The 61,247-nt window shown below is 37.4% G+C and overlaps 1 protein-coding gene across 4 annotated transcripts; it reads right to left on the bottom strand.

The window, feature by feature from the left end:
• Nucleotides 1–3,479: 3,479 nt before the first annotated feature.
• cep63 (centrosomal protein 63) lies at nucleotides 3,480–56,035 on the bottom strand. 4 transcript variants are annotated; one of them, XM_028800429.2, is made up of 15 exons: nucleotides 55,666–56,032; nucleotides 47,884–47,949; nucleotides 45,904–46,075; nucleotides 37,951–38,046; nucleotides 36,595–36,711; nucleotides 30,818–30,931; nucleotides 29,486–29,686; nucleotides 27,134–27,279; nucleotides 25,956–26,099; nucleotides 21,684–21,789; nucleotides 20,881–21,066; nucleotides 19,835–19,921; nucleotides 12,612–12,760; nucleotides 6,417–6,717; nucleotides 3,483–4,018 (listed from the first exon to the last, which is right to left on the bottom strand). In XM_028800429.2, the coding sequence occupies exons 1-15, from the start codon at nucleotides 55,671–55,673 to the stop codon at nucleotides 3,863–3,865; spliced, it is 2,049 nt and encodes a 682-aa protein (XP_028656262.1). In that variant the 5' UTR covers nucleotides 55,674–56,032; the 3' UTR covers nucleotides 3,483–3,862. The 4 variants fall into 4 exon arrangements, with proteins under 4 accessions (XP_028656265.1, XP_028656262.1, XP_028656264.1 ...); XM_028800431.2 differs by having other exon boundaries at nucleotides 29,486–29,683; XM_028800428.2 differs by having other exon boundaries at nucleotides 3,484–4,018; nucleotides 29,486–29,728; nucleotides 55,666–56,031.
• Between the last annotated feature and the right edge of the window lie 5,212 nt (nucleotides 56,036–61,247).

The following is a 61,247-nucleotide window of genomic DNA, read 5'->3' as shown; positions in this document are numbered from 1 at the left end:
CTCTTGACGTGACTAGGGGCCCAGCACACCACAGTGTAGAAAATCACAGAGGACATCATAGAGTTGTAGAAGGTGTGAAGGATGGCACAGTCCGTGTTAAAAGAATACAGTCCTCTAAGAAAAAAGAGCCTGCTCTGCCCGGTCTTACATATTTCCACCTACACCAGCCTGATATTTAGGTGCACCCTCAAGTATGTTGCTGGTGTTACCATAGCTATGAGCTTATAAGCAGTGTTAGCCCTCAGAGACACTGCTCCTTCGTCATCATTTCATTCTGGATGTCTTAAGCTATGGAGGTGCTGCTTTGTTCTCTTGCTAGGTTTCACTGGCACTTGTGGATGGAGAGCATACATGGAGCTCCATATTCAGGTGTCCTTTGGTGGGGGTCACACCTTGTAGTGGCCACTTATCTTTTAAGATTTCACACTGTGATTATCTTATGCAAACATAAAATATGTCTGCAAGCAAGACAAACATGTTGCTTTGAGTAGTGAGAATGGTGCTGTATGACTGTAAAGAAATAATGCATTATATATGATCATTCATACTTATGCACCTACCTGCCCTTTAGAGACGCCAACCTTGAGGCGGCACCCATGTCCCAAAACAATTGCAGGCTGTATTTCACTACTGAGGTCCACCATTAGGATTCCCCTTGTAGTAAAGGTGTCCTCAAACCTTTGTAGCTCCTAACTCTTGGCTCCTACAGGGAGTAGAAGCTGAACTTGGATTTAGCTGATAAACAGAGAGAGCAGAGGAGACTGCTGTTGCTGCTAACCATGGATTATAAAGGAAGGAGTGAACATTTTGCTGTTGAGTTTCTTACATACATACACATACAAGTCTCCACCACACTGGCAGAAGTGTCATTCAATTGAGACTGATATGGCCTTACATATAAGATAGAGGAACCGGACAGGGACCCTCATCCTAGTTTCCTAAGGAATTTTAATGAGGTGAGGTGTGATGTTAAGTGTGCAGTCAAAGATCATAGTAGTATCCACTTTGGCCCATGTCAAAAGAAAAGCACATCAAAATGGATACCTAACTATCTCACCCACCATGTTACCCAGCCCATGCTGAGTTCAGTTTAGCAAGAAGAAATGAAGCTGGCCTAAATGCAAGCCATGGACATTTGCACAAGCAAACTGCATCACTGGACAGCAGGTACCCAGGATGTGAAGAACCATACTGAAGTATTCCAGTCTTTAATGGATTTGCTGGATGTTGTATTGATTTGTGACATGAACAGCTCAAGGTGGGTTGGATTACAAAAAGGAGATGGCATGCTCTGGAGTTTTCCAGCAGAAAGAGGATGTTTGGTTCTGAGAGTCAGAACCCATTCACTGGTGTGACATGAGGTGATGAAGCAGGTTTCAGAAGATGACTATGGGCTAACAGCTGAATAACAACAAGAACTGAGAAGGGTGAAATGCAAGGGCTGATGGCACTTGTAGAGAGACTGGTAAAGTCTGGAGAAATTAAAGCCAGACATTACTGAAATCTTGGGCTCGGGAGTAAAAGTAAACCATTGTGAATTTGGTGGTCCTCATTCCAACTCAAAGTAAAGGTTGTAGGTTCTCCCCAAGTCTTTTTTGGGGTTAAATCAGGTCCCCCAGCCCCACCGATGTGCCTCTTGACTGATCTCCATCAGACAAATGTGAGTCTGCACATGAATGGGTGGCACCTTGTGACTCTAATCTGGGTCAACTATGTTTGAAAATGGACGGGTTATCAAAGTAGTGGTAAAGGGTGTAGATGGATTTATTCATAAGTGAAAAAGGAGAGCCCACCTATTGTGAGGTAAGCCCAGCTGAAAGAATGACAACATAGACACAGAAAACCAGTTGTTTGTCAACTCCCAAAATGTGACAAGTCCTATACTGTACTTCCAGAAACACGGAGACACACCAGTCCGGCCTTCCTCACTGTAAGGGTGTCATTTTGGAGGTTTACCAAAGCACTTCTGCTAGAGGTGCTAAGTCCCAAAGACATGGGACAAAATAAGAGTGATTTGAGTAAAATTAAAGATTACATTCTTAGAATAAGAAAAAAGAAAGATCAGATGACCAGTTTATATACTGCTTTTAAATAAGGCAGTAGCTGACCAGCACGACAATGGGGCAGTTGAGTTTTGGGTGGTTTCATTTGTACACAGTGGGGGGGAAAGCATGGTGGACATAACAAGAAAGTTGTAGTAAAATGGTAATAATTAAAAAAACGTGGGTGCAAAGTCATCCAATCAATTGTTGAATCAATTTGGCTTGTTATTGCCAGAGCTCTGCTCGAATCTGTGGTGGTGTGGTGACTCAAAAGTCTGCTAAGATTCTTGTCGTCTTCAGCAATGTCACCATTTCCAAGGGTCTTTCCATTCTGGTCTGTCACTAACTCTCCAGGACTGCAACTCTGGAAGCAGACAATGAAGGACTCTATTAAAAGTGTCATTGTGTCAGTGCCCTCCCACGTGCCATAAGTCCACACCAACTGGCATCACTCTCTTAAACGAATGGCATCTCTTGAATGATCATGCATTTTGTTGTGGAGCTTTGTGTACTTTAAAAGGTAGGTACCCTGGATTGTGCATAATGAAGGGCACTATATACAGATTGATTAATTCAGATGTATTAATAAAAGGCTAAAAGAACAGCCCATCATTAGAAAGCCGACAACCGTGATGAGCTCAAAAGCCATTAAGAGTCTGGAAATCATCCTCAACAACACCCAGAAAAATCGCATCAGTGACCCCACACCTGCTGGTCATCTGTCAGGACAACTGTAACCCCCAGCTGCTTTTCGGCAATGTGCCATCTGATGATTTCAACCTAACCAACCCATTTATTTTTACATAGCGCCCTTCACATATACAGTACATCCTTCCATTACATCCTCTGGTCACTTTTGACCAGATGCTACTTGGCACTGACCTCACATTTATAAATCGACTATTAAGAGATTTCGATCAATGCAGCTCCACCTCATTGCCAGCCCTCCATTCCAGGCTGAGCTCGCTCCTTGGCATCCCCAAGCAGTTTACAGCCACTCTGGCAGCAGACTTTACTGGGCTCTGTTTCTCAGCATTGGCCCCCAGTGGTGGTGCGGATTCCTCATCCCAATTACCCCAGAACTGCCGCCTGCAGCTTTAGAACCGGACTGAAAGCCCACCTCTTCTAATGTTATTCTTCAGTACGGAAATGAATCTTGTCTTTTCAGTTTTAAAGGCAGTCAATGGCGACTCTTCTAAGATCCTGCTGACTTGAAGAATGATAAGTCATGAGATGTGCTGTGAGGGGCACACACTGGCAGAGAGCAGCAAGATGGCTCCCATGTCTTCTGTGGCCCTGGGCTTGCTGGGAGTGGATGTTTCCGTTTTTCTGCTTGTTGTACCATCTAGGATGTCGAGCAAAATGAATTACCACTGGTGCATGAATACGATGAAAATGGACAAAATACATTTGTTTACTTTATTTTGACAACCAACAGACATTCACACGTAGGCACAGAACCACAATGTGGTGTAAAGTGAAAGAATGCAGTAAAAACTCACCGGTCAATAAATTATAAAATTTACAAATTGATAAAAAAAATAAATAACACTCTCTTCAACTTTTAAATATTCTATCCTACTATAAAATATACTTTTTTAAAAATCTACAATCCCTTTTGCTAAAACGTAACCAACGTATGCAAAAGATACATGACTGCATCCCCCCCCGATGACTTGTGAAGAAGTCATCATGGCCATGCATTTCCAGAACATTCCAGGACTTGCTTACTGTTTCTGAGGATGGAAGGCACCTCTCGGCTGTGGGTCTTCCTTGGTTGTTGCTGCAACATCTAACAGGTCAGTTTGTTAGCAAACCTGTCATAGCAACTTAGGTTTAAGGCAACTCTGCACTGCCTGATGGGTGCTAACACCCATCTTGTTTATGTAGAAATCGAAGAGCTGCTCCAGTTCCCTTATGCGACGGTCTTCCTCCTGAAGAAAACGATCCACTGCCTGAATGCTCTGACCCTGGGCCTGCAGAACGAGAGTGAGGTGAACAGGAGGCTTACTTTATTTCACAGTATCACACTGTGCAAAAGCAAATCAGATTTTGACCAAAGTAGATGAACGCTTCACTGTCTGAGCCACTGTGGTCGGAACCCCCTATAAATTCAAATATTTAAGTGTCTTCAAGCAACAGAGCCAAAAAAATACGTCTGGGGCTTCACATTTCTCAAATGTTTTGTGGAGATACACGCAGGACAAAAGAAAAAAAAAAAAAACAGGAAAATGCGTAATATCAGATTTACAAAACCTGGCATACACACATTTCGATGCAATTTACCATTTCTAAATCACAATTGCCTTGTAAACATGCATATGTGAGCACGCATCAAACGCCACCCTGAAGTGTCCACATATGGAGCATGCTAACCACACTCGTACATAAGCAGTCACAATGCTGCAGAACTTCATTGGCTGGCAGAGCAGCCTCTCACCTGACGTGGCGAGACCCTGCTACCTGAATTCAGGAGTATCTGGCCACACTACACAACTGAGTGCAAAATCATGTGCAGTGGCATCATAGCACCTCTCCTATGCACTCTAAGGGGGCCCAGAGAAAGGTGTAAGGTGCCAGCGTCTAAGTGGTAGCCACTGTCACATGGTACATGTAACAAGAGGATTGCTGGTACAATGAATAGTATAGGCCATGTGAAAAACTGAGGGTTCAATAAGCCAGCCACTACACACAGTACCATCTTGTCTGTCAAATCTATGCTGACGCAAAATAAATGAAATCACAGGTTGACCCTGGCCACTGAGTCACAACGTTTGTCAGTCTCATCTTGGCTTTAGAGAGGACTTGTACGTTAACAAAAACAACTTCATTCTCGCTAGATGCCCTTATTGCAATATTTGTGCAGTAAATTAGTGCAAATATATTAGGAGAATTGGACACTTATGCAAATTGCCTTTTTATGTTGTCAAAAACTTGTTACGTTTTATATATGTGCACCCTCTCATTCGTCCGTTAATGGCTTCCAGCACAGCAGGCAAGTAGGAGTAAATCTTGGCTGAGATATCCCTGACCTGTCAACCAGTTCCCTAAGAAGTGACAACAGGTAGCCGATATAAATTTGAGGAATAACTAAAAAAAAGTTCTTCAGTGCAAATACACAGCATTGGCCCTTTTAAAAGGGGACTGAAATAAATGTGTCTGTATACACTCTACCCTGTCTGGCTTTCTTTTATAAATTCCAACGTTTGTGTGGGAAGTGGCGTATGCACTTTTCAAGTCTCATTTTGTACGTATGCAAGCTTTATAGATGAGGCCCCAAAGCTCCAACTCACTCCAAGCTGGGTTTCTGGTATACTGCGATAAACTCCTCTATGATCATCACCTTGGTCATTGACATCGGGATTAGTACATAACCTGGGGCAGCAGAAGACCTACCTATTAAAAGATTCAAGGACATCACCACTGGCCGTAAGAGTGGCTACCTGTGGCTGTTCTTCCCTATCCCTTATAATGAGGGGTGCACCAAGTGTCTACAGATTAAGAAAGGACTTGAAGAGAATAAACTACCAGAAAAAAATGGAGGTCACGAAGTTAGTCACATATGCAGGGGATGTAGAGGAGTTGCAGTGAGGCTGAGAGAAGCAGCTTGCCATAGTGTAACAGGGGACAGTCACAGTTGCAGTAGCAATCAGAAACCCACTAACTCAGTGGTGGTTTGGGATACCCTTCGGCTCAACTGGTTACTCACTTGGAGACTCCGAGTCACAGCTGTCCTCTCTGTGCGAGGATATAGCAGGACAGGGCTATGAGTGACTTCTTGCAGTGACATTTGTCTGCACATCTCTAACTGCTTGGGTTGGCGTGGTTAAGGAGATCGTGCAGTTAACCAGATATGCAGGGGTGTAGCAGAGGGAGACCCTCACAAGTACAGAAGAAGTCAGAAGCTCACTTACTTGATTACAGGGAATTACCTTTAGCTAAACTGGATAAGCTGTTGCTTATTGACTGAGGTACCCTGGGTCCCATGAGAAATACAGAGGAGCAGGGCCCTGACCAACGTCTTGTAAGTAAAAGATAAGGGGGCAAGGGTTTCCATCATCTGATGCCACTTTAAAGAGGACATATGTACAGGGAATTGGGCATACCGCAACTGTAAAGTTCACAGCCCATTGAGGTAAATCCACAAACTTCAGATGGTACCGTTCCTCTCATTTTTTTTAAATGGATTATACAGAACTGCTGAAAGTAGTGAGTGCACTCACGTCAATCAGATTACCATACAGTGCTACTCAACAGAAACATCTCAGTATCCAAAGAGACAGAGAGATGGCAAGACTCCATCGCTCGGCCTCCAACATGGCACTAGCCAGCAAGTTACATGGCAAAAAAGACTAGGAGAGAAAATGCACTTGCCAGCAGCATGAATTCCTCTTCAGTTGGTAAAGACTCCAGTACGTTCTCAAACACAGAAGCATGTGACAAATCCTCCTCAATAAAATCACTGTCATGCATGGCAGAAGTACCCCTTCTGGAGGCTGGCCTCTCCTCTACACCATCAGTCTTTGCTGAGAGATCACTAAAGGGCTCATCTGGAGGATTGTGAGGTGACAAGGCCTGGGGTGGTTTATCATGGTCAAGCTCATCACTGTCAAGTATGACTTGTGGCTCTGGTGTCATCATCTGCGGCTTGTTTCCATTCTGTTGTTGGAGAAACCTACACAAAAGAAGAAGCAGCAAAATAATGCAGTGAGGGATACAGAAATGCATGAAGGAACTGAATATTCTCTTCTTCTACTGTTAGGACCCAGCTCACTCTGAAAAACGTCCGTTCTATTTCACTATTAAGATCCATCATTCATTTATTGAACCCACTTATTTTATTGTTAAGGATGAGGAGGTCTAAGGCTTATCGCAGAAATGGGTACAAGGCAAGAACCAGCACTGAATGCTATGGCAGCCCTTCACATGGCACGCTTACACACAGATCCACACTCACTTAGACTAGTGTAATGAGGAGTGACCATAGTTGTATGTGAAAGGGCAGAGACTTCAGATCAGATCTCTGGAGCTACAGCAGTAGCAGGCACATACATTACTCTTTATGCTGTGAAATGGTGGCGAGGGCACATGTAAACATGTCTTAGGTTTGAAAGTCTAATGAAGGCTTTACTTGCTGTATATATGACTGCTGTCTTTCGTTGAATTAGCACTTTCAGATACCATGAAAACAACAATTTATTTTCTGTATAGCCCAAAAGTCACACAAGGAATGCCTCAATGGGCTTTAATAGGCCTCGTTTTTTGACATCTCCCCCAAGTCTCGACTCCGTAAGGAGGCACAATAGGCCTGGTGTCCCATACCAGTCTTTCTAGTGTTCACTAAGGTGTCTAATCCTTTGTTTATTAAGCTTTATTGGTGCCTGACATTTACTGCCTTGAGCTAGCAAGCAACTCACAGATCTTCAGTGCTTTTGAGGTCACTAATTCATGCAGATTCAGCGTTTATGGACTTAGCAACATCTAGAGAAATTAACAGAATGATGTGCTTACATGTGAAGTTAAACTTACCATGTTGTAAACCTGCAAAAATTACAATCTGCACAGTTATACAGAGACTTAAATACACTTTTTCAGCAAAAAACGCTTCTGTAAGGTCGTAACAGATAACAACTGCTTGTAGCAGGGTTTAGGCGTGAGTGCACAAGCAGTGCACCCCTGGAGAAGGTTTTAGTTTATGAAAATGATTTCTTCGGAATAACCTTTTTGTTGCACTGTTGTACACAACATAACTGAGCCTATGCACAACATCAGCAAAGAGAGAAAACAGATTAGCCAATACACCTCTCAGCTTGACATCCACTCTAATTAGGATCTTGACTTTATTTTGGTACCACAAAAGGTTGCCGAGCTGTTTGGCAGCATGTGCAAATTCTTTTCATTGTCTATTTTATCAGATAAAGTGCATTTCGGGGCATTAAGCACACGATTTTCTACTTCTCAGTTTGCAAAAAAAAAAAGACTCAAAATAGTAGCTGGCTACTGAGCGGTGTGTCTTGACCAGTAAGCCACATACAGCAGGCAGATCTGGGCTTTGACCAATAAAGCATCTCTCTCATTTTACAACATTTACATTTTAGTTCTTTATGTTGAGGAATATACTTTTGACTCGGGCACAATTTTACAGTTTACTTTGGCACACTATAATCATGAATGTGAAATTTTGATATCACTCCATCTTTAATCTGCGCACATGTGCAACTCTGGTCTTACAGACAGAAAACCAGAAGCAGTGACTAAAAAAACCCGTTGATTCAAAGACCAGATAATACATTTGAAACATGAAGTGGTCAGCAAACAGATATCATCCTTCATTCCAAACTATTTTACATACAAGCTCTATCACACTCTAAATATTATTTATACAATTAGAAATGTATTTCCATGTCATTGGAAGTCTTTTAGGTCTGTCAAGCGAGATGACAGATGACCCTGGATAAGGTCACGCAGCTACGATAAGATCAGGTTGCTCTGTCTACACCTAGGCTCCGTTTTTGACCCAAAGAATTAGGAAACAGTGAAAGCAAAGATTAACCAAGGGTAGTAATTACTCAGATATGGATCAGGTATATCAACTAACAGTTTCAATGAATTAAACCATTTGAAGAGTGAAAATACTTGTTTTTTTCAGTAAAAAAACTAACATTTCTCATCTAAATAGTATTGATCACCACACTATTTAACCAACGAGATACTCCAACCACTATTTTTTCATATTGCAATTAATCCTTCTGCTACAACAGTCATTAGTAGTTTCAGAAATACTGACCATATAATTTATGTTCCTAAATCACTGCTGCCCAGTTAAGCTCACAGATCCATTCTTCTAGTAAAGCATCTAAAAGTATTAATGGCTTTCACTCATTTAATGCCCACACTCCTGAATTAACATGGCAACTGTAGCCGATCCCCTGTATCCATGGGTTCAGCCTCCATGGTGTTCAACCAACTACAGATTTGAAAAATCCAGAAAGTTCCAAAAACTTGAATTTGATGCGTGTCGAACACTATGCTTAATAAACGTGAATGAAGTGATCTGGCTGTAGCCTCTCATCTTAGGGGTAAACTTATAGCTCCTATATGGCAGCCAATTGCCAAGCCACCACACTGCTCTTTAGTTGGCTTGTTGTATTCTCTGGCATTTACCAAAAAAGGTAAACTCACCTATCCTACTTCGGCTTCTAAGCACTACAGACCGCCAAGGTGCAAAATGGTTTCCATCTCTACACTTCCAGCAGTACAGAAGCACTCAGACAAAAGACATGCAAATATTCCAGAAAAACAGACACTCCATCAAAGACGACTAAACAATCACTAACCAAAAAGTTAAACTGAAACTGGACTTCCTTAAACTGTTGCCCCCCACTATCCCCTCCACCTCCCCGACCCAGGCCAATCAAAGGGAGTCCATCCGGCAGGGAGATTTAAACTTGGGTTAGGTTATCTGTACATGCCCGTGTGCGAAAAGCTGTGCAAACTAGAATTGGCCTGGACACACACAGACTGCATGTAAGTAATCAGTACACTGCGAGTTGAATACTAAAGTTTCAAACGACGAAACCGTTAATACTGTTAGGGACACTCACACAAACCCCGTGTTTCTTTACACAACAGCAGTTCAGTAAGCAATCCTGACTGTAAGGCACTGTGAGGCTCTTGCCATAACACTGTGTGCATCCTTTATTTCTGTGAAAAGGTCGACTCATATGAAGCAATTAAGAGGTCAATGCAATTCCTCAAAGGCTAAGAAGTAGCATTTTTGTTTTATTTAAGTAAAAGATGATTAAGAGGAGTCTTAAGTGTTTAAAATCAATAAGGAAGTTAGTACAGTGGATTGAGACAGTTATTTTAGAGTTCATCAAGAACACAGGGACACAGCTGGAAACTTGTTAAGGGTACATTTTACACAAACATTAGGAAGTTTATCTTTATGCAGAGAGCCACTGACACATAGCATAAGCGATCAAATAATGTGGTAGGACTTTCAAAACTTGACTTGGTGTTATTTTAGAAAAAGTTAGTGGATAGGACTGGTGAGCTTTGTTGGGCTAAATGGCCTGTTCTCATCTAGAGTGTTCAAATGTAAAGTGCTATCTCTTGACAAGAAAATAAAAATCTTAAAATATTTTGAAAAATGGGATGTTGCTTGCCGAAGTTATTATTCTTAATACAATGTAAATTGATTATTTAAAGTATACTGTACGATGTAAATACTATGCCATTTTACACAAGGGATTCGAGCATCTGCGGATTTTGGTGTTTGCATTTTATTCATCTTAAATTCCAAAGATAAATAACTTTGGATTACTGAAGCAAATCTGATCAGTCAGACAGTGCTGAATTGTGGGATGCAAGTTCAGAGATTCATAGGGTCTACAAATTATTAATTATTATGCATTAAAAATGAACATCGTTGTTTCACCAATATTTACTTTAAAAATCAAAAAAAGGATACATTTTGATTGCATGAAATAACTATTTATATCGACACCAATGTTACTACTTCCACAGAAGACAGTTTATTAAAACAAAGTTGAAACCGTTTAATCAAAAATACAGTGGGGTGTAGTGTTAGCTCAATGATTCCAAAATGTTAAAGAAACCGCATCTATTGCATCATTTATTCAAGAAAAAAAATCACCTTAGGTATTAGTTTTTAAACTAGCTTTTGAAAAAGGGATCATTAGGAGGAAGAATATCTTTCAAAAAATAATTTACGGAAAAAAAAAGTCCTCATGTAAAAAGATAAAATGCCAGATAAGCTCAGTAGCAGCTACTCATCATGATTTCTTATACATCCATGAATAACATTAAAGCTGATGTGATTTCTTTCAACAGGACATTCCTCAGGACGTACTTAGTGAGTCATGACCATAATACCTTAGGACTCACTGGCATTACAGAAGATTTCATAGAGGACGTTTCTGGTGGCCAACTGTGGCTCAAGAAAAATGTGATTTAAGGTGTGTAAAAGATTTAAATCATGTGATAATCAAATTAAAATAAATTACTGACCAGCTGGTTTACTACCTTGGACACATTTCAATATGGATGCTATGACTATTTAGCACAGAATTTTACTACAGTTGTAATGTAATGACAGTAGTAGACAGCACTTCAAATGACACTCACTTTGGTTATACAGTACCACTAAAGCATCTGGTCCAATAAATACAGTATTATTACTCATTTGCAATCATATGTGTTTTCAGCTCCTTAGTATCTGAACAATGTCCACAGTTTTTCTTTTCTTTTAATTTCTGCAGATGTTTTTCTTCTTGACTAGGTATCAAGTTATATCTCACACATTTGCAAATCATTCAGAAGCTGTTTGTTATATATATTTTATTATTTTTGATTTATGCTGCATTAATGCATTAGGGGCACTTCATTATTCAACAAGATAATGATCCCAAACACACTGCTAAGATAACACAGGAGTTTTTCAAAGCTTAAAAATGGAAAATTCTTGAATGGTCAAGCCAGTCAACAGATTTTAAATTCAACTGAGCAGGACATCCATATGATGAAGAGAAAACATAAGGGACAAGACTCCAAAACAAGAAGTAGCTGAAGTTGGCTGCATTAGAGGTTTGTCACAGCATCACCAGTGTGTGGAAACGATGAGAAAATCAAAGAGAAATGTGTCTTTGTTCTGAACATTATGGAATACACTGTATGTATATATTTTTTTTCCTGAGCTTCTATAAAGTTTTAATTTCAACTTGGAGACAAATAAATTACAGTATATCTATTTCTGTGGTCTGTAGAGGTGACACCTCTTTAACATCTAGATTCATTTCTATTTATAGTAATTTTCATTTTTTTTTTTTAACAATAAAATGATTTTTGAGAATATGTTCTGTTATAAATAATTTTTGACAGTATGTTCCACTGCTACTTCCTTCCCCTCAGCCTCGTTTTAGATTTGGTCATCTCAAAAGTGTAATCTAAAAGGCAAATTGAATGCCTTTTTTAGATTTATTAGCTGTTTAGTATTCATATTGTTGTGTGTTGTCTGAAAGACTAAAAAGCACTCTGCCAGAGGGATTGAAATGCATTAAAATTCCTTCCATGTTTGCTGCATCAATAACGGGATGTAACTTGCATATCTGAATTAAAGTCACACAGAGTTTCCTTTCTTGTTCGATGCACTTATTCAAATATGAGGTGTTGTATATTTGTTTGGGTTACTGTATTTTAGAGATCAATACAGAACTTTATTTATCCATTATCAGAACACTAGCACTGACAGCCCTTTCACAAAACCATCAATTATGAACCAGTGTAATTCAAGATGTTTGAGGAAAACTTCAGGTATAAGAAAGGCAAATATGAATTGATCTAGGAAAATAATAATAGATTAATAATTAATAGATATAGAGAAGACCTGAAAATTCCATTATGAATATAACTATCAAGAAAATGCATTAATATATCAATAAGAGAAATATTCAGAGATATTGAAATGACCAGAATGGCTCATGGTTCTGATTAAGCAGCTTCAAAGTTGCACAATTTTGTGTTATTTTTTTAACTTCAGTAACTTACTCGCCACTCCCTTTGACATGCTCCTCCAAGTATTGAAAAGCTGAACCCTGCTGCACCTTCTGTTGGGCTAGGTCGTTCGGTACTGCTGAAACTTCCTCCTCAAATCTCACCGTCTCCATCTTTAGTTTTGAATGGGGTCTGTGCAAACTCTGAAATAAAAAAGACATGGCAAGTGTTACTGGTATGTAAGCATTGACAAAGTACATTGAAATTAAAGTAGTAAAAGTAAAGTTATGTGTAGGAGCCCCTTATTTGGTGTACTTGTCTGCTCTACTAGTGACAGTGCTATATGAACATAAAGTTATTTAAAACACATAGGCAGCCTGTTTCTGTTGTGCATCTTCGATAATACTCAGTAGACTTGTACAATGATAAACTGCTTCATCTGCTCAGTATCAGGTTCTTTTACACTTCTTTAATTCAATAAAATCTGTCAGCAATTCTCTCTAGTTACTCCCTCCCTTCATAAGCCTCTGAGCATTTGTTTTCCACCTAATTAATACATCTTTAGCCTTTGGCTCTATTCTACTTGATGTTAAAACTGCTGCCATTAGTTCTATTCTTAAGAAATCTGATCTCGATCTATCCATTCTAGATAACCACAGACCTATTACCTAACTTCCCCTTCCTAGCTAAGGTGTTGCAGAGAGTGACTGCCAAACAAATTTAGACTTTTCTATCTGAACACAATCTTTGTGATCCTTTCTGTTCCAGTTTCTGAATGCTGTACAGCAGTGATACTGCCCTCCTGAAAGTTGTTAATGACCACCAAGTTTTTGCAGATACTAGCACACTCAACACTCTCATTCTCCTGGACCTGATTGCTGCTTTCGGTATATCATAACTTATGTCTCTTTTACCTCTCTCCAAGTAGCAGTGCCATTTTCTAGTTCACATTATACCTTACTGACAAACAGTTTGTATTCTAAGTGCATTTGGCTAATCATTTAAATTCAAACTCCAGATAACTTCACTTACAAAATTTGCATTTTTTCCATCTCTCTAACATTGTTCGCCTTTGACAATTACTTAATAAAGAAAGCAGCTGAAACAATGTTCCATGCTTTCCATACTTCCAGACTTGATTATTGTAATTCCCTGTTCACTGGTTGGTCTTCCAATTAAAAAACATTCACTCCTATCCTTTACCAGCTACACTGATTACCAACCTATTCACATGCAAAATGCAAACTTCTGATTACCATCTTGAAAGTCTTACATAGAGTAGCCTCTACTTCTAGTTCTGATCCTTCAGTCTTACAAACCTCCAGGTGCACTTAATAATAATAATACTTTTTATTTATATAGCACCTTTCACATGCTCACTTAGGTCTTCTGGTACTTGGAATTTTCGGCCCCTCAGAATTAACTCTCTTTTTGGGGTGCCAACACAATTCACTCAATGCATTTACATGCACATACATATTTGGATTAAAGTTAATAACCTGAAGCCAGAAACCTGATCCCTCAATAATCCCTATTTATGGTTCGAATTCCATAAACATCAGAAGTTATTCTACTCCGTTGGGCCCTGGAGCAACTGCTTCATCCTGGGTATGACGTTAACCTGCCTGCAAGCTAGTCCTCTAATTTACAGGGAAAACTTGGGAGGATGGTGGCAGGATTAGTACTCCAGCCATGGTAAAAACCTCAGACTGTTCCAATGTGGTGCTGAGGTGTCACCTCCTGCACTCTGGAAGCAATCCGGGTGATCTGTCGCATGGTGTGTGCGGCAGAAATGCACTGTTAGCGCATGCTCACAAAATACTCCAATGTCATAAAACTGTGGAAAAAATACACATCATCATCAGCCACCATGAATCTGAAAATAAGCATGACACCTATTATAATTTTCTTGTGCTTTATGAATATGTTTAGTCAAATTGACGCTTGCACACAGCAAATTCTTTTCTGCTTCGCTGTGCAATTCAGCCTTGCTAAGAACATGTTCTTCTTGCCTTACACCCCAGTGTTGCTGAAATAATAGTAATAATAATGGTATGCAGCTCTCAGCCACCCTGACCTTTCATTATTCTTTTCAGTTCCGGCTGCTTTTATATATATAATCCACCAAGTTGCCCGACCATGGGATACGAACGACAGAGGCTCTCGAGGCACTGCTTGCTCATTTGTCCGGATGCAACAACTCACTGAACACCGCCTCAGTCGCTTTCGTCTCTGCTACCTCTCGGGCCCGCTTCCCCGCCCTCTCTCCGGTACACTCCACACTCCAGTACATTGCAGTGAATGCTGGTAACAGTCGGGCAGGCGGACGTTCTCGTCCCATGGTCTTAGAGTTGGTGGGCGTGGCTCTGTGAGTTGTCGTCGTATCCCATGGTCTTAGAGTTGGCGGGCGTGGCTCTGTCTTGCATGCCTTAGTGAATTATATATATATATATATATATATATATATATATATATATATATATTACACAGTATATAGATAGTTTCAGTTTTGATTTTAGTTTTCGTTAACTACAATAACCATTTAACCTTATTGCTCTCAACATTGTGTTGCTGAATTTAGCACTGTACGTCTTCTTCATCAACATGAATGTAGTGATTTCTGAAATACTGAGAGATAATTTCAGCTAGAAGAAGATATATTGCTATGGACCAAACAAGTACCTCTGGACGTGTATTTTGTGGATGCTTCTACCCATAGCTGCTGAATGTGTGTGTGAAGCAAATACATGCGCAAGCTGACAGAGTGCAACAAACAATTCCAGAATACAGAATCTTTGACAATAACCTGATTATGGGTTTACATGGCCACATAACTGGACTATTCAATGAGAAATCTACATCTGCTAATCAGGCTTCTCAGAGGCCAATAACCCATTTTCTCTATTCAGAATAAGAGTTTACATGGCATTTTTGAAATCAGCTTTCTGTGAATAATCAGGTTATTGAAGCACATGTAAACACTCTAAGTGTCATGGCTATCCAACTCCGGAATTCTTCACTCCAATTCATTTGAGGCTGATCTTCACTACCTGTACTTTTCCTGACGAAGTATTTTGTAATTTTTTTGTGTTTTGGCATTTGCACATTCTGTGTGGTTGTTTTTTGTTTTACTCGGGGTTTGTCAATCTAGTGTCTTTCATGTATTTTGTTATTGTTGCTCGACTGTTGACTTCTTACATTTTAGTGCAGTCTCATTTTGAGTTTGAGAAAGGTGCTATAAAACTAAAATATTATTACTATTATGTTTTGATGCTGCTTCTCTCTGCAGCTACACTGCAGTTTGTTCATCTGCCTTCCATGTAGCAAGTAGGACTTTAATGTAATAAATGGTTTATAATAAACTTCAAAGTGATTCACTGCAGGCACATATAATACAATCTTTCCTGTTCTGTCTTAGAAGGCTGGTCTAGCCAGAGGCAGGTGAAGAGGGTGCCATCTTTTATGATACTGAATACCCTTATATGTGGATTCAGGGAAAATACCAGCATCAATAATAAAAAGAACTAAAATGCAAACATTTAGACTGTTTAAAGCATGTATTAATTTAAAGAACTAAAATACAAACATTTAGACTGTTTAAAGCATGTATTTATTTAAATTGACAGAATGGCAGCTTTTGTATTTAAATATAAACATTCTCATTTTTAAAAATGCCACTTTTTTGCATTGCTGAGCCACCATTCTAATAGGGTAATTGAAGCAGCATTTCTGTCATTTGTAATACTTAATGCACAAATATATATAAGAATATAAGGATTTTAAAAAATTTCATTAAATTTTAATTTAAATGATGATTAAAATATACCTTTCCATGTTATTTTGGCAACATCAATTCTGAAATCTGACAAGTGTTTACAGAAGAAAGCAGGATTAATCTGTTGTCACACACGTATGACTGGAAAGGAGCGGAGTGGAACAAGTGGAGGTAATTACCCGCCAGGCCAGGGGGTGGCGGGGTCCCCAGACTGACATCACTTACAATTCTGGCGCCCAGACTGATGTCACTTCTGGTTCCGGCCAGATGACATCACTTCCAGTTCACGCTTATAAATTCACCATCTTTCAAAACCTCATCAGTTCAGTCGTGGAACTCAACCTAAACACTGCAACTTTGTTTTCTTCACCCTTTTGCAGCCAGGGACAAATATACGGATGGCTGCCCCAAACCTTCATTGTGTGTTGAGACTACTTCTTTTACAGTTTTTATGGCAAAAAGGCGTATGGTCTTACTGCGTATGAATACATTGCTTCAGATCCTACCAGTCTAACATTATACAAGAGCAGTGAAGAGCACAGTTGCAATATATACGACCATTGAAGAGCACAGTTATGATAGATGCTTCCTTAAAAATATCTAACAAGTACCATGCTACATTACCACTTTGATGAACAGTTTGGTCAGATCGGTCATAAACAAAATGAAACCTGTTTAGGTTTTGCTTAGATATTTCTCTGAGTAAATAAACACTTAATTGTGAATAAATGATTAATCATTTTAATTCTATTTCATTTACTTAATATGAGGCATATGGTATGGTGAATTAAGCTGCTTGATTTGCACACAAGTTATTTTCTATTTCAATATTATCATTTTCATAATTTAATTTATAGTATTTAGTGTTTTTGTTGGTGATTTTTCACAAAAGCTTGTGCAATTTTCATTCATTCATACATTGTTGCAAAATTTACTGTTTTTTCTCAGAACACAGTTTCTCAGAAGCTATTTGGTTAATTCCGAAACTAAAAGCCAGCAGTAGCTTATTTAATTGTACCACCAGGACCTTCAAAATAAAAGGACTGCTGGGACTCCACAGAGCGATGCCCATGTCCCCTGCCCTGGGTAATTCTTTTGAATTAGCTGATGCCTCTGCAATATAGGAGTCTAGTACCTGCACACATTATGCATGCTGTGGACTCAACTACAATAGAGTTTGTCCAGGTTCTTGCCCTTTATGCACAGAAGTAATTTTAAAGTACAACATCATCTCTCAATTATAAAAAAAAAATCCTGGGAGAGAAAGACTAGGGAGACGACATGTGATCTTCACGTCAAGATCATGGAAGACACTTAAAAGACCCGGGAGACTAAAGAGATTAAGGTCCCTGCGAGACGCTCCAAGGCCAAACTTGAGAGTTTGTGCCAAGAGATTGACTCAGGACTGTCTCGCAGGGACGTAGAACATGAGATTCTTGCAAGACAGCAAAACACTCAGTCTTGTCAAGGCTTTGAGCACACACAGATCCAGGGCTCTCAGCGCATATAAAGCGTATAAGGACAATACTTTATAGATGAAACATCGACGACTAAGCAAAGAAGAAAGACCAGCGCGGAGAAAAGAGACTCAAAAGCGTTGGAGAGAAAAAAAATGCAAAAAAGAATAATCAAGGTGCAAATTCAGAAAATAAGTAATAATCAGCCCAGAACAAGTGGAATTGAAAAAAAAAGCATGTCCAATTGGGCTCAGAATTAAAAGACAAAGAGTAAAAGACAAAAGTAGAACTTCATAAAGACGTTTAAAAACATTGGCGCTATACACATGCAGAGCAGGTTAGAGATCAAAAGGGTAAAAAAAACGATGGTGCGATACACATGCAGAGAAAGGTAAAGAATATGACAGCAGTAAAATTCGAAAGTATTGTAGCATCCTAGGCAGGTTGAAGCCTTTTTTTTTTTTTTGAGTGACTATTAGGTTTGATTGAGGGAGGGTGGAGTACATACAGCACAGAAGACTGACAGCGGGGTATTGATTGATGCGGTAAGGGGGGGGAGGGGATTGGAGAGGGTGCTAGAAGATTGTTCAAGTAAAACTTTTGTGAGACTTTACTACATATGTTTTTTTTTTTTTGTTTTTTTTTTTAACTTCTCTTTTCGAGTCTGACGCGGAAGTCGCTACAGTATCAAAAAAAAGATAGTAAAGATCACATTAGCACAAACAAAAGGATATTATTCGAAAAAAGGGAAAATAATCATCACAGACCAGGTGTAACTGAAAAAATAGCAGGACAAAGCGAGGTCATAAATAAAAGTACAAAACAAAGTAAAACATCATAAAGAGGTTAAAAAACAAGGGGGCCAAACACATGCAGAGCAGGTTATAGATAATGAAAACAGTGGAATTCAAAACACTCAAAAAAAAACGTAGGCGTGAAACACATGCAGAGCAAGATACAGAATGTGAAAGCAGAAAAAAAATGAAAAAGTGTCAAAACAAAGTAAAAGATCGCATTAGCGCAAACAAAGAGAAATTATTACTCTGAGAAATAACGAAAAGGCGAATAGAGATTGAATATATGGACATAGGTGATATGGCTAAAGTATGTAAATATTGTAAGGCTTTGAAGTTCAAGTCAGAGAATTTCAAAAACAGGGTTTACCTCACATGCATTTATTGGTTACTTTGCAAAAAAAATTATTAACTGCTGATGATGTAGATCGCTTGGTCTGTGCTGAAATTCCAAACAGAGAAACCTATCCTGAATTATGGTACAAAGTCATTAAACACATGTCTCACGGACCTCATTTAAAAGATTCAGCATGTTGATACTCTAAAGATTCCAAATATTGTTTTTAAAGAAGTTCTGAAATTAAAGTGAAACTAATGAAATAGCAACAATTCAAAGAAAAAAAAAATCTTAAAAGTGTGTATCTGGAAAACCAAACACGGGAGTTGGCGAGCGAAGTGAGCTGGGGGGTGAAGCCCCCTAGTCTTAAATAAAAATCGAGAGTGGTCTCCCCTAGATTTTCTCATATACTCAGATATGGGGATGGATATTTGAGGAGTAAACCGCAAAACAATGATTATATTTTTATATATGTACATTAAAGAACCATCAACAACAAATCAATTCAAATTAATAATGTATTGAATAATTATAAAAGTAAAGTTGAATAAATCGGACTCTATCTTTTATACATGCAGCTGCAAAGTACCACTTGCGGTTAACGGAAACAGCCCAACAGTTGACAGAAATCTACGTTTTGTACCTGGTACTTGTATGCAAAATTTGGTTGACCTAAGTGAAAGCGTACTCAAGTTATTGTGTTTACACACACACACATACAGACCTAATTCCAAAAATGGTATTTTCAGACTCGGGGAGGTCTAAAAATGTCGAGATTCATCAAAATCTCAACATCAAATTTTTGGAGGATTCCAATATTTTCCCTATACTTCATATACGAGAAAGTAAAAATCATTTTAAAGTTGAGGAACTCTGCTTATTACCACCCTGCAACAATAAATCAACTGTATTACCGAGCCGGTTTGTGCTTCCAGGGTGCCAATTAGCTCTTTCAATTGTTTGTTTTCCACCGTGAGGGCATGAAGCTGAATCATGGCCACCTAAAACAAGGACAAAATTCATGATTAATGTGGTATGGCAAATTGAGAAATGGCACAGAATAACTTTGCTTTGCTGCAAGGTTGTATTTGTCCAAAAAGACTGGTATCTGACAAAATACTTAAGTCTCTCTTAACACTTAAAATCTTAGACCCACGAAGAATGAATATGTATATGGCATAGTGTCATTCCAAGCAAGAATTCTGCCTAACTCCCTGCAGTTACTTGCTTATTATTTATATAGTTAGTAAGTCAGTGTGAACTTAGATTTACCCAACAGTTAAGCCAGGCCCATTTCATGGTTGACCTTAACAAACTTACTGCAAGATTCACAAAAGTCTGCCAACTCTAATAGCCCACATCAGATGGCATCAACCTGGGGATAGTATTCAAATTGTTTATCAATTATCACCAAATGTCTGAGACAATGCAGCAACCTTGGTTCTTTGAATACAAAACTTAAGCACATTCTTGGTTCATCAGCTAAGTATGGAAAGTAAATGTCTGTGAAGGGTAAGGTTAATGTAAAAAGTAAATAAAGCTTGAAAAGCAGTTCATACCGTAAGCCCCATTTACCTGCATTCATTATACCCTTACAAGATTTGAGTGTTAGTTTTGCACAGCCTTAGTTTTGAAAGCCCCAAGTATTCTAATTAGCTTGTGTTTAAATTCCTCATTCAGAGAGTATTAAGAGAATAAAAATAAAATAAATCATGTATTTAACACTAACAGATCACCAATTTAATGGCATTTCCTTCACACTGCTTAAGTACTTAGACAGGCAACAGAAAGTTTGTGCTTCTTGAATTGACTGACATAGTTCATGAAGAAATTTTTAGGCAGAGTGTGTAGGTCTAAGGAATTTATGTCAACACTGCAAAAATATAAATGAAAATAAACTCAGTATGCAAAAAAAAATCTAACTCAGGCCAACAAATTAAACCATACGCACTTAACATACCTGATATTCTGTTGGCTTCCCTTTGCATTTCAGCAGCTTGTCCTCAAGGTGGGAAGCTTTCTCCATGGCTTCTGCCAGGGCACTATCTTTCTGCTGTAGAGTTGCCCTCACTTCTGTCATTTCAGCTTGTAACTGCCGCATTTCTGAACTGTGACAAGCTTCCATCTGCAGCAGTGATTCCTTAAGCTTAGGCAAATAACAGCATTAATGGATGGTTATTATAAATGAGAAAAGATTTAATTTTTGTTCATATTTATACATTTAAAATGTATATGTAAATTTGTCTACTAAGGATTAATCAACATATCTGAAAACTTTACCATGGGTTTCAGCTTAATATATTCCTAAAGGCTGTCTTACTATCCAAATAAACAAGCAAAACTATTTAGAGGCTAATTCTGTTTAAGATATTCAACAAGAATAGCCAACCCAAATGATAGATATGGACCAATTTATACTTTGTGCTCCTTTTCCCCACACTTCCCTTGACATGAATTATTTAATAAATCCACTGTTTTTATATATTTGAGCATCCATAGCCTCATCCAAGGTAGGAGGGTTCACTACCAGTGAGCTCTCTTACTTGTTACTACAGATATATTCATACTGAAACAAAGACAAAGAAACACTGACACAATTCAGCTATCTTGACCTATCCAGTAGCATGCTATTATATGTAAACTGCAATTATTATCACAAAAATCCTTAGAACAAGAAGGAATAAAAGTAAAACCTCTTCATGAAGCATTGTATGAAAAAAATAATATCAAATGCCATTTAGATGTAAGGTCACTTAACAGTACCATGTTAATTTCTTTGTTTTTTTCCTCTTCAACAAATACCAGGCCATTCTTTGATCTTATGAGAGTGTCTCGGAGTTGCATACAGTGTGAATGTGAAGTCTCCAACCTAAGAATAAAAATAAGCTTTGTGAGATTTACTAACTGTAGATAGAAAATGAAAAACAGAAGTTATTTGTAATTGAATATACAGTTCCACATTCAAGCACTGTTTAGACATTTAGGGTGGCTTTGCTATCTTTATATTACTATAAAAGCACAAACCATTATAAAGACAAGAGGGCAAATGAAGCAGCAGCTCTATAAAAGTGATATTTGCTTTTATCTGCCAGCACTGACTCTCAGCTCCTCACTGCAGGAGCATAAAAGAGCTATGTCAAGCACCAGGGGTGTTCTTGAAGAGTAGTGGAGTGGCAAACATTACTATCTGTGCAGACATATTTTGAACTGAATAAATAGTTATGTTGAAAAAGTAATGCGTGTGTGAAAGCAATGACTGTTCTTATTGCGAGGCAGTGTTTTTCAGACAACAAATTAACACATGTGAAAGAGCAGTCGCTTATTAATAACTGAAGGTATTCCAAGTCATGTTCACTTTACATACGTTCTCTTAGCTACATACAAATATGGAAGTGGTCATGATACATTTTTTATGATTTACTACAATTAATTGTTGAGCTAATAAACAATATTACTGAAAATACTATTTAACGTTAATATTGGCTAAAACACAATGATTAACAGAATGTTTATCAATTACTAGTTGCATTGCAAAGGACTGAAAGGGTCTATTTGGTAGAATTTAAGAAACAACATTACCACTTCAATTTCTCTCTTAAAATGTTGAAAAAAGTAGCACCTCTTAAAATACGATATCCATCAGTTTTAAGATTAACGGATTATGTATTTTTATACACCTTTGACTTCCATAGGACAAAATGAGATACAATTTACCTGTCAGCAGGTATTTATAAATTTTAGATTTCAGTGTCTACAGTAGAGCTAAAAAACTACAAGAAGGTACACAAATACTTACTCTATTATCTGAGAAATGTTGCTGTTTACAGATTATACGTTTCCTAGACATAAGGACTTAAATTCAGGTGACCAAAATGAAAGTGCCTAATCCAAAATGTGAAATCCAAAAGGCATGAACCAGTACAGAATTGGACTCAATTAAAATAATAATTGTGAAAGACAACTTTATTCAACTAAGCACAACAGATAGACTATTATCAATATATATATTCTCTCTCTATATATATATATATTCTCTCTCTCTCTCTCTCTTATATATATATATATATATATATATAAAATCCAAAGTCTGTCTGTCCATCTTTATGTCTGTCTGCTTTTCGTGAGAGAACTACTTAACGGATTTAGATCGGGTTTTTTTCTATAACTTGCTTGAAAATTCCGGTCAATTTTGCGACTTCTCTCACTGCATTAAGTATCATAATTCACTTGCAGGAGCAATTTATTTGCACTAAGCCGAGACAGAGGCTGCAGGCCGAGAGGAGGGGGAAGTGTAACGTCAGGAGTGGGGAGCCAGATGGGGCCCTCCTCACTCACACGCCAGCTTCCGTTCGAGTCAGTCTACCTGTTGCCATGTTTTAGAGCGTACCTTGCCTCCGCTTAGCTAGAAATACCTGTTTGTTTATTGATTTTTAAAGTTTGTCCCGTTTCACTGCTATGCGGGCAGAGCCACAGGGAACAGCTAGTACATATAATAAAAGAAAACTTAAATTTGAAAACAACAAACAACTTTGTTTAATGGCTTTAAAAACAGACAAGAGTGCAAAAACATAATGATGAAAAGAGCTACAATACAGAAGGCTGTGAATAAATCAATTATTAAAATGTATTTCCTTAAAACAGTCCCATTATTTTCTCATTCTTTTTGGATTATAAATAAAATTCTGCAATTGACTCGCTTTTCAAGTATTGTCTTTTCTGAGCAGAAATTGCATGTAATTTCTCTAACAGCTTTTCACAGAAGCCAGTGAATAGCTCAGTTATTGTCACAAGTCACGCTCCACAATACCTGCAGTAATACGTATTTTATTGTATATGTTGCACACATTATCTAGAATAGATGTAGTGGCAGCTGTGATAACTGCTGCACCTGGTAGTTGATGTAAACTGCACAGCATGAATAGCTGCCATATCCATTTGATCTGCACCATGCCAAAACAGTACTTTTGTACCCACTGCCTGTGCTGCACAGTAGCTTCATAGAACAAACAGTGCAGAGACCATAAATAGATGGCAGAAACATTAATTTAGTGCCAAAGTGTTGTCCTTCACCACCTTTTTCTACTAACCAAGCCTACTGCCATTTATTTTTAACATTTAGTTTTACTGTGTCTTCCCCATCCTTAACCAACTAAACTTTCATTTCAAGCGGACACTTTTTAAATATGCTCACTGTATGTATATGGTGACTCAAAGCAGAAGCTGCTAAATGGTTAACAGACAGCCATGCTTATTTACCACTGAAAATAGCAAGAATACTGTCACACAATTGGTCAAAATGTATTGTAGGTGGTAAGATGGACAGACTGACATTCTGACCAGGAAGGGAGGGTGGTTCCTTACCTGGACAAGATGCCATATGGGAAGGAAATGGGTGGACAAGCTTTCCGGCTAGGGTAGTCACAGATACCTTTCCTGTCCAGGAACATAAAACAGAAGGACAGGGAAGGAATGTCTCTTTGTGCTAAGAAGTCCCCCACTATATCAGATGGCAGCATCACTAGGGTAGAGCTCCCATTTGTACACCTGCACAGCACCTTGGGAACTGTAATCCTGATGGTTATCTCCGTCGGTGTATGTAGGAGCCACCTGAGAGAGCAGTGGGGAGAGGACTTACACATTTTAAGGAGGTTCCGCCTGCCCCTGAAGAGCTTCCAATGTGGAAGCTCCTCATGTGACAGTGGAAACACTCCTGGGCCCGGCACAAAAGAAGTCACACAACCCCTCCAGGTGAGCTGGAGTCAGGCGGTGGAGGACAAGGCTTGCCTGAAGGAGAGTAGAGGAGATTTTTTATATGATCTGTGCTTGTGAGTACTTTTGTAAAGAAAGGTCCTGAAAAAAGGTATTTTTTTTTTGTATAATAAAATTAACTTTATTTTGAACCCTTGACTGTTGACGTGCATGTGCACTGCGCCTGGAACGTGGGGTTCAGTTGCGCCAACTATCTGTCACAGTATCCAAAACGATCAGTGTTTTTCCTTATTTTACACAGTTGTTGCTGCTTTTATAAAATGTCATGATGGGCAGGGACTATTTTTATAATTCAAAGATGGCCATGCACCAGAAAACTTTAAGCCTGGTCTATTTTGCAAAATGGCATTGGGAATGACCAGCAGCTGACACTGTATGGCCCAGATAGTACTTCAAGTATCTGAATGGAAAATTACCCAAAATAGTTTCACTGATATCAGCAAATCATTAATAATGGGAAACAAGTCACAATTTAGTTTCTGCTTATAAAATATTGCTACCTTACCTATGTGAAGCTGTGTGTGCTTCTATGAATTTTTACTATGAAGCAACACAGCAGATGCCATATGCATTTGGCCTTCTACGTAGATAGAGAGAGGCCATGAAAGCAGGCAAAACCATTGGGTCCTTACCTAGAACTAAACTGCCAATTCTAATTTAAGAGTCATGTCTAGAGAAAGTCATGGATAGAGAAAGTTTACTGGGTGGGGAGAAAAAGAGAGAGAAAGAGAGAGAAACCATCAGTAAGAAGAGTGTTGGTGATGTATTTGAGAAGTAGAAAAATATATGAATTACCATTCTAGAGATACAGCAATTTGTGTCTTGTTTTTTTGTTCTTTTGAAACTTTCTATTTCAAATGACATTACCTTGTATAATAAAAAATAAAAACGCCTTTTGGTGTCTGAGACTTTTGGCATGATTTCAGGTGTGGATATACACCTACCTGGGAAATGAATAATCACAGGCTAACATTAGTTAATAATTAATAATCACGGGATAACAATTTTAGCAGTTAGCTTATATTAGAATTTTACCTCTTGTATATGTAATTTATCATTAAAAGAATGCCATTTCACATTGTATTTATTCTCATCTTGAATTCAACATTCAAAAACAGAGGTAAAGGGGGGTAAGTTGTAGGAAAGAAGAAATGCAACCAGATTATTCATGAAAGTCTCTTTACTTGTGTACTGTTCACTTCTTGAGATTATGCAAATTGAAGAAACTTCCTGACTTCAGAAAAAAGGAACATATTTACTAGATACCTGGCTTGCAGTTGTGTGATCTCAGTTTTTAAAATGGTCTCGGTTTTATGGTTCATTTGTAGCTGCTGTTCAGAGCTCTCCAAAGCAAGCTTCAGGTTTAACAGCTCAGTAGACATCCGGTGCTTAGAGTTTTGCTCCTGTAGCCTGCAATCACAAAGAGCAGCCTACAGTTCTCTGTCATTAAAAGTGACCTAAACCGCTGATGACAGCATAGGACTTCCAGAAAAAAATTATGCAGGGCAGCCATCAACAGTCCCTTCAGATATTTGTATAAGAATGCATTAACAGCCTAAATGAAAATGTTACCTAAAAAGATAGAAACCAGAAAAAAACACTGCCTAAGCAAACATGATATATATTATATATGAAAAAGCTGTGAGATGTACATGTATTTTCACATATATGTGGCCAACAATGGTGTTTTCTTAAGACAGTTGAATAGACATGCTATGTGAAGTTAAACGGGAAAAGGAAATGAGATGGTTCCCTGAAACAACTTTTTGATCTCAAAGAGAAAATTAATTCCAGCTTTTTGATAGTAAATTGTTGAATGATTTGAAACAAGAAAAGGAATGTCAATGTCAATTTATTTATATAGCACATTTAAAACAACACAGGAATGCTGTGGCCAAAGTGCTTTACAATAAAAGAAGAAAAAAAACTTTCAATTAACATAAATAGAAATAAATAAAATAATAAATAGTAAAATTGCATAATCATAATGAGGAAACCATCAGTATTACTGAAGGTCACAGAAAGCAAGTGAATAGAAATGAGTCTTTAATCTTGTTTTGAACAGTTCAATTGTAGACGACTCCTTTATGTAATGAGGTAAAGATGAAAGGCTTCTCAACTGTACTTTGTGTGGCTGATGTAAAATTCAGCTATGGACACAACAGGAAATATCTAACAGAAGCTGAACGGACAAAGGCTCTCAATCTACTTAAGACAGTTATGGTGAAAAGACTGTGAAGCTACTGTTAACTTAGTAAAGATGACCGATTACACCTTACTCCTGCACTGCCGGAGAAGTACTGCATAACAAATTTACATTGCAAGGCATCAAATCAACTAATGGTTTGGGAATAAAATCACACAAAACTAAATTACACTAATCTTGCAAAGAGTAATATTGTTTTCTTCTACATTCTTTTGTTTCAATTTTAGCCTTGGCTCACCTGTAGCTGTCTTCATTTCTAGCCAGCTGCTCCTGTAATTTGGCCATTTCCTTTCGTAAGACTGCATTTTCCTGTTCTGATGTCCTTAAAAGATTACCACATGACTGGAGCTCTAACCGAACCTCTGAGAGTTCTTCTTCTGCTTTCTGAAGAAAACGTGAACCAAAGAAAGGATTCCAAATACCACAGAGTTAGGAATGCCCCAGTTAATTTCACACAGCAAGACTGAAAGACAGTCTTATGTTTCCTGTGCCACATTCAAACAACAATATAGATAATCATAAATGCTGTGTTTACTATGTAGTTAATCTTGATTGATTTTTAACTGCATACATTTGCTCATAATATTCCTGATTTTTAACTGCATACATTTGCTCATAATATTCCTCCTCAGCATATTTATGAACTATAGATATATTCCTTGGTCAGTTATCAAGTTTCTATGTAAGCTTTCTGCAATTTTCTTATCTTACTTTTTATTGGTTTAATATTGTCCCAAACTTTATACTTCATTAACTATTCCGAATAAAATGAAAAGGACAATATTGTCCTAAATTAAACCAAAAGAAAGAGCCTTAAACAGCAATGGGTGTGCATGTCAACATATAAGAAGAAGCAAGCCATTAAAGACTTTAATATCAATTGTATAAGAATGAAAAACAAGAGCCAAGACCAAGTTTATAGATTAGCTACACCAAGTAAAAGTTACCTGTCCATATTTAAAGAAGATATTTCAAATACTTCTCTGCTACTTTATGCATTGGTAATCACCATTATGTTGTATACAGTATTTGGCAAATACCTTTATCCAAGCCAACATGTAAGAACATAACATGTTACACTCATTCATGTGCATATTTTTAAAACAAGGCAGAGGCAGAAAATGAACTGGCAGCTTACTGATTTAAAGTCCAGTCCCAAAGCACTCCCAGAAGAGTAGAATTTGCCACAACCATGCTTGACAGTAGTTCTATGCTCCACTGGCTTGATGCCAAAATACAAACTTTTTTATTTTAATTAAGCTGAAAAAGTTCTAAAATGATTAGATCATAAGAAATTTTACCATACAGTTCGAGGGGGCTGACTATGTCTTTAAATAACATATGTATAGGGTTCAATGTTGCTTCTTTGTGAAAGGTGCCTTGCCATCTTATCCTACAGTTGAGACTTATCAAGAATTAGCTAAACTGTTCTGGTACACACTAAGTGTCCAGTCATTAACATAAATTCATCAAGATCCTTTAAGGTTGCCACTGGCCTTTTGGTAGCATTCTCTTGAAAGGGGGTCCTGATCTTTGCTAAATCTTGTGGTGCCATATCTTCTTCCATTGTTAGTAATGGTTTTCATGTTCTATAATATATGTAAAGCCTTCAAAATTCCTCAATGTCTTGATCTGTAGCTTTTAACAATAAGATCATGCAGATGAATTGTGAACCAGAGATATCTCTACACTATGCCACCAAAAACATAAAGGAACACTGGATTTTTTTAGGGCTAATTATAATTAATTTTTGAAACTGTACTTTCTCACATAACTGACTTTGTTAGATGGAGCTCTGGTGACAGGATCACAGTAATTTTTGTAGAGTTGGGCTAAGCCAGGAAGTGGCTACCCAAGTTTAACCATAAGTACTTTGTGATTGGTGCTTAAAAGGACCTCATCGCCACAACCAAGTGAGCTTAGAGCAGAAGGAAAGGCTTTCCTGGACAAGAATGAGGAGAGTCCAATAATTCCTGAAAACTATAGTTCCTGGTTAAAAAGGAGACTATCTTTGTGTTGTGTGAAGCAGAAAAGAGCAGTAGGCAGCACACTGCCTAGACAGGGTGTAATCTGATTAGGTAGGCCCAGAAATAAACAGAAGTATTGTGTTTTAATCTATAAATTTGCCAAGTGGTTTGTTTGGGTTCATGCCCTACTTCACAGAGTCCCAAATTAAGTTCACACTGGATTTTTTTATGCTTAAATTCTCTTTAATATCAGACTATGAACTGAACTAAAACTTTTCAATTCAGATGTCCACTGTTATCTACACATCTTTTACAGTACAGCACCAGTGTTTAAAGCAGCTTGGATCACACATGCAAAGTATTTAATAACAGAAATTGATGGAAATCTGTAACATATTAAGAAATGCATTGTCATTAATGAATAAATTCAATAAAGTCACTTCTGCCTCCTGCTTCACAGCATAATCTCTTGAAATAAACACTATAATATAAGCCATTCTTAATGCATTACACAAGTACAAAACTGGCATAAATTATGAAAAAACATTTTAGAATATGAAGTTGTAATTTATTTTAAAGAAATGTATTTTAGAATTTGGACAGCTTTAGTCATTGATATCTACCTGTCTGAGAGAGCGAGACTGCTGCAGATCAAGCAGGAGACGCTGCTTCTCTTCCTGAAGCTCCCTTCTCTTTGTGGTTAACTCCTGAACAGTGCTCTTTAGGTCTTCAGTGGGGATGGCCTCTTGTGGCAAGTCAAGGAAACCCCATCTCCCTGGAGAAGCACCTGAATTCCGAGGAGGTTCTGTTACGTCTTTTTGCTGCTGAAGATATGACAGCCTGCTGTGATAATTCTGGCAGGTTTTCTGTTTTAAAATTAAGATGAAATGAGAGGAAATACTGAAAATGTCCAAAAGACAGTAGGTGAACGTAGCTGAAAACCCATTTCTAAAAAACTCTAACTTCTTTCCTTGAAGCCTTTGGTTTGACATCCCTAACGCAAATGATTACTTTGGACATTTATCAGGCTAACACTATGTAAGTCATAGGTTGGTTTCGTACAAGATTTAAATTAACATTTTCCCCTCCTGCCACAAAACAGTAAAGTCATAAATTATCACACATAAAAGTTGGAAATTCCTGCTTTCACCTTCACCAAAGTTTAGCATTTACACATTAATGTTTCATTCCATGTAAAGCTGCCCTGATCCTGGTTAAGAAAAGGTCATCACTCACAGAATACTTATTTTTCCTAAAATAAAGAAAGCTGCAAAAAGCTCAGGCTCAACTTGAGGACTATCAATGCAGTGCACCAGAAGAGAAGAGGGCAACTGGCATTAACTTTGTGCTTTAAGTGTGCAGTTTTGATTTTGTTAAATTGTGAAATTACAAACTGGACACAGCAAAAAATGACTATACACTTTTCCAAGGCTGTAGAGTATGAACTACAAGGACAGACTGCAAGAATTTTGCCATTAATTATCAGCTTTGCAACTATGGCCCTTTGAAGCTGGCAACAGGGCTGCAAGAACACAATCTTGCTGTTCCTGGCAAAACTGCTAATTGAAAGGACCCCGGGACAGTATTGGTGCAGAGTATGATGCATAAAAGATGAAGGTGCATATTGTCTCACAACAATAATGACAGCAACTGGGACATGATTTAATTAGGCAACAATTGGGCTTAAATCACAACTTCAAGTTTAGTTCAGCATATTCAATTTTAGGAGAAAAAAACAAGTTCCACACTTCACATAACCGATCTATGCCTGCCTAAAGACTCTCTTTTTGTCCTGCCCCTAAATAAAAGGTGTTTAATCTCTACTGCTGAAACTTCCATAGGTTCAAAATGCCCTAGATAATAGACATGCCTTTTTGTTTTGTAGTTCCAAATTCTCTTTTATAAACAGTAACTATATTATTATACAGAGCAGGTATGGGAAAGGAATCAAATACCTGAAAGATTTCACACTTTTCGTTTAAAGATCTGCGTTGCTCCTCCAGGGAGGCCAGTTCAATCTGGTACATTGCCCGCTGAGTGTCCCATTCTTTGGACTTGGCTCTAAATTCCTATGAAGACAAAATAGATATTGTAATGGCATTTTCTATTATAAATATAAAAGTGGAGTATTGAAAAAATAAACACAATCGGACCCATATAAATATTTGTCAACTTTGCCACAATTTACAATGCCTATTATGTTTTCACTTGATAGAAAATTACAATTGTACTTGTTTGATATCAGATAACTAATAAATGATGAAATATTATACTAATATAATACTTAGGATAATTGCTATGAACTGCTTAATAAAACAAAATTCAAAAGTAAGTAGGCTAACTTACACATCTAAAACTTCATTAAGCTTTTACTTTTTATCTTTTTGTTTAATTTATACATGAGAATCATGTCTGTAGAACATCATCATTTTTATAATACCCACCTTTAGCTTATACACCCCTTCACACTGCACGTTTTAAATTCAGTTACAGAGTTTTACATAATCTTAGAAAATATGGAATAGTCACAGCTTGCACACAGCGACTCACACCAACAGGTCTGCAACTTGCCCCAATGATTTTGTCTAAGTGATAGGGTCAAGCTTGTGTGCGTGTGTAAGAGCTCACAATCAATGAGTGTTCACAAGAAGTGCAACACATACGACAAGGAAAGGAATGAAGAAAAAATGGGTGCTGTGGATCTGCCAATAGATAGCAGGCTCATCTGTCTGATGTACCATATTTCTTGTACACAACAGAATTGAAAATGGAAAGTAAAAGGGCTGAGATTGCAGTGGAACTCACCATACCTGTAAAAACCTTTGTAACGGTACTGGCCCTGTTATTGGCAATCAGAATGTGGCAAGATCATGATACTTTGGAAATGTGAAACTAAAGTCTGCACAGAGTCATATAATTTGTCATCCCATGCAATTCCTAGTTGTGTAATTAGACCTCCTCCAGGTAACAAGATCCAGAAACTGCAGTTGTTAAGTCTCACATACTAGAAGTTCCGTAATGTGCAGCCAACTATAGATTCTCATCAGACAATTACGTTGACAAAATAGACACAATAAATGGCACATGATGGAATGGGTAATTAATACAGTCAACTACTGGAAAATTCTCCTTTTTGAATGTAGAAGCATAATTTTTTCCACCCCATAGTTAAACTGACAGTCTTTCTTCTGTATCTGGGAAACAAATTGTACTTTGGTTGTGTATGAAGTTTAATCAATTACTGTGAAAACAATACTCACCTCAAGGAAATATGGACTTATGTGGCCCCAAGAACTTTAAACTTATATTAAAATTTTTCAGGGCTGTATTTTTTTTAAATATGAGGGGGTACCCAAACATAACCGGAATCTGTACCTGGCGTGCAATCTACACCTATTTGCGAAATTTCACTGCTATGTGTAGCATTCTTACAGTATTCTGTGGCAGTCTGCCAAGTCCAGTTGCTTTGTATTGTTTGTATGGCATTCTGTGTTGGTTTTTCTTGGCGCTTATTAAACGTGTTCTATGATTTTTGTGATGGGGGATCATAAAGAAAAGCGAGTTTGTGTTAAATTGTTTTCTCTTAGGGAAAACAGCTGCTGAAACTGTAGTGATGCTTGAAACGGCTTGTAAAGTGTAAGCTTTAAATAAAACACAGGTCTACAAGTGGTTTTCACGTTTCAAATTAGGGGAAATGTCACTTGAAGACCAACCAAGATCTGGCCGAACTTCCACAATCAGGAATGACAAAAATCTTGAAAAAGTTCGCAATGCAATTTACGAAGATCATCATCAAGACTATTGAAGAGATTTCTGAATTGACTTGTGTGTCTTGGAGTTCTTGCCACCTTCCCTACTCACCTGATCTTGCTTTGTGCAACTTTTTCTTGTTCCAGCTTATAAAAAAAAGAACTCGAAGGAAAGCATTTTTGTACTATGGAGGAAGTCAAAGAAAACTTGCTGCAGGCATCAGACAACTTTCCTTTTCAGCAATTCCAAAAATGTTTCCACCAGTGGGAAAACCATTGGGACAAGTGCATTCATTCACTTGGTGAGTACTTTGAAGGAGACTAAAGTTTCAGTAAATAAAAATTATGAAAACATTTTTTTTTTCAATTCTGGTTATTTCTGGGTACCCCCTCGTATAAACCAATCAAATCTCAATGATTAATAGCCCTGATACAAACATTACAGCTCATATCACACTGACTTACCAAGAGCTAAATTTTGACAATAGACACAAATTAGGAAGACTTTGCTGTCACAGGGTGGAATTTGCTTAAGCAGGAAGGTACAAATATTAAACATTGTTCCATGCAAACATAAAATAAACTGAAAAGACAAGAAATCATATTAATTGTTTACAATAAGAATGGTGGATATAAAAAGTCTACACACCCCTGCCAAAAAACACAGAATTTGTGCAGTACAAAACTGTCAGAACTTATTCCACCATCATTGCAGAATTGCAATCTATACAAAGAACATGAAAATAAATCAGAAACTGTTTACTGGAAAAAAGAAAAAAAAATCATACAAAAACCTGGTTGCAGAAGTGTGCACACCCTTTAATAATCAAGGATGTGGCTACATTGAGAATCAACCAATATAGTAAGTCCCAGTACAGTATGTCCCCTTTTAAACAGTAGTTCGTATACTCCTGGTATCAATTAAAGTAGCTCTGATTGAGCTCAGAGAAAGTTTCTGTTCCTGTAGGATTATTCTGATATCCTCTTGGCTGCAACATGCAGTACATTACTAGGATTTCTTTTGATGACTAATTCTGTTAATGTTTATGTATTTGGTGTTATTCCAACAAAAACTGGACAGTCATTTCTGGATCCTGCAACACAAGCATGTTTTCCATTTAAATTAATTGTAATAAGGCATTCACATTACATATTTTACCTTACAACAGTTTTTTCAGGAAAAGACCAATTTCATATAGTGGGAGAAGTCTGTATATTATCATTACATGCCAAGTACTGGTATAAATATTTTTGTGGGGTTTTTGGGAGATGGTGGTGATGCACAAAAGAAAAAGATGGTAGTTTGTACGTATTTTTGAATTGAATTCTCCAATAATGTGAACTCTCTTATTCTCCAAATAAAGACAGGGCTCTTGATCAAAGAATTTTCATGTCAAAAGGTCAGTTCCATGAGTCTTTGGGTTTATTCTTTATATAAGTGCTGATAATTCCACAAGCAACTATTTAACAATATTTTAGCATTTGTTTTGCATGCTTTGAGCAAGCAACTGGATAGCAGACATGTGGTTTATATGACATGAGTCTTAAATGCATGAGTAATGGGAGATTTTTTCATCAATGTTTTTCACACTGATTGCCACTGTACAGCACTGGCCACGACCGAGTTCTGGTATGTGATAAATTTCTTTCTGTCCATTCTGCTTGAAATTGAAAATTCTTCTTGGCCACCACTACAAAGTACATGCGGTAAGAAACATAAAAAATACCATATTTAGGTGGATTATTTCTTTAAATATCTTTAAAATAAAATCATGCAAGCAAGACAAATACTTCATCTTTTTCTGTGCTTTTCTGTTTGTTGAATACATTGTAACTAAAAAGTAAAAGCCAAAGAAGTAACAAGACAGAAAACGTACAATTAGAATCACTGAATTTCTATATTATGGTACACGATAACACTGTAAAACGTGAAATCTTCTAACAATTGTGTGACTGAAATATGCTCTTAATTGAACACATGAATATAACGAATGATTTATTTACAGGTACAAAATTTACTTAAGTGAAGGATACATGAAACTTACAAGACTGTTTTATGTATTTCAAATACTTTCCATTAAGTAGTTCTCAGGTGTTTGGCAGAACTTTCTAATGTAAAGAATTATCTAATGTAAAGGCAGATTTCACCTTATTTGGTTTCCTCTTCAGATACAGATGCTTTTTATTTGTCCATCTTGGTACATAACCAACATAAATAGCTTTCAGTCTTCATTTACTAAAAGAATACCCATTATACAATTGGTGGGGGGGGGCAGAATTTTGATTCTACAACTCTGTGATGGCAAGTGCAATTTTCTATGCTGTGGTGTGCTGGGCTGGTAACGTCACTTCAGTAGAGCCCCACAGAAGCAACATGCTAATTAAAAGGGCATGCTCAGTTATGGGGCACACTCTGGACCCCTGGTGGCAGTAGCAAAGGAGAAAGTTAAAACAAAAATGAGCGCCATTATGACAATGCTGCACATCCTCTCTCCGACACACTAACACAGAGGGCTTTCAGCCTATGAATTATTCAGCAGAAGTGTGTCAAGAAACACGACTGGGGCTCCTTTATACCAACAGCAATATGCCTGTATTGTATAGTGATTCTGGTGTGTGTTCAGACGATATTGTAGGTCTGTGTGTATATATATCTATCTATTTATGTATATATTTATTTAAAGAGCTTACACAAAAAGCCAAATTTCCTCCTGAGAACAAAAAAGTTGTATCTATTTATCTATCTATAGCCAAAAACATATTGTTTACCTTTTCAGCTATTTTACTGCTTGCATATGTAAACAGAACTACACTGTATTGTCAAAGGAAATATTACAGAATGTTGAGTGTTAGCACAGAAAAGCCCGGCAGGTTTCTTAAAATTGTAACATTAAATGGCATGCAATTACCACAGTCTGTTTGGAAACAGGGGGTGCCACCAGGGAGTTAAGATTTTGTTCTAAGTAGTTTGCCTCAGGAAAGGTGAAACAGGTGATGAAAATTCAATTTCGAACTTATAGCAGTGCACCACAGGCCCACCCTTGCATTTCTAGGCATGTCAAAGTAGATAAGTTCACCTTTATAAGTGACAACCCTTAATAACTAAAATTATGTGAAAAAGTACATCCCCTGCATTACCGTCTCCATTCCTGGGACATCTCATCAACATTTTGCTTTTAATGAAATGACAATTATGAAGAGACAAGACCTATCAACTGGACACAGAGCTTTTAAAAACACAATGAAAGCTTCTGAGGTAGGTGTTACAGCAGGAGGAAGGAAAAATATAATAAATTCAAGTAGTTATGAAGCCAACCCTTCATCATACATGCTATAATAATATAGACCAAAAAAGGTAGTAAATTAGTCATGAGGAATGCAATACATAGATCACACCTAGGAAAGTTTCAGCACTAAAGAAATAGGCTTTGATAATGGACATGAATATTTGGAGACAGAAATAAGAACGAAGTCATGCTTTTCTTCTGAAACTATACAGCAGTGCCACCTCATTTTATTTCTGTGTCTGTACAGGTTGATTGGATTATTATTTTCACATGTACAGAGTACAGTGAAATTCGTATTTGGATGTAATGTCACCACTGTCCAGTACCATGATTAGTTAGTTTATTGCAACTAAATTATTCCAAAATTCCATCTTTTTGTAAATATATTGTATATCACTATTATTAATGCCCATCTGTCATACATGGTGAAACACCTGAATGAGACACCAGTCACTTTCGAAAATTACTTTCTTATTAACGCATCTTCTGACAAGTTGTTGCTTTTATTTTTAAAACTGCAATCCATGGATGCTTTAAAAAAAATAAAACAAGGGTCTATATGTGGTCCAGCCCAAGGCAAAAATTAAACTGCAAGAATGAAAGGTGTCTTAACAAATCAGCTCAGTTTTCAGAGAAAGCATTTAAAAACATAACCCAGAGAAGTGATGCTGGAGAGTTTCCCAGGTGTGTTCTTACCTCTAGTTTCTTATTTAGCTTGTCAATTTCATCATCAGCCAGTTCCTTGCTGGCTTCCCTTGCTCTTTTGGAATGATGACGTTGCAATTTCCCATAGCTGTACTTCAGTTTTTCTAGCTGAAAAATAGAAACTAGTGATTAGAAATTTAAAAGCACTTGGATGGGGGTTTGATTATATTGAATGTTATTTGCTTCAATAAAAAAAACAAAAAAAGAAATAAAAAAGCAAATGTGGGCTTACCTGGACAGTTATTTCCTTAACTTTAAATAACTTATATAACTATAGTGTATGCAGGACTTAAAATATAAAATAAATGCACATGCAATCTATCTGTGGAGAAATTCAACTACCAGTCTCACAGCACTGGCACTTAAGCATGGCTTAAATTGCTTCAGTAAACAGGCTTTAACATATCTTTATTATAACAGGCTTCAGAAGAGTAGAGTAGGCCTTGTCTTGGTAGACAAGTATGTATGTGATGTTTTCAATGTAACTTTCCCTTTAAATGTAGCATTCCTTTTATAAATGTGTACACAGATATAAACACTGCCATTTAATAAAACCTCTTAAGTAATAACCAAAAAGAGTCTTCTGATTTCTCTAGGCTAGCACAGGACGACTTTGAAGATTACAAAGCAAGGATGGTCTCTACTTTTGCCACTGGTGACCACGTAAGTCGCTATTATTCTTGGAAGAGAATGAGTTTCTCACTTAAATCAATGCTCTGAAATAGCATGCTCTGTATCCATTAGTACCATATCCATTCATAATTTCTGTTGAGTTCTAAGCACATGAAGGTCTTAATTTTGACATTGTATCTCACCTCAATTAGAAAAATTCTGAAAACATCAATATTAAAAATACTAATTAAAAAACTAATTTAAACTAATTAAAAAATGTGAATTAATTAAAACCTTTGCTTCAAAACTGAGACATTCAGCATACATAATAGTGATGTTAAGCACAAAAAAATTACTTACAGGGTATTTTTATTTTAGAAGGAGTATATGAATTGTATATGAATAACTACAGGTAACAACTAAAAGAAAGAGTCAAAATCTTACAATTTGCTTGTTATCCAATTTTAATGATTACTTTCAAACTTGAGTTCTTAACATGAGATACCAGTAGTCTTAAATGACACACTTTTAAATACTCAATTCTCTGATGTGAAGTAGAAATAAATAGATTAACTACTAATCACTCATAGCAGTAAAATATAACAGAATAAACTGACAGATGCAAAACAGTACACTTTTGTAACACCTTCTACATATGGCAGAGAATTTATGGATTTATTACTGAAATTCAAGAAAAGGGCAGGCCAAGGTTAACCAAGCCTTCTTCTCACATACTTCGGATTGCAACGCATTGAGCTTTTCTTCATATTTAAAAACAATCTCTTGATTTGATCTTTCCATATCTTCCAAGCGCTGGATCAGCATACCTGCCTGTTAGAAAACAAGTTAACCATTAGAAACTCCAAAGTACATGCCAAGAAAGGAAAAACAAACAACAAAATATCTGTGTTGAAAGATTAACGTTTGAATTTATATTAAAATGTGGGGCTCATACGTGGTGCTAAGTTATAAATAATTTTACTAAATTCCTGGCTCACTTTTTGTTTCTTGTTTATCCATATCATTTTGAATTTAAAATCTTGTTTTCATGAACAATGTAAAAAAAATTGCTTTAGGGAATTTGATTTTACTGAACTTTACTTCACCTACTTAATTGGTTCTCTAAAATGCTGTGCAGTGAGGGTAAAGAACGCGAGTAAACTGTGATGTGTCACTCATTTATTACAAATTGCCTGTATAAGAAAAAATGAGGGGACAGAGAATTGAAAAACTAGAGTATATAACAAAAGAAGAGAGATAAGTTGGGAGGATGCAGATTTTCAAGCACATATCTGATCCATGTTCTAGGCTGTCTGAGGAGTGAAGAAGGAAAAAAGATTACCTGAAGAAAATGAAAAGTAAGATTATACCAAGAAAAAGCAAACAGTAAAACTGAATTCTGGAAAATATCAATCCCAATCTTGCTCTGATGGGCAATTATTGGAACCATCAAAATTCATCTACTCACTAAATTAATATTTATGTCATTATTTAAGGTAACTTCAAATCACGACCAAAAACAATGATTAATTATTCAACAAACAATGCAGGGAAGGTCACAAAGGTGATTGTTGTGGTTTAGATAATCATTAATCAAATGAAATAGTCAGTCACTGTATCCAGGATAGCCAACTTTCTGATATTAACATCAGAACTTTCAGGTTTAACTCTAAAAATCTAGACAATATTTGGCACTTGCAGGTGACACTAAAGCCACACTAATAATTGCTGAGGATTATATGTAAAAAAAAAAACAAAAAAAAACATCTCCACCATAACAAAAGATGGTCAAGAAAATCTAACCATAAAAAAATGAAGTCGTAAGTGATCCGTCCACTAATCAATAAGTTAAAAAAAGATGCCTACAAAGTTACTCACAAAAAATACGATTTTGTACGGAAATCAGCCTATCGAGCATCAATTGACAGACAGGAGGCATAAAAGTCTTGGACAAATATGTACAGGTCTCAGTAAGGTTATTGACCAGGGAAGGAAATTTTGCTCCACTTCCTGGAATAATGGAAAATGTAAAAGGAAATCAAACTGCTTTAGTAACTTCTAAAGAAACCGAAAAGATGGATAAATGTTTATCCTTAAAAATTAAGCAAGATAAGAACATACAGTATCACAATACAAACAGTGATCTATTCTGCAGTATTTTAATCATTCCGTGTACACAACTCATATATATCAGTATATATATATATATATTTTGTTCAGTATCACAGCACACCATGGGATCATTTCAAACCCTATTATCATCTCCACAATGTTTATCACTCACTTACTTACTCATTCTGCACAAATGAGCTTCACCCGTATGTCTTTGGATTGGGTGAGGAAACCAGAGAGGCCAGGAGAAAACCTATGTATATGAAGAAGAAGCAATAGGCTCTTGACATTATCACATTTGTCAATACCAACAAGATCTCTTATGGACATCTGACAACTTTCTGCTTGTCCATTTCACCAGCAGTTTAGTTTTCTTTAGTTGTAATCTACAATGCTTTGAGTCCATAAAATGTCCTGAAAGCTTAAGTACCAGGCAGTAAACAGTCATTTATAGCTGCATTTCAAAGACTCATAGTGGTATAAAGTGGAAAGTATATCTTGGGTTCAGAGGCCACTTAAGAAAACCTTTTCAAAAGCATTTTAGATACATTTTTCCTAATATATGTTCTGTACACCCTAGCTTATGGGACATACCAAGATTGCAACAATATATTGTGAGAAACACCTATCTTTCCCCTAACTACTAGCCTAAATTTCCACAAGGATGCAAAGCCACCCTTAAAAAGGAGAGGTTGCATGTCATCACTACGGTCTATCAGCTTTCAAGTATGTCATCTGTAACAGCACAACTCAGATATAGAACATGTCACCATTTCATAAAAAGTTCAGAGATTTTCACAAACATGAAAAAGAGAATTGCCCCACAGAAGGCAACATTAATAACATATTGGAAATTCTCAATAAGGATGATCTTGATCCTTTGATAAATTAAGGACGCATATTGAAAGAAAAAATTAGGAAGATAGAGCAACTGTGCAAGAAGTTACAAAAAAAAAAAAAGAATTAAAGGGAGATTGTTTATTGGTATAATCTGGCTAAAGGTATAAAGAGGAACTAAAATTATGAGAAGGAACAACAGCACTGAAGCTCTAGGATCTTTTATTCATAATCAATAGAAAGTAGCATCTGTGAAATCCTAACTTTCTAGAATTCCAATTCTTAGCAAACTCCCAAATACCAATTAGGAAATAAGGCCTCTGAATGAGGAGTACTGGATTCCTACTGGACTTCAAATGAAATAGGCAGTTTGACAAAATTCCTGCCTGAGTGCCACTTAAAAATAAATTGGATATGTCAGATTAAAGAGGAATGATACCAGCAGAAAACAGTAATACCAAGTAGCCACAGATCATTTGCAATGATATAAATATGACTCTGGTCTTCCTACAACATCTGTAACTGCAAATACTTCTGAATTAATTATAACCTACTGTATTTCTGGGCCTAAACTATATGTTTCTTTTGGCATAAACACCTCCCAATCTAGAAAATCTAGATATCTTAGGGCATACTCATGCACACATCACACTACTTTACACCAAGCCAATTTTCAGTTAATAACCTAACACACATATTTGAGATGGCAGAGGAAACAGCATGTAAATAAGTAAAATAATCAAAAAGTATGAAAAAAGTTGACTGTTGTAATATTCAAACAAGGGAAGCTGATCTGGTGCAAGTAAATGATATAATAATTTTTCCAGTATGGCAGTGTTGCTAGCAAGATGGTTTCAAGAAGCTAATCAGTTAGGTTCAAAAAGTGACTATGCAGAGAAAAAACAAGGATCCTACATACAAAATATACTACAGCTAGAATTCACAGAAAACACCACACTAAAATTGTGTCATTATTTTGCATTAAACATCATCTTTCTTGGATTAAAGATATCAAAACTAAGAAAATAGTCTTTTAATTAACCAGATTAAAAAGTGCAGATCTGGCGGCTTGTTAATGCTTTATTTTTAATGTTCAAATGTAACTGTACAGAAGAATTAGCTTACTAGAAAAAAGACCAGAAAAAAAAATGTGCCGAATATTGCCACTTAAAATAACACACAGTCTTTGTGACCACATAATGTCTATGCTTTACATTTAAGAACATGAAGACTATTGCAATTAACATCTTTTAATATTTTACAACTTCATAAGAAATTTGTAGAGGACTACCATATAGTCTTATAATTGTTGTTTAATATAATGTATCAAGTCAACGATAGCAAAGCAAAGATTCTATGGTTAACGAACACGAAGCATTATCATTAATGATCACATCAAGAAGCAATACTCCACTGTGTGTTTGTACTATATATACATACACAGCCTTTACAGCTGAAATCCTGTTACACAGCTTTGAATCAAATGATTGTCACACTTAAATATTACTTAAAATATTCTTTTGTATTTTCTAAAGAAAATTTATTTAGACAAATTACTTTTGAAGTACAGTGATCCCTCGCTATATCGCGCTTTGCCTTTCGCGGCTTCACTCTATCGCGGATTTTATATGTAAGCATATTTAAATATATATCGCGGATTTTTTGCTGGTTCGCGGATTTCTGAGGACAATGGGTCTTTTAATTTCTGGTACATGCTTCCTCAGTTGGTTTGCCCAGTTGATTTCATACAAGGGACGCTATTGGCAGATGGCTGAGAAGCTACCCAACTTACTTTTCTCTTTCTCTCTCTTGCGCTTTCTCTGATCCTGACGTAGGGTGTGTGAGCAGGGGGGCTGTTCGCACACCTAGACGATACGGACGCTCGTCTAAAAATGCTGAAAGATTATCTTCACGTTGCTACCTTCTGTGCAGCTGCTTAGTGAAGCGACATGCTGCACGGTGCTTCGCATACTTAAAAGCTCGAAGGGCACGTATTGATTTTTGCATGTTTGTTTTTCTCTGTCTGTCTCTCTCTCTCTCTCTCCCTGCTCCTGACGGAGGGGGTGTGAGCTGCCGCCTTCAACAGCTTTGTGCCACGGTGCTTCGCATACTTAAAAGTCAAACAGCCCTATTGATTTGTTTGCTTTCTCTGTCTTTATGACAGTCTCTGATCCTGACGCACACTCCTTTGAAGAGGAAGATATGTTTGCATTCTTTTAATTGTGAGACAGAACTGTCATCTCTGTCTTGTCATGGAGCACAGTTTAAACTTTTGAAAAAGAGACAAATGTTTGTTTGCAGTGTTTGAATAACGTTCCTGTCTCTCTACAACCTCCTGTGTTTCTGCGCAAATCTGTGACCCAAGCATGACAATATAAAAATAACCATATAAACATATGGTTTCTACTTCACGGATTTTCTTATTTCGCGGGTGGCTCTGGAACGCAACCCCCGCGATGAAGGAGGGATTACTGTATATGCAAAATGTATTTATGAGTTTTATTTATTATAAACTATTAAACAAACAGGACAAAAACTCTAAAATATAAGTAGGAAAATACAGTAACTAGATCCACAACATTTACAATGTGTTTTTATTTGTTCTTTTTTAAATATTGGAAACTGAGAAGGCTGAAATAAAAACAAAAGAATTTGGATTCAATTTTCGTTTAATAGTTCAAATAACTGTGATTTTCTTGGCTCAACAAAACTCAGTGTTCATGACTCTTTAATAAGACTGGCCCTGGGCAAAAACTGGATAAGGCAGAAACCATTTCTAACCAAGAAGAACCTAGTGTGATTCCCCAGTCCATTTTGGAAAATATTTTATAAACAGATGAGATAATAGAGGAGCTTTTCGGATGACATGAGTCATGGGATGCATGCTGTTAAGCTAATAAAATATCCAAAGTAAGAACATCAGTTTTAAAGTCATAGTTGTAGTAGTATGATGAGGTAAAGATGGTTTGCTTCCTCTGGACCTGGACAATTAACCATAGCAGAAAGACCACTAATTCTTCTCTGTATCAGAATATTGTTAAGGAACATGTCTGGTCTTCCATCTTTGTGCTGAAGCATGTTCGGGTCATGCAGCAAGACAATGATCCAAGATACAAAAGAAAATCCTGATTAAAATGGCTAAAAGGAAACAAAATGTCCTAGGCTGGCCTGCTCAAATTCCTGCCATAAACAAAACAGAGATAATTTGGCAGGACTTGAAATGAACAGTGCTTCTTTAAATCCAAATGATGCTTCTGAAATAAAGCAGTTCTGCAAAGAATGCTAGAGTAAAATTCCTTCACAGCAAAGTAAAAGCCTTATAATGAATTATAAAAGAGCTTGGTTGCACTCATGGCAGCTAAAGTTAGAACAACCATGAAAGGGACAATGACTTTTTCGCACAGTGCCAGTTGGTGTTTTGTTCATTCTATAATTAACACACATTAAAAAAAATTAGATTTTCATTGTAGAGCTGAAAAATTTGTAATAATACGAGGAAAAATTAGGAAGGGGCAGGTATTTAATATAATCAACTTATTACAACAAACATACTATATATTTGAATACTTGGATAAGATTAAACTCTGAAAAAATAAGTTTGTCTACTGAATATATAAAATAATGTAGGAAAGGGAAAGATTTTTAACTCTATTATTAACTAATTATCAGTTTTACCTGTAGCAATGCCAGTGATCAATTAAATAACCTGGTAAGGCTCCTACTTTATTTCTCTAAATTTTCTCTGTACTTTTATCAAGGTAACTAAAGCACTCTTGTTTTACGAAACAGAATACACACAGTTTATTGACAAACACGAGGAGTATAGAAATGTAATAACTGTATATACATTGACATAAAAAAACAGGATGCAAAACAGACAAACACAACACAGAAGAAGCAGGCTGTTTACGCACTATTTTAGAATTCTAATTTATCTTGGCACATTGAAACAGTTTTATGATACCAAGTCTTTGCTGCATGGAGTTGTTACTGTTGTTGCTCCAAGTTCAAGTGATGGATTTTTCTTGCTTTGTATTGTAGGGACGCTCTGAACAATCAGCCATCTGATCTAAAGTGGCCGATTTTCACAACAAAACTCTAAAATCTGTGATCAGTAAATTGCTGATCATAAAACTTTTCGGCATCTGCTTTTCCAAGCTTTACGGTTATTTAGTTACAGCACTCCTTTACACAAGGTATCATGGGAGTTAATGAGCTCAAATGTTCTTGTTACTAACTTCCTGTAAACTGAGAGCAGTAAGTGCATACTTTACTAGAGAGGGAGAGAAGTGCAGAATATTAGCCTTCACATTAAAGATAGTGGAGTAATAAACTGAGGAAAAGGAATAGTAGGAGTCATCCTGTGTAATTATACAGACAAGAAAAGCTACTTCAATGATTTCAAGCTTTTTTATTTTCTCCTTTCGTTAAAATGAGCACTGCTTTTCCGAGTTTGGGTGGTAAATGAGTTTGTGTTAAGTTCAGTAGCTTACTTTTTCAATCAGAAAAAGTTAGATGAAATATTTGAAATTGCTGCATAGTAAATAATGGGCTTGTTAGCTTAACAGAAAAATTTGTTTTTTATTGCAAATGTGTTAAGCATGTTATCTTTCTATCTTCTTGATAAACATCTTCTGATCATTTGATAGATTTGTGATTTTTTAAAGGTTTGTACTATATTTATTATTTGTAAGTAAGTTTATTTATAAAAGCACCTTTCGCAGACAAGAAGTCACAAAATGCTGTACAATAAAATAAAAAAATAAAAAAATTAAGCTAGATTTTGTTTAAGCCTAGAGCAATAATTTCACCTATATGATCCACTGGGACATACAAGGTGTGCAAGCAGTGTCTTTTCAGCTCCAATTCATCACTTATGTAGCGCATTTTTACGCTGATGTAAAGATCAGTTGCCCTACTTGACCACAGGTCTATAGTTGATGAACACTATTGTGGTCTTACTATGTCAGATTCAACTTCACCTTTGTATTTTCTGTACATTTCAGGGATTGCAGTTTGTGAGAATTAACTAAACAAAAGCAACTTATATCTTGTTGGTTAGTTTCAGAAACCTCTTTGCTGCCCACATACAAGGGCAGCAAGTCTTTTGCTAAGTAATATGTGACAGCATCGGTGATGTTATGTCACATTTTCATGGATGGATAGATGGAGAGATCTTTATTTGAACCCCAGGGGAAAGCTGGCTTTTAACAGTAGCTCTGTAAATAAAGAAATGAATAAACACACACTCTGGGCCAAGCACACACCAGAATGACTATAAAGCAAGAAAACTAAAAAGAAAGAAAAGTTCTGATTTGTCTGTCACAGTCAGGCATTATGCAGATGTATTGCTGTTGGTGTAACGGAGCTCCAGTAGTGTATGCTGACCCATTTCTACTGAATAATTCATTGGCTGAAAGTAATCAGTGTTAGTGTGTCAGAGCGAGGATGTGCAACATTGTTCATAATGGCACTCAGTTTTGTTTTAATTCTCTTCTTTGCTACTACATCCAGAGGTTCAGATTGCGTCCTATAACTGAGCTTGCACTTTTAAATAGCTTGTTGATTTGGTAAGCCTCTCTTGAAGTGATGTTACTAGACCAGCACCCCACAGCATAGTAAATTGCAATGGCCAACACAGAGTTACAGAAAATGTGAAGGCTGTAATTTCCCACATGAAAGGAACACACCTTTATATATTTTATATATAAAAGCTCCATCTCAAGCTACAAGGCTTACCTCATGGTTTTTGGCATCAAGAGAGAAGCGTGTGCTAATCAATTCCTTTTCTCGTGCCTCCAGTCGAGCTTCAAGGGTCTGGGTTTGTCTCTCCCATTCTGCTTTCTTCTGATTAACCATAATGTCAATCTGGCGCATAAGCTCTTGCAGTTCAGCTTCGCATCCAGTGACTCTAAAACATAAAAAGAATATTCCAAATATTTCATACATGGAAAGGGACATGAAAAGACAATTACATACCAAAATCACTTTTTTCTTTCAGTTCTTTGCATCTGCATTCTCCAGCCACTTTACTAGGTACATCTGTTCAACTGCTTGTTAATGCAAATATCTAACCAGCCAGTCATATTGATAATGCAAATATAGTCAGCCAATCAAATTGCAGTAATTCAATGCATTTAGGCATGAAGACATTGTCAAGATGACCTAAAGATCAAATCAAGCATCAGAAGGTTGTTGGTACCAGACAGGTTCAACTGAATATTTCAGAAAGTGCTTATCTACAGGGATTTTCACACACAACCATCTCTTGGGTTTTCAGAGAATGGTCCTAAAAAGGGAAAATATCCAGTGAGCAGCAGTTTTCTGGTATAAAATGCCTTGTTGATGCCAGGGGTCAAGGAGAATGGCCAGAGTGGTTCAAGCTGATGGAATTGCAACTGTAACTCAAATAACCACTTGTTACAACTGAGGTATGCAGAAGAGCACCTCTGAACACACAACATGTCAAACCTTGAAGCAGATGGGCTACAGCAAAAGGACACACTGGGTACGACTTATGTCAGCGAAGAACAGGCAACTGTGGCTACAATTCACACAGGCTCACCATAACTGGACAACAGAAGATTGGAAAAACGTCTGGTCTGATGACCCTCGATTTCTGCTGCAACATTTGGATGGTAGGGTCAGAATTTGGCATCAATGACATGAAAGCATGGATCAATCCTGCCTTGTATCAACAGTTCAGGCTGGTGGTTGTGATGCAATGGTGTGGGGGATATATACTTGGCACACTTTGGGCCCCTTAGTACCAATTGCCACAGCCTATCTGAATATTGTTGCTGACCATGCTCTTTCCTTTATGATTGCAGTGTCCCATCTTCTGATGGCTACTTAAAGTAGGATAACGTGCCATACCACAAAGCTAAGATCATCTCAAACTGGTTTCTTGAACATGAGAATGAGTTCACTGTACTCAAATGGTCTCAACAGTCACCAGATCTCATTCCAATCGAGCACCTTTGGGATGCAGTGGAACAGGAGATTCACAAGATGGATGTGCAGCTGACAAATTTGCATCAACTGTGTGATGCTATCATGTCAATAAGGACCAAAAACCCTGAGGAATGTTTCTAGCACCTTGTTGAATCTATATCACAAAGAATTCCAGAAGCTCTGAAGGAAAAAGGGGGCTCAACTCAATTCTAGCAAGGTGTATCTAATAAAGTGGCCAGTGAGTGTACATCTCCACAACAAAAATCTAAACAGGGAATCAATAAATATCAGATTTCTAGCATGAAAAAAATGCTGATTTGAAAGCCAAAAATTATACCACGGTGGTGAACATCTAGGGGCTAATTTCAGCCTAATTTACAACTTGCAACCTAAGTGTAGACATTTCTTTGTTTTTTATTACACACACTCTACCGAACTATTATTTTTCTGTGCATCTGCACTCTATTAATAACTCAGCATTCTGGTAGATGCACACTACCTGAAATACTGTATATTCCTAATTAAGACAGATGCTGGCTGACAGTACAAGGGGGTATTGTGACTACATACCTCAAAGTATAGTCTACTAAAATATGATTCTTTTAAGTATATGTAGTATGGCTTTTTAATATGTGCACATTAAATTAGTGAAAAGAGCTGTATTACATAGTATGCATATTCTCACTCTCTCACTCTCACACTCTCTCTCTCTCTCTCACACACACACACACACGAGCTGTTATGTTGTAAATCAAAATAGCATACCTGGTCTGCTCAGGATGCAGAAACCCCTCCACAATCTGTTCCATGACTGTGTTACCTGTAAAAAAACTGTTAAAGCCAAAACAGTGATTTTGTCAGAATCAGCGGGGTGAGTTGTAAGAGGCCAAACTCATGCTTAGTTACAGTGTCTCAAAAATATATTACGGTCTAGTTTACCTAGTTCCTTCATATTGCCTCTATGCCTGAAAGTCTTTGGATCATTTTACTGTGCCATTTCATAAAAAGCCCTAGGGTATTAATTCATTTCTGCATCAAAGTACCAGTATTTGGTAACTAATTAAACGCTTTCCACATCTAAAATAAGACCAAAGTATGGGGAGAAGACCATTTATATTGTCTTGTGGTTTCCATGGTAACAAGGGTTGGCCAGAACCAGAATGCAAAGAATCACAACTGGGGGATCTTTTGGTCTGTTCAGGTGCTACCATTCTCTCACTATGCAGAAAAAATTGATCCATATTTTAAATATCAGCATTAGTTTACAATTATGTGTGATATTGGTTACATTTTATATATCTTTAACAATATGATATCCATAGGCAAAAGAATTTTAATTTTTATTCAGTTTACAGTGGTTAGCAGTGCTGCCTCACAGCTCAAGTATTTTGGGTCTGAATCTTGGGAGTGAAAATATGTGGGGAACTTATACATTTTACCCATGTCTGAGCTTTTGTATGAGTTCTCTAGTCTTCATCCCATATATACATGCTTTTTAGGTTAACTGACAAATGTTATTACTCCATGCATAAATGGGTTGGGTGCGCCGATGAACTGGAGCCTCATTCAGGGCAGACTTTTACCTTTTCCCATGAAGCCAAGATAGGCCATGTCTCCAAGGTTGTAAAAATAGGCAAGTAAATACAGAAAATGGATGGACAATGTGTGTGTGGCTATGAGGATCCCAATGCCCCAGTGCAGTGACTGGGACACGATGCTGAAAAATTGGTGCCATCCTTCAGATGAGACATAAAACTGTGGTTCTCACTGTGGTCATAAAAGAACCCTTGGTATCTTTCGAAAAGAGTAGGGTGTTCCCCAATATCCTTGCTAAATTACCCACCTCAGCCTGGTCTTTTTAGACCTCCAATCATACAGGTCTCAAACTGATGAACTCTCTCTCACCTCATCACCACCTAACAGGTAATGAATGGGTCATATTGGCACTATTATGACTGCTACACAATGGTGGTGGTTGAAGTGGCTTCCCACAATCTATGTAAAGTGCTTTGAGTAGCTAGAAGAGCGATATATAAATGCAATTATATAGGATTGTTTTTATCATTTCATAGGACCGTGAAATAATAATAAAGATGACGTTCTTTCTGAACTTTTGCCTCATTTGAAAAATGTTAATATATTGCCTTCATGTCAATTGTCAATGTTTTTGAAAGACACTTGCCACCTACCTACCTCACTCCAGAACCATTAGGGGAATGTTTGGTGAATGCTGATTTAGCTAATCAAATACTACTGAAACACTTTCTTCACCAGCTACTACCACAAGACAGGTAGTGTATTTTAAAACACATAGAGTGTTCTTATTTAAAAATATTTATTATCACCTTTCTGCATTACCATCTCCCTTAGTATACTACCTGTCTTTTTCCTGCACGAAAGTATATTGAAACACAAAATCTAATTATAAAATTATACTGTGGCATACAAATCTTTTGCCACACAGAAAATTATGATGACTTTCATGGGGACATGGGGCTTCCAAAGCACAAAGGTTTAAATACTCATACAAACACTAATTTTGAGTTGATCTCCTTCAGTTAAATATGTACAGAAAAATTATTTATTTTGACTTTGGAAAAGTATAATTACAGCATAAGAGTTCACATTAAAAATATTGAATGGATAAATATGTGTATAAACTTTTTGTCATACATAAAACTATGATGATTTTCAAGGGGATTGAATACTTTTGCACACCAATGTATATGATTTATATTGGGTCCTTAAAAAAATGCCTAATTCTGATTAGAGGTATGAAAAGTAAGTATGCTACATAAAAGTTTTTTTTCTTTTTTACCATAGGTAGACATATCAAAATGGGATCTTCATTTAAATAGTATCTACAGATAAAGATTGTGTAACAAAAATAATTGGAAATTAATATTTTGTAGTCCACTGTATAATTTAAATAAACAGAAATGCAAATTTCACACGTGGAAAAAGTATGTATGCCCCTATATTTATAACTACCTCAAATACCTAAAATTAGAATCGGGAGCATCAGGCGCAAAAGATCAGGTTCAAAACATTTAGATCATTTTCCATCCATCCACTATTAGGAAGGATATTCGAGGAACTTGGTCTTATTTAAACTTCAGATATTTAGGTTGGTTTCCTCTTTGCCATTGAAATGTCTATTATCACCATGCCTAGATTGAAACAGCACTCAGAGGGGTTCAGAAAAAAGGGTGTAGATGCTAAGTGACTAGGAATGAATTTAAAAAGATCTCCATACAATTGGAAACTGCCATTCCACTGTCCAGAAGATCACATGCAAGTGGAGAAGACTGCAAATAACTGCCAAGTTGTTCAGACCAGGCCACCCCAGCAAATTTAGCCTAAGTGCAGAATGTAACATGCAGAAGGAAATTCCTAAGAACCCCAGAATTTCATCATGGAACCTACAGATAGCTCTTGCCACTGTTAATGTCAAAGTGGATGAATCTATTGCAAAGAGGCTGCACAAATTAGATCCAAGTGATTGTTTCCTCGTGGCACACCTATTTGCTGTCCAGAAAGAACATCAAGGTATGACTAAAGTTTGGCCATGAACACAAAGACCAGGACTTCTAGAACAATGAGAGTGGGCAGAGGAGCCAAAGATAATTTGCATTTGACCAGAAGAACCTGTTGCCACCTGTAAAGCATGGTGGCCTGGGCAGCACACCATCATAGAATCTACAATGAACACTTCATTTTACCAGAGGGTGCTCGAGGACAATTTGAGGCTAGAAGGTTGAAGCTTATCCGAAAGTGTGCCTTGCAACATGAAAATAACTCTAAACATACCAGTAAATCCACCAAGGAATGGCTGAAAAGGATAGAAAGGAATGAATGGAGAGTTTTGGAATGGCCAAGTCAAAGCTTTGATCTTAATCCCCTTAAGATGGAGTGGAGGGATTTGAAATGGGGTTTGCACAAAAGACACCTCTCAAACACTGCATAGCTGAAAGAATTCAGCATGGAGGAGAGGGGAAAAAAAATTCTTGCAATTTATGTCAGACACTGCTAGACAGTTCTAGGAAATGCCTACTTGAGGTTGTTTCTGCCAAAGAGAGCAATACCAGTTATTAGAGTGAAGGGTGTACTTGCATTTTCCACAGACAGAAAAGGTATATATGTTAATTTTTCTATTGAATCAATGAATGAAAAAATCAAATGTTCATTGTTTTATTTTCCCCAATTGTATCACCTTTATCTTCAGATTCTGGTAAAATGAAGATTAAATCTTGATATATGTCGACACATGTTCAAACAGATAAAACATATAGACTAAAAAGGTTGACAGGGGACACAGCACAACATTGCATACAGTTGTTACATATCTAGAGAATAAAGATTGCTATGCCTGATTGCCGTTTATTGATTATAGCTCGACTTTTAATACTGTGATACCAGCTAAGCTCACCAACAAGTTCCTCTAGGTGTGCCACCTACTCTCTGCAACGGGGTTCTGGACTTTTTAACAGGTCAACCACAGTCAATCAGGCTGGGGAACAACATTTCCAAAACAATACCCATAAATACAGGAACCCCATAAGAATGTGTTTTGAGTCCCATGCTGTACATGCTCTTCACTCATGACTTTCACCTCCCATCATAATGTCAGCATTATTACATTTTTGGACGATACCACTGTCATTGGACCGATTTCTGGGGGTGACAAGTCAGGATGTATGTGGCCAGCCTTGTGAAGTGGCATCAGGACAGGAATCTCTTTCTTAACACCAGTAAAACAAAGGAGATAAATTACTGACAAACGGAAGAAGAGAGGACAGCACCTGCTCTGTACATTGAAGAGACCGAGGTGAAGACAGTGGCCACAACTACAATTTCTTGGCATTAACATCTCTGAGGATCTCGCTTGGATCTATAACATCACAGACCTGGTGGGGAAAGCCGGGCAGCATTAGAACTTTCTGAGAAGGCTTAGAAAGTTTGGAATGCCAAGCACTATCCTCAGCAACTTCCACAGATGCACGATTGACAATACCCTCATCTACTCCATCACAGTCTGGTTTGGGAACAGTACAGCATTGAACCACAAGGCTCTGCAGTGGTTAGAAAAATCAGCGCAAAATATCATTGGAACAACGCTCCTTGCACTAGAAGACATCTATAACACCAGATTTCTCAGGAGGGTCCATAACATTACTAAAGACACAACCCACCCACAACATGAACTGTTGATACTGTTACCATCAAGAAAACACTACAAGAGCGTAGCAGCTAGAACAACAAGGTTGTAAGACGGTTTTCTCCTTTATGCCATCGGGCTTGTAAATAGAACCCCTTAGCACTGCAGGCTACCTCATGTCTGAAGGATGGATGGCTTGGAACACTGCAGATTAATGTCTGGGTCAGAACTCAAACCCAGACACTATGGCTGTCAAAATACTCTGCATGACAACATGCACTTGCATGCCTTTTACTTTTTTTTAACATGTTTTTCAGAATTACTATAAAAACAGTGGTGAAGTGAATGCATGTTACACATCCTCTCTGGTTTTCAGTTGTTTAAGGCTACTTGACTTTCAACAGTAGTTCAACAGTTAATGCTACTTCCTTACAGCCCCTGGGACTTAGGTGCAATTCATGGCCTTATTCCCTAAGTTCCCACAGTTTTCCTGTACTTATTAGGTTGAACAACAAATAAGAATTAGTCAGGCAGCAGCAGGTCTGAACACACCCTCTGAGAACAGTTCTGATATTGAGCTCAACGCATACTAAACTTCTGGAATGAATGAATGAAAAAGGGAAGAAAATGTTTTTATCTATCTAAAAACATACCATAGTTTACATACTGATGTCTACAGTATTTTCTGTTAAACAACTGCAACCAGCTCTGTCTTGGAAACTAGGCTATTGGACGGGGAACACAGACCACTTGAACAAGGACAATAAGGACTGATCAATTGTACTTTAGATTGTATAATTTGATTCTTTGCTACAAGAGGTCCATCATGGCAACAGATATTCTATAACAGTTATGAGTCATTTATTCCTGTAAACTAAGCAGATTTATTTCACATTTAAATCCTATCTAATACAATGAGCAAAACAGAACAATGCTCTTTGCCATGATAAAAATTAGTCACCTCACTGTCAGTTTAAATACTGGATGCAATCAGTAACAATTTTAAAAATTGTTAGTAAAGGAGTGAATTGATTCTCGTAAAAAATAAAATCACTCACCATTGAAAATTTCAAGTTTAAAAATTAATTTTTAATTCAGTTGTTACAGTAGTTCCTAGCAAAGAGTTAATTACTCGAAACATTTCATGTAGCAACAAGATTTTAAATTATTATATTATTAATAATAATAAAGGCTGTCACTAAACCCTTAAAGGAGAATCCCTCTGTTGCCAACAAGGTAGTGCAGGAAAACTATCTAATATATGTTTATTAACTGCAATTTCAACAAAGTGTTGAGTACACAAAAAAGCCCTGTTGAAAAATCATAAATTGACAGTTTCAAATCTTTACTGCATACTATAGTCTCCTAACTGATCAACCTAGCATTACCTTCTTTATGACATTTCTGTGGTGTATTTTATTAAATATATGAAACAAAAGCATGAAGCATCTTTATCCATCTAATTGCATGTGAACTGGTCACCCCAACTGCCACAGTGATGCTGAGGAGGTGACAACAACACTGCACTGAACGTCATAAAATACATGAGAGTCACTGACTTTTTCCTCCCTAGACACACCAACGAAACCCCCAGACTTCCCTTAGCTCAGTCCAGAGGCCCAGATCAAAGTTCTGCTGGGGGAGAACTAAGATTGTGTAATACTGCTTGTCCAGTACCACACTCGAAACATATTGGCGACACCAGAACCACAGAAATGGTTCCATCAGTTGGGTAGTTCTTTAACTACTGCAACAAAATATAAAGTAACAACTGAACAAAACATGTATATTTACTTTACTGTAAATACCATTTACTTTATAAATCTTGTTTGTGTTATTTATTTTCAGTTCTGCTTTGCAAATATGAATAAAAGTTTACCAGCTCAACAAATTTCATTTCACTTGAATTTGAATCTGTCAGTGGGACACCTAGGATAGTAATATTACTTATACTGATATAGTGCTTTACATAGACAGTGAGGAACCACTTCAACCACCACCACCAATTTATATACAGCAGCCATTTTTACTCCAGTATGCTCATGTCACATTAGATATTAGGTGGTGAAGGGATGAGGAAGATAGTTAGCTAATAAAGGACAAGGGGGAATTACAGAACAGCCTGGTCATGATGGGCAATTTAGTTTTCTCTTAACTATAGTAGTAGAGTGTTGTACTATGTTAGCCATCTTGCCCCAAGAAAGAGGCCGAGCTGCCTCAAAAGCTTGCATATTGTAATCTTTTTAGCTAGCAAATAAAAGCTGTCATTTTTCTTGACTTCTCATTGTTTACTCTTTTAGAAAGATGCCCAGGGATCTTTCATAACCACAAGCAGTCAGGACTTTAATGCCTCATCCAAAAGATGGCACCAGTTTTTACATTACAATGTCTCAGTCACTACACTGGGGAATTGGGATCCACACACAGGGGAAGTGTCCCTTGATGGTCTCACCAACAACTGTTCCAGATGATAATTCAGGAGCTTCTCTACAAACAAGCAGGCAGCACCAAAGTAAAATCTAAGACCCTCCACAGACCAAAATGGAACCTGGGCACAACTGAAGCCCTTCCACAGACCATCAGAAGCACCCAGACATAATGGGAGACTGTCCACAAACTATCAGGGGCACCCAGACAGTGGGAGACCATCCACAGATCACCAGAGGCACCCAGACACAGTGGGAGACTGTCCACAGATCATCAGGGGCAACCAGACATAGTGGGAGACTGTCCACAGACTATCAGGGGCACCTAGAAAGTGGGAGACCATCCACAGATCACCTGAGGCACCCAGACACAGTGGGAGACCGTGCACTGATCACCTGAGGCACCCAGACACAGTGCGAGACCGCCCACAGCCATCTGGGCACAGAAGGCGTCCCTCTACGGGATATCCCGAGTACCCGGGGTGAGCTGGGTTCCCTTCACTGGGTATCGGTGGATTCAGGCACAGTAAGAGCTCCTAAAACAAAGAGTCTGGGGCACCCGGACGGAGTAGGACTCTGTTCTCAGGGTATAATTCGGTATTCAAGCAGAACGGGTGCTCCCTCCACAGCCTGGCATCCTAAGTGAAGCCAAAGCCGCAGAAAGACGATCAGACAACGGCCAAGCAGTGCAGTAAACCCGCCGTCAGCAGTCACAAAGCACTCGGTGACAGTGTCGCTTAGTTTGCTGAATTGTGGGTTGGCCTTCTACAGAAGGGACGGCTTTAACCAGAGTAAGCCGTGGCTGCTCTACGGACTGCGACCCCTCCTCCGATCTAAAATGCTACTCTGAACGCATGTCGTGTGTAGCTCCTCGACTTGTAATAAAATATCCGTGAATCAAATACATGCTGTAACCTTAGAATGCGAAAGGGGAAAAAAGGTGGCGAGCCACCGCGCACTTACCCGTCCATTCACTGCCTTGTGTCGCGCGGCTGTGTGCGTTGGTGGGGGCGCGGCTGCCGCTTTTACTTGCCTCGTTTGTTGTTTAAGCCTTCCCGCGTAGGCCTGCTGCTTTGGCGCCGCAGCTACATTAGGACAAAGCAGCGGTGTGGGGTGAGGCCAAACGGCCGCTAGAGGGAGACTTAGCGCGGCTGCGAGAAACACGGCGGCCTGATTCACGCGGCAGGCCTTTAGGGCTCACAGAAAACGCAACGGCTCCTCGGAAACGGTGCGCCTCATTTTAGTATGTGTCTGGTATTTACATATTCAGATTATATGCATTGATCATTCACGTATTTGCATATTCCACAACACCATCGTTCTGTTGTTTCATTAAATTAGGCAATCAGTAAATACCACTGGACTTATCTAAACCTTCTTAAGAAAGATGTGATGTATATTATTTTATGGTCAGGTGGAGCTGGAGTGAAATCTGACAGTGTTAGGTGTAAGTAAGGAATCATCCCTGGATGGGATACCCATGAATTCCAAAACCAAGTTAAGACTGAGACAAGTGTTTGATTGTAGAAAATTCGCACCAAGTCTCACAGTAAAAGTGTATTGCATGTAAATATTTATATGGTTGTTTAGCCAACTGTGAATAAGTAGAGTGTCATGGTAGTACAATGACTAGCATTGTTATCTGCCAGATCCAGCACCGTGAGTTTGAAACCCACACTTGTTTGTTGTCTATGTGGACTCTGTATGTCATTCTCACGTCTTTGTAATTTTTTCAGTCTTACCACCAGGAGAAGGAGCCTATCCTTCTGACACTAGGCACAACAACCCTGGATAGAGTGCCTGCCCATTAAGTCCAATTTATACTCTGAAATTGAGCAAATGTATTTGAGAAAATTACTTTAATTCATTTTTCAACAACTGGCCTCCTTACAGAGCTGCTTCCAACACTGAACATTTTGCTGCCCTATACATTTAACTTCCTGTCGACCTGACTAGGCTGAATTGTCTGTTGAAGATGGATGGGAAAAGCGCAAGTGCTTTACAAAAGTTTATTTCTCAAAACGTTATACAAAGATTTGTTATTTTAATTTTTGAAGGTGAAGATATGTAAAGAAAAAAAGTAATGTGACTTAGATCAGGGATTCTTTTAGTTTTTGTGCTGGGGAAATTGCATTGCTACAGGTTTTCATTCATTCCTTTTACTTAAGTAGCTGTCACCAGTTCCTACCACTAACCAAACTCTAATGTTGTATTTTAAGTTTTTGAACAAACTTAAGACATACAGATGTTAAGACCTATGCTACCTGAGGCCGCTAGTGTTTTTTTTCATTTTGATTCAGCCCTCTTAAGAGTACTTACCTTGAATTGTTTTTAAATGATTTATTTAGCATAACAAAATATTTTATAAAGGGACATGTTGTACATGTAAACTGAATGCTGCACATAAAGTACCAAGTTCTTTGATAAAGGTCTGTAAAAAGTAAGACAATCTATAATGTACACTTTTAATTGTTATTGAGTACATGTTGTCGTAGCGAAAAATTATCACCACAAGGCTTTTCACCTGAAATGAAGGCTATTAGGAGACTCAGGATAGGCAAACAGAGTCTATAGTCTCATTGCAATAAAATAACAATAAAAATAGCACGGACTCAACCCAATACAGCCAAATTGAGCTGAGCCCTGAACAATTCCGGACTCAAAACTTATATAGTAATTTCTTATCATTCCAACCTCATTCCTTGCTCTTTTCTCTGACTCCCCTCTGCACCTCCCCAGCCTGTACTTCGAGTTCTCATGGGAACCATTATTATCTCCTGACTCCCCTGTATCTGGCCTCTGGTACTTTTACTTGTCTATTGTTCATTTTTAGTTTCTGTTTTGCTTATTTTTGATTGGTCCTCGGTCGGGCAGAAGTTCCCTTCTTCCATATTTGGGCTTGGTCTTATCACTTCCCTTTCCTTGGCTTGCAAGCTTGTTCATACTTGGTAGCTTAAAGCTAAGCTTTAATTAAAAAGAAATATGGCATGTGTTTTTATTTAATCATTTGCTTGGCAGGCCTGACTTGCATTAATATCCTAATATAAGGTTAATGCTTATATATTTCTCTATATTTATTTATGTTAATAATGAATACACAAATTTTACTTTCCATACATTACATCATCTTGACCTCGTTGTAACAGTGTCTTTGCTGTTTCTGCTGACTCACTGTTCCAGCTGGCTTCTCACGTGCCTACCAGAACCATTTTTTTCTTCCTTGTTATGTTCCTTGCTTCCTAACCTTGAACACAGGTGTCCATTTTTTTCTCCGTCTTCTGTTTTTGATAGTTTCTGTACGTCATTTTATTTCTATTTTGTCCTTCCTTTCCCAAATTGGTAATTCTGCTTCAAGCTTAAAAATAATGCAAAATGACTAATGTTTTTTATTGAACTATTTGCTTGACATATCTTATTTGCTTGACATTCTAATTTATGCTAAATCTAATGCTTCAGAAGCTGTTAATTACTTTTATGGCTATTTCTGCTAATGTATAAAATTTTTTATCTTCCATATTCCTCCCTTTGAGGGATTTCAAGCCTCACCACCTAACCTGAAATTCCAAAAGAAAAGTAGGGGATGTTGGTTCAAATCTTCGACTGGGCCTTCTTACAGTTCTTCTCAATCTTCAACACCCGTACCTCTCCTTTGGCTCCTTTGGCACAGGAGCCAAACATCTCCCCCCATCAATCAACGGAGAGGAGTAAAAGACTTCCTGGCCCTATCCTAACAGTCAATAATATGCATAATCAATCATGAGTACAGATGAAATTGAATAACATGGGAGTATAACATAAACCATGATGGTTACAAGAAAATAATACATACATAAGACTTAAAATAATAAAACAATTGTCCATAATAATTGCTTTTCCTTTGCTTGGAGAAATATTCTTCCATTGAAATAAAATTTTTTCTTCAACCCAGGTACTTTCCGCACCGTAGAGGGTCACCTCCCTGGGGAGCAGTTACCAGCACTTTTGGTTTAGTATTTCATTATCCACATTGTCATCAAGTAGAGAATCAAAATCTGTAGCTGAAGATGTCCATGGTTCAAGAACATGGATGTACACATGTTTGACAGCAACTCTGGTAACAATTAATTAGAAAACTGGCAATAAGCAGCAAAATACCATTCAAGGACACAATGATGCAATCAAGAGAGTAATTCCTGCTTCGACAACCATAGGTCTCCATGCTCCTAGGTTCAAATGAAGCCAGTACTAAGTTTACTGGTTTTACCTTTTGTTTCTAAGATGGGTTTACACATAATGTCAGGATTGTCCCAATTCCTAAATATGGTGAAATAACTATTTAATATACCTATATAGTTCTTTGTGATCATCTACAATCAAACCTGTTAATAATACTGTTGCTGGCGACACAGCATAAACATTTATCTTGAACAACTCAAAAGTTCCCAATTTTATGTTGCCATTGCTGTGCACAATAATGATCAGAGATAAAGTCCTTATACACTTCACCATGCTCACATCCTAACACTTTCATTCATAAAGTTGCCCAAATTTACACCCAGCTGTGGTCTCGATCTTGAACCACCTTTATCACATTAATGCAGCTATTTTGTGGATAGTAGGTGTCAATCCTCCCTTCAGAAGATGTCAGCACTACTTTCCAAAATGCAAGTCACTGGGTCATCTCTGAGGTCACATTCAAATTTCAAGGATTATACCCAAGCTTCTCATTAATGGTTCAAATCTTCTGTCACCAGTAGAGATTTTCAAGCTTTTATCTGAGCTTTTACTTCACAGACCACACATTCACCACCACATGTATAAGACACTCCATCTCCTATGGGCCAAATTATTACTACATTTCACTAATTTTTATAATACATATACTCAACAAGCCAAATATTTATCATTTGACCTGTATCGCCATCAACATGCCAGCCTAAACTGTATCATCCTATTCTAAAGGTTATGGATGTTCTGACCTACAGTAAGTGTCCCTTATTCCCAAAATACTGGTTATGTGTACGATCCCATAAATTTAATATTATTCTTCTCAATTAATAAATGTACCTAAATGGTAAGCTCTACAGTATTTGTTATAATATTACCATCAATAACCTAGAACAGGGGTAGGCAACATCGGTCCTGGAGTGCCACAGTATGTGCAGGTTTTTGTTCCAACCCAGTTCCTTAACGAGAACTCAATTATTGCTGATGAAGCACATATTGCTTAAGTGACATTTTAATGCTTCATTTTAGTGGTCTCGCTTGTTAAGGTTCTCCAACCTTAATTGCTTATTTCAATCTTAAACTGCTGCATTCAGTGTTTTAATTGCTCCTTATTAGCAATAAGATGTAAAAGACAAAGCAGCCAGCAGTTCTCCAGCTAGCTTTTTTCCAATTACATCTGTGTGTGTTCATCATGCACTGTTTGATTTAATAAAACACTTAATAGAAAAATGTGACAGACTGAAAATGATCTGTTTTAGGCTTCAAATCATTTGGATGATATCCTTGGAAAGGAAAAAAATCTACGATATAAGAGCCTTACATTGCACAACTAACAAGCCATAAAATTAAATAAGGTCTGAGATTGGCAATGATTGGTTTCTAATTAAGCAATTGGGTTGGAATGAAAACCTGTAGCCACTGCGGCTCACCAGGACCGACATTGCCTACCCCTGACCTAGAATATCTAAACTGGACTGGCCCTAACTAGCAATGGTGGAATGCCTATGCAGTGACAGTCACTTAAAATAATCTCTAATAGATATTTTTATGCTATATTAGATTAGATTCTGAATAACTCCAGATTACATAAATCATTGGTCCTTAAAGGTAATTTATTATCTCACACTAAATATCAGAAGGCATATAAAAACACTTATCTAAAAAATCTTATTCTTAACCACTTTAAATTCATAATAATCACGTAGTATTCCCATTAATGCAAACATTCATTAAGTACATATTATTTAGGAGTCCTTGTATTCTGCTTTGCTTGCAGATAATCAGCTTTTCCTACTACACCTTGTACAAGTTCATGGTTCAAATACTTTTTGAAAGATGTTGCTAGTTGTCAAACAAGTGGACAATTAATGTGGGCTCCGGCCAAGAACATCGAGCCCTGCAGAGTAAAAGCGTGACAAATTTTCTTCTCTGGTAAGGATTAAAACAGGTGTTGGGGTCCAATATCCAAAGGTAAAAAGGACCACGTCTAGAAGTCTTAGACCAAAGCAGACAGATACCATCTACGATTCAGAATCCACAATGATCTTTTGGGCTCAATCATCACCAGCACAGGATCCATGATGCCTCGGACTGGAATTGAAGTATGTTATCCAGTAGTCAGTTGGTCGATGGCCTCATCCACGACTTGATCCCATCTCCGGTACAGCTGGGTTCTCCTTGGAGTCGGATGATTATCTTATCTGCAGACCTTTATCACAGCCCAATCTCTGGCGTCAACTTCAAATGCTGTCATCTACAATTTACTAGGAAAAAACAGCTTTTACCTGCAGATGTAAAGACTTAAAACATTTTCACTTAAATAGTCAGCATGTTAATTC

The sequence above is a fragment of the Erpetoichthys calabaricus genome, chromosome 4, assembly GCF_900747795.2.
Source record: "Erpetoichthys calabaricus chromosome 4, fErpCal1.3, whole genome shotgun sequence".
Lineage (NCBI taxonomy): Eukaryota > Metazoa > Chordata > Cladistia > Polypteriformes > Polypteridae > Erpetoichthys > Erpetoichthys calabaricus.
This window is presented reverse-complemented; position numbering and strand designations above follow the sequence as displayed.

Bases quoted from the DNA above. Each gene is read 5' to 3' on its own strand.
- cep63 (XM_028800428.2), bottom strand. The intron at 29,729-30,817 runs GTATTTGATTCC...ATTTTAAAACAG, and splicing joins AAAAGTGTGAAATCTTTCAG to AAAACCTGCCAGAATTATCA. The intron at 4,019-6,416 runs GCAAGTGCATTT...CTCGTTCTGCAG, and splicing joins AAGAGGAATTCATGCTGCTG to GCCCAGGGTCAGAGCATTCA.